The sequence below is a fragment of the Thalassophryne amazonica genome, chromosome 9 (genome assembly GCF_902500255.1).
Source record: "Thalassophryne amazonica chromosome 9, fThaAma1.1, whole genome shotgun sequence".
NCBI lineage: Eukaryota > Metazoa > Chordata > Actinopteri > Batrachoidiformes > Batrachoididae > Thalassophryne > Thalassophryne amazonica.
Genome location: NC_047111.1, coordinates 60,937,727 through 61,007,763, shown reverse-complemented (window position 1 = coordinate 61,007,763; position 70,037 = coordinate 60,937,727). Strand labels below are relative to the sequence as shown.

Here is a 70,037-nt window from a genome sequence, read left to right as displayed (position 1 = left end):
GCAAAGGAGAAGTGCTCACTATCACAGATTTAGACTGGTTTGTGAACAATATTTGAGGGAAATGGTGATATTGTGTATGTGGAAAAAGTTTTAGATCTTTGAGTTCATCTCATACAAAATGGGAGCAAAACCAAAAGTGTTGCGTTTATATTTTTGTTGAGTATGTGACAAAAAATACTGAACTTTTTTCAGTGTTCTAAGTTTTTGAAATACACTTGTGCAGTGTTTGATTAAGTTGTACCATTTTAATTAAAAGGTTTTTTGGTGTTATTAGGCCACAAAATTGATTAAGTTATTGTAACTACTTTATTTTGCTTCCATTCTACTCAGAAACGTCCATGTAAATTGCTACCTTAATATTTATTTTGTTTGAGGTCCTGTAAAAGTGTATGGCCACAAAGCTTTTTAAGATTTAAAGCATAAAGAATTTTCACTGGCACCACTATAATTTTATTTATCAGCCTTTAAGTAGAGGATTCATAATGTGACACTGCCAATATAATCAAAATTCACATTGTCTAGAAAAAAGAATAATTCCAGTTTTGTGATTAAACCTTCTCAAATCATTGATTGTTTTTCTTTTAATAGTGACCAATTTTGTACCAACATCTTGTAATAAGTTATCAACTGACTAAAATGTGAAGATGTAAGAAAAAAGAAACTGCTGAAAAAGCTCTTCAGTGTCAGCTCTACACACTAACCTCATGAAACATTTTTTTAGACTGTGTGCTGATTTGGCACAAGGTTTACAACAGATGACCTTGAGTCAAGGATTCCTTATTGCCATACCACAGTATGCTTCCACATGATATGATAACACACATGACATGAAATTAGGTTTCAAAAGGTGCCAAGGGTTAAATGAACTAACCTAGACTAAATAAACAAGAGCAAAAATAAAAAAAACAGAATAAAAACCAACACAGTTGTAATGAGCAGTATGACAGAATTATTTTGCAAAATAAGGTGCAAAAGTTAAATTATTGTACAAATATACAGTCGTGCAGAAGTCCAGTTATTGTGCAAAATATAGGTGTGCAAAAGGCCAAGGTGTTGTGCAACCAAAGTAAAAACATACTGTCCGTCCGAGGTAGTATGGTTAATGTGAAGGAAGCACCGGAGCTATAGTGCTCCACCACAACTCAAGAGCCTCACAGCCTCTGGGAAGAAGCTGTTTTTCTATCTCGTGGTTTGATACCTGATGCTCCGCAGCCTCCCACCTGAAGGGAGAGGAACAAACATTGTGCTTGCCAGCTGGGATGGGTCTTTTTTGAAGCTGGAGGACCTTTTCCTGCATCTATTTGTGTAAATGTCTGTGACGCTGGGAACGCTGCCTCCCACAACACTCTGCAGAGCCTTCTTCAAGGATATTAACCAGTAAACACAAAGAGCTGATTTTCATACCAGAGTGAAGTTGGTTACCAGTTACTAGTTATTTACGAGGTCTGTTAGAAAACTATCCGACCTTTTGATTTTTTAAAACTATATGGATTTGAATCATGTGCGCTTGCATCAGCCAAGCTTGAACCTTCGTGCGCATGCGTGAGTTTTTTCACGCCTGTCGGTTGCGTCATTCATTCATTGGAAGTCTCACAGGACAAGTTGTGGCATGCCCAGCTGTTACACAATTTCTCAGATACTCACTCAACTGAAAAGCCACCGAAAGCCGTCTGAATCTTCCGAATGGTTTCCAACTCGGACGTGCTTTTTGTTGTGCACCATTGCGGCTCCGTCCCGACGCGCGAATTCCTCTGCATGTCTTTCATTACAAAATCTCCTGTAACAGTGGAATGTGCCGCAAAAGTGCTGATGTACACCTCTTCCACAATTTCTCTGGTAGTCAGACGACGTCCCGGATCAACACAGCGTTCACTTTGGAAATGATCTGGTCGTTTCAGCCTGTCGATGGCCGCTCGGAGTGCAGCGCACCCTCCGCCGCTGTAGGCCGCCTTTTAATCCGGTTGTAATACTCCTTAATTTGTGTGACACCCAGAGTATCTTGCCGAAATCCATCTGAATCTTCCGAATGGTTTCCACCTGGGTTTCTCTCACAGTTTCTGGAAAAATTTGATTCAGCGCTGCTCCAATCGCTCAGCCATTTCCCTGACAATGAAAATCTGACGAAGGGAGTGGACCATTGCTCTCTCAAAGCCTGCCCACAGACGAATGACGCAACCGACAGGCGTGAAAAAACTCACGCATGCGCACAAAGGTTCAAGCTTGGCTGATGCAAGCGCACATGATTCAAATCCATATAGTTTTTAAAAAAATAAAAAGGTCAGTTTTCTAACAGACCTTGTATTCAGACACTTACTCTGCAATTTTTTTAATCTTTTTATTTTTGTTATGAAGACATCCAGTAAACCCAGAGAGATGTATAATATAGGAAATCGGCTTGAAATTGCAAATATCTGTCTGAATAACTGTCAAGCTCAAAAATGGCATTCATTTGGTCCAAGGAGATAATTAATATAGGTTTTGATTGAAAAAATTGGGTTACAACTGCAAATCGGGCTGAAATTGCAAATATCTGTCTGAATATCTGCCCAGGCACTTGTTCAGCTGAAAACAAGTGGTTATTTTTTGGTCAAACTGCTGTTCATTTGGTCCAAGGAGATAATATATGTTTTGACTGAAAAATTGGGTTACAACTGCAAATCGCGCTGAAGTCGTAAATATCTGTCTGAATATCTGTCCGGTCCAGACACTTATTCAGCTGAAAAAAAAAATGTGTTTTTTTTTTGGTCAAAATGGCATTCATTTGGTCCAAGGAGATGATTGATATAGGTTTTGACTGGACAAACATTGGTTTACAACTGCAAATTGGCCTGAAATTGCAAATATCTGTTTGAATATCTGTCCAGTCCCATCCAGACACTTATTCACCTGAAAAAATGTATTTTTTGGTCAAAATGGCATTCATTTGGTCCAAGGAGATGAATAATATATGTTTTGACTGAAATTAGGCCGAATAAGTGTCTGAACTGGACTGGACAGATATTCGCAATTTCAGTCCAATTTCCTCTATTATGCATCTGTGTAGATCCACTGGATGTCATTCATACCAAAATAATAATAATATTAATAAAATGTTGAATAAGTGTCAGACAGTCAAAACCTATATTAATTATCTCCTTGGACCAAATGAATGCCATTTTGACCAAAAAATAACCACCTTTTCTTCAGCCGAATAGTGTCTGGACTGGACAGATATTCAGACAGATATTCACAATTTTAGTCCGATTTCCTCTATTATGCATCTCTATGGACTCGTTGGATGTCATTCATACCCCCCCCCCCCCCCCCCCCCCCAAAAAAAAAACCTAAAACAAAATTGTTGAATAAGTACCTGGTAACTGAATAAGTGTCTGGACAGATATTCAGACAGATATTTGCAATTTCGGGCCGATTTCTTATATTATGGATCTCTGTGGATCTACTGGATATCATTCACACCAAAATAAATAAATAACTAAAAATTGTTGAATAAGTACCTGGTAACTGAATAAGTGTCTGGACAGATATTCAGACAGATATTTGCAATTTCGGGCCGATTTCTTATATTATGGATCTCTGTGGATCTACTGGATATCATTCACACCAAAATAAATAAATAACTAAAAATGGTTGAATAAGTAGCTGGCAACTGAATAAGTGTCTAGACAGATATTCAAAATTTCAGGCCGATTTGCAGTTGTAAACCATTTTTTTTTTCAGTCAAAACCTATATTAATCATCTCCTTGGACCAAATTAATGGCATTTTTACCAAAAAAAAAAAAAAAAAAAAAATCACTTTTTTTTTCAGCTGAATAAGTGTCTGGACTGGACTATTCAGACAGATATTTGCGATTTCAGCCCGATTTGCAGTTTTAACCCAATTTTTCAGTCAAAACCTATATTAATTATCTTCTAGGGACCCAATGAATGCCATTTTGATGAAAAATAACCACTTTTTTTCAGCTTAATAAGTGTCTGGACAGATATTCACACAGATATTTGAGATTTCAGGCCGATTTCCTATATTATGCATCTCTGTGGATCTACTGGATGTCATTCATTCATCTTCTACCGCTTAGTCCAATTAAGGGTCGCGGGGGGCTGGAGCCTATCCCAGCAGTCATAGAGCGTGAGACGGGGTACACCCAGGACAGGACGCCAGTCTGTCGCAGGGCCACAAATAGACAAACAAACACAGACACACCCACACACACACACCTACGGACAATTTTAAAGAATCCAATCCACCTAACCTGCATGTCTTTGGATGTGGGAGGAAACCGGAGCACCCGGAGGAAACCCACGCAAACACGGGGAGAACATGGAAACATAAAAGCCACGGGAATTGAACCCACGACCTTCTCGCTGTGAGGCAACAGTGCTAACCACTAAGCCACCGTGCTGCCTGTTGTGTGGGCCACTGAAGAGGAGGTACTGCTGGCCCACCACCACCAGAGGGCGCCCTGCTTGGAGTGCGGGCTCCAAGCACGAGAGGGCGCCAGACCTAGAAGAAGTGACAGCTGTCATTCATCCCCTGCACCAGCTGTCACTCGTTCATCATCATCACCATCATAAAAGCCGGACTGCAACTCCACCTCCTCGCCGAGAAATCGACTACCAGTAACAAGGTAATTTCTCTGCTGACTGACGCTGTGTGTGTTTAACCTGAACTTCTATTGCAGCCGTTTTCCTGGAGTGTTTCCTTATCTGGAGGATTGGCGTTTGGTGTGACAGTGACGGCTTCGCCTCACACCCCAACTCAGATAAGTGGTTGACCAGGAGCTGCACGAGTGTGTGTGATTGGAGGTGGAGGTGCTCCCTCCTAACTGTGTTTGGACTGTGAATTACTGAGTGTGCGGACTCACACTCACACATCATATCTCTGCTTTCTGCCAGCAGTACCAGGGTCGACAGCCAAAGACAGAGGCCACCTGGGGACTCGGGACTTGGCGGCTCCGGTGTTCTTCAGACCGTTGGTGGTGGAAGCCGTGTGGGACGCGGCTTCTCTCTCGTCGGGGGTCTTCTATCTTCGAGCCTGCCCACACGTCACCTGGTGTTTATTGACTGTGCAAATTACTGTACATTTCGTTGTGTATTATCACAACATTAAATTGTTACCTTTTGGCTTACTCATTGTCCGTTCATTTGCGCCCCCTGTTGTGGGTCCGTGCTACGACACCTTCCCAACACTGCTGATGTCATTCATACCAAAAAGAAAGAAAAAAAAAAAGAAATAGTTGAATAAGTGTCTGAATAAGTAACTGGTAACTAAATAAGTGTCTGGGCATATATTCAGAAAGATATTTGTGATTTCAGCATGATTTGCAGTTGTAACCCTTTTTTTTTTTCCAGTCAAAACCTATATTAATCATCTCCTTGGACCAAAAAGAATGCTATTTTGACCAAAAAAAAAAAAAATAAATAAATTTATTTTTTCAGCCGAATAAGTGTCTGAACTGGACTGGACAAATATTTGCAATTTCAGGTCAATTTCCTATATTATACATCTCTGTGGATCCACTGGATATCATTCATACCAAAAATAAATAAATAAAAATAAAAAATTGTTGAATAAGTGTCTGAATAAGTAACTGGTAACCAACTTCACTCTGGTGATTCACCTTCCTTCCTGTGCCAGCCAGCTGACAGACTCCCTTTTCATCAAGTTCATCATCCCACCTTCATGCATTTATATTTAACAGCAGTAAATCGGATACAGAGCACTGTACAAAAATTTAGGCAGCCTCGCTTTCTGATTTTAAAATGTGTGACATATAAAAAAAAAAAAAATCTGTTGTAACCAGCGGCGCTGAAAAGGGGAGAATAAGGAGAAGAATTGTAGGGGCCCATGATTGACAGGGGCCCAGAGAGGCCCCTAATAGTTATAATACTGACAAAATATATGACACTTATTTAGAAACTTATAATCACATCATCCTGGAAATTTTCAAGATGGAGAAGCTGACTTCTACTAAAAAACCAGAAGGCCCTATTCTACCATATTTGGAAGAACTGGCTTGAATTCATAACCCCTATGATCGCACATTTTTGTCTGAACACACTGGTACTGTAATCCACCAAAAATTGTATTATTACATTTTTTTTTCTTTTCATGGTGGCAGTGCTTGGCAGAGCACCCCATTTGTTGTCCTTGTAGTTGTTGAATTGTGTAAAGGCAGGTTGGGTTGTGTGCTTGAGAACAACACTGTATATAATTCACAGTGTGAAACATGTTTCCTCTTCTTGGGTTTCTCCTTTTTTGATCTCTGGTATCTGTTCTCGAATGTGTGATGACCTACTGGTCTGCAATATTGTCTTAGATTGGGTGAAGGGACATTCCCAAGGAGACCTGGACTCAGCTGGAGGGATACTGTGCACACTGTCTGGTCTCTTCTTTCAAAAAGAGAAAGGGAATGCATCTTTGTATATGCTTTGTAATTTTATACCTGCCCTCTCTTGTCCCCCAAAAACTATGCAACATTTTATCAGCAAAGAAAATGGTCAAAGCATATGTCTAGGAAATAAATTTATGGCTGGATAGAAAGTTGAAAGGTTGAAGTTTTTCATACCAATGTCAATATTGGCCCTGCATTTTGTCAGTCTAGCATAAAGTCGCTGCACCTGTTTGACACTCTTGGTCTGGTGCCAAATCTCAATTTTCGTTTGCTATAGTATGGTTAATCTTGGCATTTTCCTGAGTATTGGCATCAACATAAACTTCAGGGTCTCTACAAGTAAAAAAGACACATAAGTGATTAAGTTTGTAGCATTTAAGGGTCAAATCGAGTGTTTTAAATGTTGTATATTTTTTATACACACACAGACACACACACACACACACACACACGAGATTTAATAGTTATATAGTTGGGTCATCTGGGGCACTTCCGTGACCGTGGAGAGTGAAGGTTCGTTTCTCGGTGTTTTTGTCTTCTTTGATGAAAATAAATGAAAATAAAATTGGGTGACCCTCTCAAAAGTGTGGGCGGAAGTCGTGGGGGGCCAAAATCCTAAATGGCCGCCATTGTTGGGAAAGTGTAGGGACACGGACCCACAACAGGGGGCGTAAATGAACCGGACAATGGATGAGCCAAAGAATAACAATTTACTGTTGTAAATGTGCACAACGGAATACAGACAGAAACAGAATTTAGATTACAGTCAATTACACGAAGGTGGCGTGTGGGCAGGCTCGAGGATAGGAGAGCACCGTCCAGAGAAGAGCCGGGCCCCACACGATTTCCACTGCCACCGGATCTGGAAACACACAGGAGACGCCAAGTCCTGATCTCCCCAGGTGGCCACCGTCTCCAGCTGTCGGATCTGGTACTGCTGGCAGGAAACAAAACAGAAAAAGAGGTGAGTGGAAACACTCAGTAACTCCTCGGAATAGTCCAGTTCATGCAGGTGGGAAACAACACCTCCACCTCCACAATAATGAACACAGTCTGTCCACTAAACCCGACCAGTTACTTGTCTTACGAGTCGTGAAGGGTGAAATCCGTCACCCTGCCGTCAACGACTGGTTCAGCCTCCAGCTGACACAAGTAATTAGGTCCTTCTGTAATGGATAAACAAACTGTTAAGTGCAATACGGCACAGTATATAGCTGAGGAATATTACCTCAATTTACAGGCGATATCTCGGCAGTGAGGTGGAGATGCTGCCCGGCTTTTGTGGTGATGGCTGATGAGTGACAGCTGTCACTCCCGGTTGGTTCTGCAATGCGGCAGCGCCCTCTCGTGCCCGAAGCCCGCACTTTGGGCAGGACGCCCTCTGGTGGTGGTGGGCCGGCAGTACCTCCTCTTCAGCGGCCCACACAACAGCCATGAAAATATCCAATGTACAGGAAACTTTTTACTGGTATATTTTAGACCCTATAAATGTATTACCAATAGATATAAATGTGATACCAAAATGTCAGATAAGCCATTCAAAAAAGCTCTGTGACGTCATAATGACGTTATTTTCAAAATGTCCGCCGTATAGATATGCAATGTACAGGAAATGTTTTCCTGCTGCATTTTAGAGCCCACAAATGTATTACCAACATATATAATGCAATACCATAATGTCAGATAAGCAGCTCAATATTGCTCTGTGATGTCATAATGACGTTTAATGACATCAAATGACGTTTATTTCAATTATCAATGTCCAAAACTGTTATGTGCAGACGCGAGTTGAGGAGCGGACCAGCGTCTGACTGAACCCAGCACTAAATAACCAGAAAGCGGTTCCAAAAACAAAACAAATTTATTTCCCTTCTGTGCAATAATTTGTGTACAACATAAATGTGCGGTTGTCTGGCGAGGTGAAGGACGGCGTGCTCTCCAGCGCCCAAATGGATCGAAGCCCGACGCTTCTGGACCCAGACTCACCACCGAACACCCCCCAGGTGGATACGACAAACTGACTCTGTGAAGGATGGAAAAGGTGAGGTAAGTCAACAGCTACAACAAATATCCTTCAAAGGCACACACTATCAGCAACACATTCAGGTCTGAATTTAAGCTTTATGTAAATGAGCAGCTTCTCACAACAGGTGGAGGATCATCATTCCGTATGCCACGGCAGTGAGAAGCGAGCTGCACAATTCTCATCAATGTTCAAATATACTGCGTAACAAAATACCAAATTACTGTTAACACTTATTCAGACAATCAATCACCTCTGATGTGTGCTGACAGCATGTGTCCCTCACCCGTCCTCCTTCACAGGCACGATGTGTCAAACCCAGGTGCGGTCCTCAGCGTCTCACAAACGAACGTCACAAGGTCGAGTTCCCGGCAGTTCTGCTCGAATCACTCATGGCTTAAATGCAGAACGCCATCTCATTATCTGCTTCAGCTGAAAGTCTTTAAGTTTGCACGTGAGCATCATCCACAGGTGCTGCAAGTCATTAGGCCTGCACGTGCACATCCTCCACAAGTGCAGCCAATAATGCTGATGAGGGCGAAGGACTCTTCTGCCAGCACCTTCTCCACAGACAAAAAACCAGTTTGCATACCACCTGGAGAGCAAAGAAAAGAAAACAACACCAAAATATCCAGCCAAACCCCCCAACACAAAACACAAAACTACACAATTAAATTTGTATTTTCAGGTCTTTTGGTCGTCTGCGCAGCTGTTAATGTTAATGAATTACATTTTTATTTCCAGGTGTTTGGTAGGCTGTCCAAGTACTTAACGGAGTGAGGAGCGGGGATCATGTTTAATGAATGGTGGGCAGAAATTTAGAATCCCCCATCGGAAGTTCCTTTACATTCAGTTTTACATCTTATGCGGTTAGGATTAGGGTTGTGATTTCCATTGGGGATTCTAAATTCCTTCCTTGTGTAATATGCATGTTTATCTAGCGTTTTCATTAACTCTTTTTACATTTTCAGGTATATGTCTATGCCACTTCAAGTAAAGCTGAGAGAGAAAATGAAAATACGCTTACGTTGCCACATCAGAGATATTTGTGATAGACATTTTTGATTGCTGTTTTCCAACCATGGATTATGAATGCTTACTCAAATGTGGCAAAGCCTGCCAATCCACAGATACTATATCCAAAAATAAGTGGGAAAGTTTACAAGTAAAGTCAAAAGCCTGGACAGGACTTGACAAATTTGGTGATATTCATGACACAACTTCATGGGAAAGTGGACCAGCAGGTTATTATGTGCATAAGTCTTGTTATATAACAATCTCATCTTCAAGTTATTTGCAAAAGGCCCAGCAACGCAAGCAATAAGAACAGGACATTGCTCAGTGTTCTAGTCAACCATCAACTTCTAATATGTGTCATGACGTGCCTGAGGAACCTACTCCACCAAAGCGTTTGCGTTCATCATTTACCGAGAAACACACCTTCGCTCTCCACGGTCACGGAAGTGCCCCAGATGACACAACTAATATGTTCATGTTTTACAAAACAAAAACACCCCCCTCCCCCCCAAAAAACAAAAACAAAACAAACAAAACAAACAAACAAAAATTAACTCTGGCAAGGTGTATCTTTTGGATCACATTGTCAGTCCCAAGCCTGCATAAAAGAGGAGGGTGTATTCATTGTGTTAATATTTTATTGATAGTCTTGGCATTGCTACTCTGTTTGTAATATTTACACTTCATATGGTAAATGTACGAAATTTACAAAACTATACCTGTTTATTGTGGCGCTCAGTTGCTGTTACATATAGTCACCATACGAGTGTGCTACTCACTAACTACTGAGTCTTGTTGACGTGCGCAGTAAAAATAATTTAATGTTAATGGCGGCTAAATTGTTTTAATTAGAAGAAGTTCTTTGGCAAAGATTACAAGTCTAGTCATCCTTCTACAAACATGAACAATATAAGAAGTCTATATTATTTACACTATGCGCTATACACGTTCTGTTTGATATTGAATTTCATAAAAATATGAGGTTAAATTCATAAATGTAAACAATAAGAAAACATTCAGTTCACTGTACAATAAGGAAACATGTTTACATGTAAACCTACAATAAAATTCTTTCTGTCCACACTGAAAGTCGGATAACGTGGATATAAAGTCAGATAGCCATGACACGTTCTCAGGGCTGCATTAAAGACTAGCAACAGCTGAACAAGCCACATGACAATTAACCCGTTTATGCCCAGATTTTTTTTTTTTTATAAGCGGAAAAAGTTGCATTAGTACCTTTGAGAGTTTTTATTGTGAGTAGAAAATGACAGTGATACACTTCAGCAACAACTGTTGTCAGTGGCTAATTAAGCCACAGACTAGCAGAACCTATCGCCCAGGTGCACCTCAGACCGAATCTGAATTGTGAAGTCTACCTGTGCGCTGCTCTGTATGTGCACACCCAGTAAAAATAGGCAACATTTTACATTTTTACATTTAGGGGAAGTGCAAATAACAGACGAACAAACGCGTGATGGGAAAGCGTCGTGTGATAAATTAAATCCAGATAGTTTCCAGGCTTTGAGAAGCCCTGGCCTTGAGAAGTTATTATTTTATTTCAAGAAGTGATGGCAAATTTTAATGACAAAATAAATAAAGTAAGAATCAAGTTTATTTGAAGTTTTAAATATTAAGATATTTTACTCCCTTTTTGTCTCTCCCATGACATTTATTTTTCCTGCAGCATCTGTTATGGCATTATATTATCCAAATAATATGCAAATTAGATGGTGATGTCATCATTGGTGGGCACAGCTAACCAAAAAGTTAGATTTGATAACCGATAATCCGCTAATTGAAAAGTTATGTTTTATAACACTAAACCGATAAACCCCTAAAAAATTTAGCTGAAGTTATAGATAAAAGCTGATTATTTTCAATATTGATTTCAGTACACTAGCAGCTACTGACACAGCAACGACCCAGCGCTTCTGTGTCAGGTTAGCTTTCTCTCAGCAAAAGAGACCTAGTGACCGAGGAGACGGTGAAAAAGACAATTTCTCTTTATACAATACACACTCACTGGCATATCACGCAAGTCATCAACAGGCATACAGTTTTAACTTATGGTTAAAATTTTGACCAAACTAATTCCATATTATTTCAATTAATGTCACGGCTGGTGTTTTATGAAGTGAAAATATCAGCTATATGTTTTAGTTTTAAAGTAATGCACTAATTTTGAAGGTTTTAATGTTTGGGACACACATGCTACAGTGCATTATGGCTAAAGTTTCATGACAGGAGAAATGCATTGAGATGCTCTGGGTTTATAGACGTGTGAGAATGCAAAATAACTTTGCAATCTCACATAGCATTGTAATTACCTGTAAAAGTGATGATTTAATCATCACACACACACACACACAAAAAACAGCCTGGTCTCATTTAAAAAAAAATATTAATTTATTTTTTGAATGTGTTACAGGCCTTAAATATAGTAATGTGATATTACAAAATGAAATTCCGTTAATCACACAAAACATGAAATATCTTTGGTTATTAGTCAAATTAAATGAAAAGATCACCACATTTTTGTTTGTTTGTTGTTGGCATTTTTCATATCATCCCAATTTTTTCTCATTTGGGGTTCTATATATCATTAAGAATCACCTCATGATTTACCTCAAAATTTAATTAAATTTCCTTGATTCAACGACCATGACTTTTTATTGGCATCAATCTTTTAGTTTTTAGTTTCGTGTTCGAAGCTCCTGAGCAGAGCTTATGGTATTTAGTGTTAATGTTGTCACCGTTTTTTTTATTTAGTCTTACTCTTGTGTCAGATGTGCTTTTTATTTTTAATCATATTTAGTCATTCACATACCATTTTTATTTAGTCACGTTGTAGTCAACTAAAAGCCGGGCCCGTATCATGCCCGTATATAGAGGGGGTTCAGGGCTTACGCGTAGCCAAGGGTGGGCCTGGGCCCGCCCACTTGTCAGCCAGGCCCGCCCCATCCAATGAGAAGGCTGAGTTGACACTCGACAGTCTCCTGTTGTTGCCTCATTGTATTCCTATGCTATGGTATTGCATTAGCACTGAGTGACAATTAATAAATGTTGTCAAAAAAATCTGGTTCATCTTCTGTGATTTTTATTAATTCATTTTCAGAGCAGGGACGTAGCCAGAAATTTTGAATAGGGCGGGCCTGAAGAAAAGTGGGCGGGCCAACTTTTGCCAGAGGAAAAATCAATATAATATCCAATAATGCCTAGCAGAAACAACCTTAAGGTAATTTATTCTATGACCTATTTAAATGAAACAGCGCACCCTGCTGTCCTCAAGTGCACACTGACAAAGTGGACTGTCATTATATTTCTATAGTTTAAAATTAAGCATTGTTGTTTTGCAAAACATTTCCTCCATTGAAAAAAGACAACTGGTGTTCAATATTCCCCTGGTGCAGCTAATGTCAAAATAACTGCAAAGGCAGAGGTAAAGATATAACACATTTATTGTCAAATATAAAATTTGAATTTGATGAAAATGAGAACATCTCAAAATGTAGGCCTAATGACAACATAGTCTACTTATATAAAATGTATATTAAACAGGTGTCCTATATTCCCCATGGTAGAGAATTGCAAGGGCAGGGGTAATGATACAAAACATGAACTGTCAAACATAATATTAAAACTGAGAACATAAATATAAAACATATAGAAAAGTATTAAAACTTGTGCTGCTCTCTTGTTCTCTTGTTCGAAACAGCTCTTTTTATTCTGCTCTCTTCCTATTCTGTTCTTCTGGTTTTTTTTCTTCTCAATAGTTCTGTTCTTTAGTTGTTGTGCTCTGCTGTTATATTCTACATTGTTCTGTTCTATTCTGCTCTACGTCCTCATGTTCTCTTCTACTGCTGTTCTACTCTATTCTAATGCTATTCTGCTCTGCTATATTGGCCTAATATTCTTCTCTATTCTATTCTGTTCTCTTATGCACTGCTCATGTCCTGCTCTTCCATTCTACCCTACTCTTCTGCCCTATTCACGTTCTGCTGTTCTATTCTACTTGGTTCTCTTCTGCTCTGTTCTCCTAAAGAGTTAAACAAGGCGCAAACGCCTGGGTTTGCGGTTGAAAATTGTGATGATCTCATCATAATCCAAAGAGTCACTAATTTCCCTTTCAAATGACAAGAGGGACAAGTGGTTGAGACGGTCAGTGTTCATCTTTGATCTAAGGTAATTCTTGATGTGGCCCACAGTTGAGAAAAGTCTTTCTACACTGCACGAGGTTATAGGAAGGGTTAGGATGACTTGAAGGACTCTGTTCAGGTTTGGGAATATGTCTGCTGGACGGATGTCCAGTACCTCCATCAGTGAAGGAAAGTTTTCGTTTAAGGCTTTCCTTTTCAGTTGCTCATAGAATACTGCCAACTCTGCATCCCTGACTGAAATGTTGTAGTGATTACATACAGAGTGCAGAGATTCCTTCTCGCCAAAGGTTTGTGACTGTGGTAGGAAAGCTGCTGCAGCTTTCATGATGCCATACTGGTCCTCTTGGAACCGGGTATCAAGCTCGGTCAGCTGCCTGTCAGAAAAAGAAAGAATAGTCTATCAAATGCAGGCTACAGTAGGCTATGCATGCCATAGGCCACAGCAAAAGAAAAAGTAATGATGATGAATACAGGACGCCTAAGGAGTAAAAGGAAATTAGGGACAAGGAAACTCAGATTATTATATATTATTTCATTATGAATTGCCTTGGCCTAATGAAAGAAGTGGTATGCTGTTATTGGTTATTACATTAGGTATTACATTAGGCTAACTTAGTACCAGAATGTTCTATAAATGTGTTAATCTGGCCTAGATAAACAACATGGACAAGACTGCCCTCAATTGCATATAGTGAAAACAACTATAGGCCCAGTCTATGGCATTCTACACTCTACTTCAGTTGACACAATAGGTTATATAAATCAATTACATTGTTCTGCAGGACCTGAAGAATAGAACACAAACAAAATAATGCATAGCCTTCAATAAATGCAAGAGGTCAATATACACAGCCTATCAGCCTATGTTACCTGTCAAGTATGTCATTCCAGATGTGTCTCAGGTCGTCATCATTCCTCACAGCTGTTGCTTTTCCCAGAGTCGTCGAGACCACAGAATCAGTGAGCCTGGAAGGGAGGCTCCTCTTTCTGGTCCCCACTGTGATATCCCAGCTTGTGATTTCACATTTCTGCATAAGGTCTTCAGTTAGCTTCATCACTTGTTGGAAAACACATTCTGGCTTGTCTCTAAACTCTGCAAAACTGTCTTTCAGTCCCTCGATTAAGTCAATGCATCCAGTGACTGACAGGGTTGGACTTTGTAATCCCTGTGTGGCAAAAGAACTTGTTTCAAATAATTTACCAAATGTTACAAGCAGAAATAGGAACTTCTTTGTTTGTATCTGTTGGAGCAGGGACTGGGCATCGACTTTTGTTTGACCACTGCTTTCTGCACACTCAGCCAGTACTTCAAGTATTACATCAAATAATGTCAGTATTTTGTCTACTGATCCAGCTTTGGAGCTCCAGCGCGTATCCACAGAACGCTCAAGTTCAAGGCAGGGCCGTCCTGGGTGCATCTCTTTCTGCATTTCTATAAAGTGTGTGTGTCTGCTTGACCCTGTCATGAACGCGTGCAAAATGTTTACTGTTTCAAAGAATGTGCTAACATGTCCAGACGCTTTTGTTACTGCACTGAGAACCAAATTTAATCGGTGTGAATTGCAGTGCACATAGACAGCATGGGGAAATGTCTCTTTTAAAATAACCTGCACACCTCCTTTATGGCCTGACATTACTGAAGCCCCGTCAAAGCTGAATCCAACACACAGAGATGGGTCAAGACCCAGTGGTTCAATGATCTCTAATATCTTGGCTGAAATCCCCTGCGCACTCATGTCCTTGCTGGTGTCCACAAAGCCGACTGCGCGCTCTTTTATTTTTCCTCCATGGATGTATCTCACACACACAGCGACAAGTTCACGCTTGGAAACGTCTTTATACTCGTCTGCCATGATGGCAAAATATATACCGGGGACTTCCTTGATTTCATCCTTTATTTTACGCAGCAGTAAGGAGGCAGCTGACTCGAGCAGCTCATTTTGTATGTCAGGGCTCATTAGGGTTGCATTTTTGGGCAGCTGCTCTAAACGTGCTTTGATCTCCGGGTCATATTTGCAGACCCAATTAAAGATTTCTAGAAAGTTACCTCTGTTGAGATCTTCCTCTGTTTCCCTGCGCCCTCGCAAACTTAAATCCTGTTTGGCACAAAGCATAACAATATCCAGGATGACTTTGATATGCTCCCTATTCCTTTCAACAAACACTTTATCCCGCGCATCCAGGTCCATCTGATCAATGATGTTTCCCCTTCCAGATGTTTTGGTTTCCCTGTAGGCCTCAAACTTGGATAAGGAAATTGAGTGCTGCTCACTTCTTTCATGTCTCTCTAAAGAATAGCGCAGGTGTTTCCAGTCAGTGTACCCGTCCTGTAAAAACGCACGTTCAGCTCTCGCACTGGGGAAATGTCTACACATTTTACAAAAAAGTGCGTCCCTGCACACACTGTATTCCACCCAGGGAAATTCATCATACCACTTCAGTGAGAAGCACCGTGCTTTCCCATGACTCACAGTGTAGGGAAACTTCTTCGGTTTTGGCTGGGCAGGTGGTTCATCTAGCTGTGACAAATCACTGGGTGGGCCTTCATGCTGGCGACCGGGGGGAGGAACAGGACCCTCCGATGTCGGCAGCCCGGCTGGAGAGGCGCTGGCGGGGGGTGGCGTGCTGCTAGTCTCTGGAGTCGACATTGATGGAGTAGCACTAGTAGGAGCGACGGTGATGCTGCTAGAAGGTTGTGGCTCATTTTCTAGTCTAACCCTTTTAAAGCCAAATTTACTCAGTTTACTCTGAGCCATGATGGCTAACTTAGCTAATTGTGTACGCTGTCTGACAACAAAATTAAGCAGCGGCGCACAGCGCGCACAATCCGCACATCTCAGTGTTCGCTGCAAAATCGTTAGATTGTCCTATTTTTCATTCTACCAAAACATTTTGTAATTTTAAAATTTAAATATTATCATGACTTCAAAATAACTTAATTACAGTGTAATTTACACGGTCCCACTCATTTTTATTTTTTCAATACATTTTTATACGTTTTGGTTTGAATGTTAAGCATATTTTTAATGAGTGAATAAAAAATATCAATAATAAAATAATAGTGAGAAAAATCATGTAAGCTTTCTCAGGGCGGGCCAGGCCCTGGGCCAATCAAAAAGTGGGCGGGCCTAGGACCGCCCTGGCCCTAATATGCCTAGTCCCTGTTCCCAGATACTTAATTCCGACTGGAACCCACCTAAACTGGAATGGAGAAAGAAGAGGTTGGAGACATCCCTTTGACACCGGCATAGCTTCTGACTTTTGCCAATTTATTTTATAGCCTGATAGCTCTTAAAATTTGTCAATTATGCATAAAAGCTTTGGAACTGAAGAGGAAGGGTCTCTTATGAAGAGCAAAACATCATCAGCATACAAAAACATGTTTATGCTCTTCTGAGCCGTGGATTTCACTCCTGATGCTTTTATCATTTCTAACTGCGACCGTTAATGGTTCTAAAAATAATATGAATAATAGGGGACTCAGAGGATCCCCTTGCTTTGTCCCTCTCCTTAATCTAAAGAATGGTGATAGCAATCCATTTGTTAAAACTGCCGCCCTTGGGTCAGAGTAAATAACACTCACCCATCTAATTAATCCCTCGCCAAACCAAAATGCTCTAAGAGTATATTTAAGAAAGCTCCATTCTACTCTATCAAAGGCTTTATGAGCATCCAATGATGAAGCCACTATTGGAGTGCTGTTATTTCTACTCGCCCACATAAGATGTAGGAGCCTTCTGACATTGTCAGATGAAGTTATTCCCTTCACAAAGCCTACTTGATCCGAGTGAATCAGGCTTGGCAGTATTTTTTCCATTCTAAGAGCAATAACCTTAGTCAGTATTTTGCAGTCCACATTAATCAAACTCACTGGCCTGAAACTACCTGGATCTGTAGGAGCTTGATCCTTTTTGTAAATAAGTGAAATCAAAGCCTTATTAAATGTGTCAGACATCTTTCCCCGATGAAAAAGACTCTTGGTAAACCTCAGAACAGGAGCCAGTCTATCCATTAGCTTTTTATAGTATTCAGATGGAAACCCATCTAATCCAGGTAATTTTCCTACTTTCATTAGGGATATGGCCTTTTTCACCTCTTCCACTGGTATTGTATAACTAGCCTCTTTCTTTTTAACCCTCTGGGGTCTGAGGGCATTTTTTGGACAGTTCACTCGCCTGGCATAAATGTTTTATTATTGCTGTTAACAGCTCTCCCTGCATCCCATAATCAAGTTTTATGTCTCTTTTTTTTTTAGGACAATCTGTGCTTTCAGAATATATATGTTTTTGTTGTGTTTATAAGTGTTATAAAGGTTTACAATCAAAAATAGGCAAGAAAAAAATAAAGCAAAAAATAATTTTCCACACATTTATTTAAAACACACAGCAAACTATAATAAACAACTGTTTTGACACTTTATAAAGGTAATTTGAGATCTTGTGTGAAAGGCTGTACAACAAAAAGGTTCAAACAATAAACACAAATGCACATTTTGAACAATATATACAAAATGGTCTGTGTGTTTTGTTGTCCATTGATATGGTAAACAGTGCTTTACGCAGAGAAAGAAACAGAGGTATCCAGTAACATTCACATGCAAACTAGTGGAGCAATCCTGATAGTTACACACTCTTTGAGCATGTGAGATTGTCATCAGAGGCTCTCGTGTGCTGCTACTTTCACTGATTACTGTGCGTAATGGCGCAGGGTGCACTGAGTGTGTACTAATGGTATGTACTCATTGGAGCACCCAGGGAGCTATTCAAATGGGCCAACTTCTAACATATCACTCCTGAAAACGATCTTTGGCTTTTCTTGTGAGATAAATCTGCCCAACGATTGGATTTTGGAAAACCATGTGATGGTGAACCAATTCCGATTGGACACTCACATTGCACACGTCATCACACAGCTGTCAGCTGACAGCAGCAGCGTTGAGGAGGATGACACAGAATGGTTTGTTCACTCACCACCTTTTCTTATAAATGATCATTTATTCCTGGCACTGTGTGTTTGTGTTTGAAAAAATATTTGAGCAGCACAGCGTGCTTAAATTCAGGCATTTGTTCTAAAATCACTGAAAATAAAGTTTCTGTACATTCTGTATATATTTAATCATAAGTCAGTTTCTTGTGATTGCTAATTCTTCACTTTTTATTCAAAGGAAATTATTGCAAATCTTTATCTGAAAAGCTGTAGACCCAAATGGGATGGGGGGGACAAAAGATTTCTAAATAAAAGAAAATTTTACTTCTATGTCTGTTGTCAAATTTTATCAGGCATAATATTGTAGAAAAATGTTTATGCTAAATGGAGACTTACCTGTCTAAAATACACATACAGAACATCTGTAATCATAAATTGTATCACATCTAATCTACTCTGAATGAACAGACGTCTGAACAAAAAACAGGCTGTTCAGTTTACATGCATATGTATATTTGGAAAACACAAAAATGTCAATGTTCTGTTTTTTTTTCAGGTGCTCATGTGAACACAGTCAGCCGATGCCACTCGTGATCGAGTCTCGCTGTTGCAGGGAAATTTCTGCAGTCCTGACGGAGATGCAACGTGGTGGCGAAAATCCTCAATGTGTCACACAGCTGGCGAGTTTCTCGATTGTGTGTTTGGATGCAGATGTCCTCAGAGTGGCACACTATGCCTACATGATGCTCCACAGTACAAGTCAGCACATGAAATAGAAAGTTTCATTTACATGGTTTATCAAAAAAAGTAAAAAATATTCAAATACAAAAAGAATGAAGATCAATTCATGCTGTTTTTTTGTTGAAGAAAGTATCATCATATTGCATATCGGCAATTTGTGCGGTTGTGCTGGGGACACTTGGGCAGGCACAGAATGTTGCCACTACCAGCTTGTGTTGTATTCAAAATGAGTACTTTTCCATCACCATCAGCCGACTACACTGGCTTCCAGTTTCCTCCTCTGGAGTGAGGGGTTGGGCTCATCTGTGGTACCTGGTCCACTTGGCAGCATCAGCTTCAGCTTTGTCCGTTCACATTGGCTGCTCAGTGGAGGAGGATCATTGGCGGGGATTTCTGGTCGGTTTGGTGTTTTGCAGATCTGAAGAACCTCTTTTGCTACACTCATATAGACTGAATAAAATGTTTTTTAACAAATTGTAAAACATTTCTCATTTGAATAAAACAATGTGAAACTTATGTGAAATTGTATTTTTATTCATTTTATCATGCTATATCAAATCAAATCAACTTTATTTATATAGCGCCAAATCACAACAAACAGCTGCCCCAAGGCGCTTTATACTGTAAGGCAAGGCCACACAATAATTACGGAAAAACCCCAACGGTCAAAACGACCCCCTGTGAGCAAGCACTTGGCGACAGTGGGAAGGAAAAACTCCCTTTTAACAGGAAGAAACCTCCAGCAGAACCAGGCTTAGGGAGGGGCAGTCTTCTGCTGGGACTGGTTGGGGCTGAGGGAGAGAACCAGGAAAAATACATGCTGTGGAGGGGAGCAGAGATCGATCACTAATGATTAAATGCAGAGTGGTGCATACAGAGCAAAAAGAGAAAGAAACACTCAGTGCATCATGGGAACCCCCCCAGTAGTCTAAGTCTATAGCAGCATAACTAAGGGATGGTACAGGGTCACCTGATCCAGCCCTAACTAAGCTTTAACAAAAAGGAAAGTTTTAAGCCTAATCTTAAAAGTAGAGAGGGTGTCTGTCTCCCTGATCTGAATTGGGAGCTGGTTCCAGAGGAGAGGAGCCTGAAAGCTGAAGGCTCTGCCTCCCATTCTACTCTTACAAACCCTAGGAACTACAAGTAAGCCTGCAGTCTGAGAGCGAAGCGCTCTATTGGGGTGATATGGTACTATGAGGTCCCTAAGATAAGATGGGACCTGATTATTCAAAACCTTATAAGTAAGAAGAATTTTAAATTCTATTCTAGAATTAACAGGAAGCCAATGAAGAGAGGCCAATATGGGTGAGATATGCTCTCTCCTTCTAGTCCCTATCAGTACTCTAGCTGCAGCATTTTGAATTAACTGAAGGCTTTTCAGGGAACTTTTAGGACAACCTGATAATGATATAAAAATATACAAATAATCTGTTTTGTTTTGGGGTTTTTTCATTTTCCACATATCACATGTTGGATATGTGGCTAACTTTCTCACTGTGAATCCTCCTCTTTTCCACTAAGGAAAGTATATTCTGAACCATGGTCTCTGTTGCTTTGTCTGCTTTTGTTGTCTCCCTGCATATTCATTCAAATGAAGGGTTGCCACCAAAGTCCTAAAACAGAAGTTAAAACAACATTAATAAAAACATTGCTTATATACATTAAAAAAATGCTGTTTGAAAGTTAGGGTGTTATCCAGATCCGGCGCCATGAGGGGGCGTTTGGGGGCGACGTCCCCTCACGTCATCAACCCCGCCCCCTCGGATGTGACAGTTCTCAAAAAAGAAAAAGAAAAAAAAGAAAAATACTGGAAAATATAGCAAAATATTAGTTATTCAATATTATTATCACTTTCCCGGTACCTGGCTATAGAGGGTTTTCAATCACGTGACCGATTTGCTGCAGGACAGGTGCCATCTCAATTCTGGATTACAAGGAGGCTGGCGCGTGATAGAAAAATGGAGAGAATGTACGGTTATTACGATGCTTTAAATCCTCGAGATAAAGCTATTTATTGTGATAGATGTGTAGCAGTTGGTTCAGTGGATCTGTATCTTATACCAGATAGTGAATTTAGTGGTGATGTAACGAACTGGCCGACAGTGTCACACTGCGATATTGTGAACTAGGAAGCTGCCGACCAGGTCAGCCTCACCCGCCTCCTGCAGAGCATCACAGCGGAGCTCTGAAAGCGGAGGTCGTCTTGAAGTCCTGAGTGATTTCTCTCACCAGGAGCTGGAAGGGCAGCTTGTGGATCAGCAGCTCGGTGCTGGAGGACCACAATGTAAATAAGCATCCGTATTGGAAGCGTTCTTTTGTTATCCTCGGCAGTATTTTTATGTATTCTTATATCATTTTATTGACGAATAAAATAAAATGTTATTGAGACAACTTACCTGCAAAGCTGACCCTGATATGAGAAGGAGACTCGATCACGAGTGACATCGGCTGACGGTGTTCACATGAGCACCTGGAAAAAAAAAACAGAACATTGACATTTTTGTGTTTTCCAAATATACATATGCATGTAAACTGAACAGCCTGTTTTTTGTTCAGACTTATGTTCATTCAAAGTAGATTAGATGTGATACAATTTATGATTACAGATGTTCTGTATGTGTATCTTAGACAGGTAAGTCTCCATTTCGCATAAACATTTTTCTACAATACTATGCCTGATAAAATTTGACAAGGATTCAAGGATTCAAAAGGATTCAAAAGAATTTTATTGTCATATGCACAAAAGAACATGTTCCCTGCACAATGAAATGTGTCTACTGCATTTAACCCATCCTAATTGCCAGTTAGGAGCAGAAGTTGCCATTAGGCACCCAGGGACCAGCTCCAGATGTACATCCCTGCCTTGGTCAACAGCAGGGCTGAGCAAACCAAGACGGACCCATAACAAACGACACACACATAACACACAACACACATAGGCCGGCCCGGTACATAAACACACATAAAAAGCACACACGAGGGAAGAAAGAGAAACAAACCCTCATAGCCGCTGCGTTACACAGCAGCAATGAGGAAAAAAAACCCCATCAGCACAGAAAAACAATAATCACACAGACAAACAAAGACGCAGGACGACAACCGAGATTTGAAGGTCCAGTTTATCAGAACACTCCGGAGGCAGCCTATTAGGCACCGTCAACGGCCTTGTCCGACAATCCTGGAAGGGGGAGGGGCTCAGCCCTGAGCAGTCCACTGTCCACAGTCAACGTCAGACCTGGAGAAGCTGAGGGGAGGGGGATGACCAGGGAGTGAGGCTTAAGTGTTGATCTTCTTGAGGAGGTTTTTTATCACAGCGGCCTTGAAGTGCAGCTGTGTTTGGGGAAGCCAAATGAATATCCAGATTAGCAGACGCCTGAAAGATTCCACAGTTCTGAGAACAGAGTGGCTCTCAATACATCTGAATGTAGGATCTGGTCTTTACTGACGGTCAAAGCGGGTTTCCAGAGCTGCAATCCTGGTTAACACCCGCCGACTGCGCAGCCACTGCCTTCCCAATCGAATCAATCATGTAGGGCAGCCTGGACGGCCCAATTAATGCTGCTTCCACTTTCTTGATTTTCCGGTAAACCAGCACCATGCCCGCTCCACACAGCAGAAAGCCTGTCACCACCAAGCCAAATATATACACATCTTTGACGTCCTCCACAGAAAGCGTGTATAGACACATGACCTGCCATCTCCTCCACGAGTCCATCACGTAACCCATCACATGCGTCCCGGCAGGACAGGTCGGGTCCTCCGCCCCCGAATGTCTTGTGGAAAAAATAGTGTCAATTGCGTTCAGAGACCACTTTAATAGATCCATTTTTGTCGTTTTCCAGAAGAGCAAAGCTGCAGCCTCACAGACAACATGCCACAGAAGCAGGAAAGATAAGGAGGGAGGGAGAAGAGAAAAATGCGTCCGTCTTGGCCGAGTGCAAGCTGGCAAAAAAAAGATATAGAAGTAAAATTTTCTTTTATTTAGAAATCTTTTTTCCCCTCATCCCATTTGGGTCTACAGCTTTTCAGATAAAGATTTGCAATCATTTGCTTTGAATAAAGAGTGAAGAAATAGCAATCACAAGAAACTGACTTATAAATGATTAAATATATACAGAATGTACAGAAACTTTATTTTTAGTGATTTTAGAACAAACTCCTGAATTTAAGCACGTTGTGCTGCTCAAATATTTTTTTCATACACAAACACACCGTGCCAGGAATAAATGATCATTTATAAGAAAGTGATGAGTGAACAAACCATTCAGCAGCTTATATCGTCCTCCTCGGTGCTGCTGCTGTCAGCTGCGCTTCATGATCTTTTTGTCATGTTCGGCTGGAACATACACGGTTTGGAGCAGCTCATTATTTACACCGTTAATCTCTTCATCAGAAACTTCCTCATCTTCTTCAAAAACAATCAATATGTCACTTAAATCTTTGCTATAATCGCGCACTATGCCTTCGCAGTCCGTGTCTGCCGTGTTGGTAAACAGAGCGGCGCTGCAAGACATTTACTCGAATGACGTCACATCCGTCGCAGCGAAAAAGTATGTCAACTCGGAGGCGGAAAATTCAAATTCTCAGATGGGTAACAAAACGTCAAAAACCTTGTTCAGTGTAATTTTATGGTAAAAAAAAAACCAAAGACAACATGTGGAAAAAGCTTTTTTTATTCTTCAAGAATATGTAAAAACGTCATAGCGTGGCAGGGACACTTTAAGAACGAACAATTGAAGTAACCCTACAAACTCACCCCGCCCCATATCCCTCCCCCCCTTTATCTGTTCAGAGAGAAACCTCCCATAAACGTGGCCCATGTGACACACGAGTGGTCACCCTCAGAGATCCCCCTCTACTTCTCCCTCCTGTATGCATTATAATTTCTCAAGTAACCATTATTAAACAAAAGTAACCAAACGACCTTAAAAATGATCAATATACTACGGCCAAGAACCACCTTATATTCAGCTTACAGAGTAAATGTCCATATGTGGCAATTGCTTCCACAGTGCACCCTTATTTATTCCCCCCCAACACACACACACACACACACAAAGAAGGGAAAGGAAAAAATGGATTGCCATTCGTTACTGAGAAGCGGATTTTGATAGCAAAATAAAGTAAACTCGAGGGCCTCGATCGGGAGAGCTCTCTCAAGCGTCCATCTTGCTCGGTGAACCCACGTGACCCCCCCATGTTTGTCACTAGATTTAAATAGCGTTATCACTTTAGCTAATTTCAATCTGAAAGGAAATTTCCCAGTCATTAGTAACAAGTTCCAAATATACGTGAAAGGTTTACCAATACAATCAATAACATTTTTAATCAAAAACATCAAAATGATCGCTATCAGGTGATTTTTTTTTCACTTGAGTTTATGAAAATGTCACTTATTTTGTATTTATCAGTTTCTTTAATGAACATTAAATCCTGAATTTTATGAATTGTTTTACTGTCATCCAAAGAGCACATTTTAGAAGATACAATTGAATTTGTTAAATTTTTACCCACCTTAAATTAATAATTAAAGTGATCTGCTATAGCTTTATTTTCCTTAACAACTGTATCAGTATTTGTGTAAAAACAGACAGGATATTCTTGAACACCTTTTTTCTTATTTATGATTTCATTTAAAAGCTTCCAAGTACCCTTAATGTTTGTTTTTATTTTTCCAATAAATCACTATAATACTGCCTTTTACAAGATTGCATAATGTTAGTTAATTTGTTTTTATGTCTTATATCTTTACTCAGCATCAAATGTTCTTATAGCTTTAAAAACTGCTTCTACAGAAATTTTTTCATTTTACATGCATTTTGCAATCCCTTGGTGATTCAAAGTTTATCAACATTTTGCTTAATTCCAACTTTTACCACCAAAGGGCAATGTTTATCATAGAAATTGGAAATAATAGAAATTAATGATTCATAAGATTGATCAATGTTATTTTCATTTTGAAATTTGTAACTTCAGTATGGTCAATTTTATCAACTAAGGAATAGAAAACTATAAAAAACGTCAAATCATCACTGATGTCACTAATAAGTAATCCCCCGTCTAAATTACCCACGATAACATTTGTCAGTCTAAGTGTCGATGTGTTCACAGTTATCCTAGTTGGATGGGTAATCACAGGATACATTCCCATACAAAACACAGAATTTAAAAATTTGGTTGTATGTATATGACCATGAGGATTTAAGAAGTCTATGTTGAAGTCTCCACAAACAAATAAATTATTTTTAATGATGTACATATTAGTAGCTTTTCCACAAAATGTTTTATATTTGATCCTGGTGGTCTGTAAACACAACTTCTAATTCTATTTTTTGATTTTTTGCATTTAATTTCCACAGTAACACATTCCATGACATTTTCCAGAGAAAAACATATTTTGAACAATTTCACAGTGGTAAGTGGAACTAACGTGAAGTGCGACACCACCATCCAATTTATAGCAAAAAAAAAAAATAAATCATAACCCTCAAACTAGGCCGGGTCAATGTGCTCATCTTTCAACCACGTCTCAGAAACTGCAATAACTGAAGAATGTTTATTTGCATTATTTAAACAATCCTGAATTTTTGACAAGTTCACAGAAAGACTTCTATTAAAATGTATAATGGAGAATGTTCCATTTAACACAGAAAAATTCTTAAATTGTTCTTTCAGAAAAATAATTGCAATGGTGAATTATATATATATATATATATATATATATATATATATATATATATATATATATATATATTTTTTTTTTTTTTAAGAAAAAACAATCTGGATCTATGTTATATTCAATATTATGAAATCTATGTTCAGTGTAATCAATTTTTTTTTAAGTTGAGCTCCTGTGCAGGAGTAAATTGGAAAGTTGACATAAAAAAAATTTAGAATCCACAAACCAAAAATGCAGCTAAACACAGTCTAGCCCTGATATATATATTGTGGCGAGCAGTGTGGAAGAATGAGACGCTTGGAGCTTTTGCTGCACTCTGCCACCAGGAGGTGCTGCTTTATTTTTCCACTCACAACATGGAAATAGAGGAAAAACATCAAACGTAATACACTTTTTGCTCATGGTGAGAACAGAACACTTAACTAAACTTGACTAACCTAACTGGGCAATTGAACACACTAAATCAATAACTCCAACCACACTATTAAACTAACTATGAAAGACAAAAACAGTGCTTTAAAACCCCCAAACCCCGTACGCCCATGATGCTCTGCGGCTTTACAGTGCTCAGATTCAGCGACCGGCCTGGTGATCGCTACACTGCCCCCACCTGAGGGTTCAGTCGTCCTCAGCGAACCCATCACCCAATACAAAGTCCCGCAAGTGTCCAGGCCGCCTCCGACGGCGAGCGGGCCGGCCAGGTCCATGCATGATCGCGACTGGTGAGGGGTCGCATTGGTCAGGGCATGGAGTGCTGCCATCATCCTCCTTATTCACGGTGGCTGGCACAAGGGGGCAGTACGGGGAGAGCCTGTCCTGGTGCAGCACCACTAGGTGTCCCTTGCCAGGCATCCATACCCAGTACACCACTTCAGACAAGCGGTCCACCACCTCACCCGGCCCCTGCCAGTTGCTGCGAAGCTTGGGGGAAATCCCCTTTTTGCGGACAGGACAGTACACCCACACCTTGTCTCCTGGTGCGAAGGCCCGTCCTCTGCAACGGGTGTTGTAGGCTCTCTTCTGCCGGATTCCAGAGTTTGCTTGGACCTGGCGGGTGTAGCCATGCACTGCGTGCAGACGCTCCCTCAGTCTGCGAAAGTAGTCCATCTCCTTCCCCCCTGTGACCTCAGGTTCCGGTGGGGCGCCAAACACCAAATCCACCGGTGTTCGGAGCTCTCTCCCAAACATGAGAGCAGCAGGCATACACTGGCTCGATTCCTGGACAACGGACCGGTAAGACCATAAGACCAGGGGCAAGTGGCAATCCCAGTCCTTCTGATGTTGGCTGTTGAGAATCGCGAGCTGGGTGGCTAAGGTGCAGTTGAACTGCTCCACCAACCCATCACTTTGCGGGTGGAGTGGAGTTGTCCTTGTTTTGCTCACTCCTAACTTTCGGCAGACCTCACCGAAAACCTGGGACTCAAAGTTCCATCCCTGGTCGCTGTGGAGCTCATCAGGAACCCCAAAACAGGCGAACATCTCCTCCACCAGTTTTGCTGCCGTGGTAGTGGCACTCTGATTTGGGACCGCATATGCCTCTGGCCACTTTGTGAAGTAGTCCATGGCCACTAGAATATAGCGGTTGCCAGAGTCAGTGACCGGAAAGGGGCCAAGAATGTGCACTCCTACCCTCTCCATCGGGGCCCCCATCAAGTACTTTTGTAATGGGGCATGAGAGTGCTGGATCGGTCCCTTCTGGGCAGTGCAGGCATCACAGCATTGTACGTGCAACTCCACGTCTCGTCGACAGCCAGGCCAATAAAACCTACCCCGAAGGTGGTGGAGCGTTTTGGCATTCCCATAGTGTCCCGTCCCCACTGAGCCATGGACAAGTTCAAGTTGTAGGGCCTGGGGGCAGCTGCAGGAGGTCATTCCCTCTCCCAGGTGCCTGCCACCTGCGATACATCACTCCACTATGGACTTCAAGGGTGCCCCACTGGGAGTGATAAGCTTTCGCTTCAGGAGCCAGGGCTGCGGCTCCCACTTCTGGTGCTGCCCTGCCTCCAACCAGCCCTTCACCAGTGCTAGGGTCACATCAGCCTCCTGCTGTTCCTTCAGCAGCTCAGGGGTCCGTGTGAGCTATTCCTCCCGGTCATTGATGGGAGAGGCGGTCGCCACCCTCTGCGCCAGCTGGCTCCATTCCTCCTGTCGGGAGCAGTACCGACACTCCATGGCTGCGCATGGACGGCATGAGAGAGCATCAGCATTACCATGAAGCCACCCGACCCGATGCTGGATCTCAAAGTCATAACCCTGGAGGGCTTCCAGCCAGCGAGCCACCTGGCCTTTGGGGTTCTTGAAGGTCAGGAGCCAGGTGAGTGAGGCATGGCTGGTGCGGAGGAGGAAATGGCTCCTATGCAGATATGGCCAAAACTGCCGCAGTGCCAGGACTACTGCCAGTACCTCATGGCGGGGGACACAGTAGTTCTTTTCGGCCTGGCTTAGTGCTCGACTGAAGTAGGCCACCACACGTTCTCCACCTTCCCCCTGCTGAGAGAGGACAGCTCCAATGCCCACGTTGCTGGCATCCATGTCCACAATGAACGGCTGCTGAGCATTGGGATATGCCAAGACCGGAGCTTCAGTGAGGGCTGTTTTGAGTTGGGTATAGGCTGCTGCACAGTTGTCATCCCAGTGGAAGGGCTGGCCCTTGTCAGTGAGGCTGTGTAGTGGACTGGCGATGGTGACAAAGTCTCGAATGAACCGCCGGTAGTACGAAGCTAGTCCCAGGAAGCTCCGCAACTCGCTGACATTTGTAGTTGTCTGCCAATCTCGGACCGTAGCCACCTTTGCTGGGTTTGTAGCAACACCTTGAGCGCTGACAACATGGCCCAGGAACTCCATCTCCCTGGATAGTAGGCGACACTTTGCTGGGTTCAGCCGCAACCCGACCTGGCGGATGGCAGCAAAGACCTCACCCAGGTTCAACAGAGCTCTGTCAAAGTCAGTGGCATGCAGTAGGAGGTTATCAAGGTACACCTTGTAGCCAGTGCATTGCAGAGCCTAAACGGCATGACGCGGAACTGCCACAGCCCTTGTCCGAGGGTGAAGGCAGTCTTGGTCCTCGCCTCTGGGGCCAGTTCCACCTGCCAGTAGCCGCTGCGGAGATCCAGGGAGCTGAACCAGCTGGACCCAGCGATGTAGTCAAGGGCATCATCAATCCGAGGGAGTGGATAGGAGTCCTTCTTGGTGACTGCATTGAGGCAACGGTAGTCCACACAAAACCACCAGGTGCCATTTTTCTTCCTCACGAGTACAACTGGGGCTGCTCATGGGCTGTCTGAAGGCTCAGTCACCCCAGCAGCGAGCATCTCGCTGATCTTTTCCTCCGCCACCTGTCATTTGGAAAGGGCCAGATGATGGGGGCGCAGACAGATGGGTTGGGCATTACCAGTGTCAATGGTGTGCTGAACCATTCCAGTCTGCTTGCAGTCCTCGTCTCTAGCAGCGAAAATATCCCCGTAGTCATCAAGGAGACATTTCAGCTGGTGGCGCTGCCCGGGGTCAAGGTCATCGATGCTGCGTTGCCATAGCTGGTGTATAGCCTCGGTTGTCTCAGCAGATGCAGTGACTGTTGGCTGTGTCATGCTGCCAGTGCTGAGTGTTGGGTCATGTGATCTTGGCACCTGCTTGGCTGTGGCTGACTGACAGTGTCTGTTTGGCTAGTTTTCCACCCTCTGCTCAGATTGAAGCTCCACAGTCTCGCCGCCCAGGGTGACAGTCCTCTCCAGCACATCAACTCGGGCTCCCCACGGTTTAGCAGGTCCAGGCCGATGATACACGGGTCCTGGATATTGGCTAGCCAGAACTCGTGCACCATCTCCTGACCTCCAGCTTTGACTGTCAGCAGCCTCCTTCCCCCCATGCTAACTTTATCTCCAGTTACCGTCATCAGCTGGGTGTTGGTAGGGGCCCAAGATGTGGAAGACAGGTCGGAAGTGTCAGGGAGGGTGTCTGGTCTCACCAAGGAGATGGTGGACCCTGTGTCTATCAGGGCCTGGCAGGTTTGACCCTCCAGTTGGCAGTTCAGGTACAGTCCCTTTTTGTGGCCACAACGGCCCACCAGCGTACATCTGCCTTGGAGGGGGGATGGCGGCTGGAGTGGCTGTCCCCTCACTGGGCCACTCCGTGGTAGTTTCCCACTGCCTTGGCTTTTGGGGCAGGGGCTGGGCAGTTTCGTGCAATGTGACCAGGCTCGTCACACCGTTAGCAGTGATCCGATAAGTGGGCCTGCCGCGGGGAGCGTGGAGGTCTCCTCCGGGACTGTAGTGGTGGTGGCATGACTTGGTGGGCCCCTCCAGTCTCCTCTTCCTCATCACAGTCTACCATTCTGACGAGTGGTCATGGAGCAGGTGCCCTTGCAGTCTGTGTAGGTCGGGTGGTCAGCACCACCTCAGCCCGTTCAGCTTCATGCAGCGCCTTGGTGAGGGACTGGCATACCCAGGCGGACATGCTGCTGCAACTTCTCAGGTGCAAGCCCCCGTAGGAATGCATGGAGAGCCAGCTCCTCTTGGGCAGCTGCATTGAAGTGGGGGTAACCTCGTTAGGCATAGAGCTGCACGTCAGCGGCGAAGGTGCCCAGATTTTCCCCTTCCTGCCTGTGTCGACTGGCCAGCTGCTCTCGGCTGTGATCTGTGGAGCGTCGCTGCCCAAACTGCCTCTGCAGAGCTATTTTCAGGTTGTGGAGATCTCGCTGCTCTGCCGGGGAGAGGTCAAGGAGCACCTGGACTGCCTTCCCCTCCAATGCTAGGGCCAGATGAGTGGCAGTCTCCTCATCGCTCCAGCTATTGTGCAGTGCTGCTAGCTGGACTTGAGAAAGGTATGGCGCCAGCGGCGTTGTTCCATTGTATTTGGGCAGCTTGACTGATGATTTTGGCACCACCACTGGCTGTGACAGGCTTGCCACCATTGTTGGCGGGAGAGGTTCATCTGCAGCTTCAATAGCACCCTCTGGTGAACTATGATCCATGGCCATCACGGCGTTGTCAGCAGTAGCCCTCCTTGTTGACAGAGGGTGACGCAGCATGCTGGAGCCATCAGCAGGCAGCATGATACTTGCTGCACTGCTTGCATCGACGGCAGCACCCCTCCCCATCGACAGGGGGTGATGAGAGCATGGAGTGCTGGAGCCCTCAGCAGGCAACATGACGTTTGCTGCACTACTTCCGTTGGTGGCAGTACCCCTCCCTGTTAACAGGGGGCAATGAGAGCGTGGCGTGCTGGAGCCCGCAGCAGGCAGCATGACGTTTGCTGCACTGCTTGCGTCGGCAGCAGTACCCCTCCCCGTCAACAGGGGGCGACGACAGCATGGTGCGCTGGAGCCATCAGGAACATCAGTAGGCAGTATAGCTGTTTTGGCCTCCAGGCTCTGCAGAAATGCCATGCTCTGGTTGACGGCTTGTTCAAGCTCCTCCATTTCTCTCTCCATTCTTCCAAAGGCTGTATCCCCACTTCTGACACCAATGTGGCGAGCAGTGTGGAAGAATGAGACACTTGTAGCTTTTGCTGCACTCTGCCAATAGGAGGTGCTGCTTTATTTTTCCACTCACAACATGGAAATAGAGGGAAAACATCAAACGTAATACACTTTTTGCTCATGGTGAGAACAGAACACTTAACTAAACTTGACTAACCTAACTGGGCAATTGAACACACTAAATCAATAACTCCAACCACACTATTAAACTAACTATGAAAGACAAAAACAGTGCTTTAAAACCCCCAAACCCCGTACTCCCATGATGCTCTGCGGCTTTACAGTGCTCAGATTCAGCGACCGGCCTGGTGATCGCTACTATATATATATATATACACACATATATATATATATATATACACATATATATATATACACACACACACACACACACACACACACACACACACACACACACACACACACACACACACACACACACACACACACACACACACACACACACAGCTTCCTTCTTAAGAAGCAGTCACTTAAAATTATCCAAATCTGAGAGCTCTCTTATGATTTTTGCTTCCTCCGGAGATCTATTTCATTTAATCCACACTTTATAGTTCCTGGTCCAAGTTGCTTGTTTTTTTTTTTCTGTTTTCTTAGAGCTCTGGCTTGTCTTGTAATATCTGCATTTTTCTTTGTCAAATGTTCATTCACATACACCTCGGTTACTCTTGACATTTTGTTTGCCTTTAATCTTTCTTAAATTTCTTGTTTGAAAATTGGATAATAATAACCGGTTTAAATTCAAAATTCAAATTTATTAATTTATATAGCGCCAATTCACGACAAAATCATCTCAAGGAGCTTCACAACATAAAAAACAATTAAAAATTTACAACACAATAAAAACAACCATAAAAGAAAGACAGCAGTAAAATAATACAAGATTAAAAACACATCATAACACTAATGATAAAACGGAAAATAAATGAGTCTTTAAATGTGATTTAAAGGTCTCCACAGTGTCCGACTGCCGAATGTGTGCCGGCAGATCGTTCCACAGTGCTGGGGCACGATAGGAAAAAGCTCTGTGACCGGCAGACTTTTTATTCACCCTGGGAACACACAGAAGTCCTGCACCCTGGGAACGCAGGGGCCGAGCTGGTACATAGGGGCTTATCAAGTCAGCCAGATAGGGAGGTGCAAGTCCATGAACAATTTTATAAACTAAAATCAGTACTTTAAAATCCGATCTTGCAGAAACAGGAAGCCAGTGCAGGGACGCCAAGATTGGCGTAATGTGGTCAAACTTTCTGCTCCGTGTCAAAAGTCTGGCAGCAGCATTCTGAACCAATTGAAGACCCCTGATCCTGGACTGCGGTAAGCCAGAGAATAGAGCATTACAATAGTCCAATCTAGAAGAGACAAAGGCTCAGCATCAGCCATAGACAGAATAGGACGAATCCTCGCTATATTTCGCAAATAGAAGAAGGCAGTCCTTGTAATGTCTCTAATGTGGAGATCAAAGGACAACGCAGGATCAAAAATTACTCCAAGGTTCCTCACTTTATCCGTATGATGTATAACACACGGACCTAAGCTAAATGCTAGCTGATCAAATTGATGCAGATATCTCGCTGGACCAAAAACCATAACTTCAGTCTTATCAGAATTTAAAAGTAGGAAGTTACTAGACATCCAACTTCTTACTGATGCAAGACAATCTTCCAAGAATTTTATGTGAGTAAGATTACCAGCAGTTATTGGCATATACAATTGAGTGTCATCAGCATAGCAATGAAAGGGAATCCCAAAATGCCGCAGTATATTCCCGAGGGGTGCTACATAAAGAGAAAAAAGCAAGGGGCCCAAAACGGATCCCTGAGGAACCCCAAACGTCATGTCTCTACGATCGGAGGAGGTTCCATTGCACAATACACAGTAGGAACGACTGGACAGGTACGACGTCAACCCTGCAAGAGCAGTTCCAGTAATCTCAAAGTGATTCTCCAGCCTATTGAGTAGAATATGGTAATCCACAGTGTCAAATGCAGCACTAAGATCCAGCAGCACCAGGACCGTAGTGATATCCGAGTCCATTGCTCGCAAAAGGTCATTCACTACTTTAGTAAGTGCTGTCTCTGTGGAGTGAAATTTTCTAAAAGCAGACTGCAGTGGCTCAAAAAGATTATTCTCAGTGAGGTAGTCCACGAGCTGTCGCGAGACCACTTTTTCCAGGATTTTAGAACAAAATGACAGATTTGATATTGGTCTATAATTCTTCAATATACTAGGGTCAAGATTAGATTTTTTTAAGTAATGGTTTGATCACTGCAGACTTAAAACACTTAGGAACAGATCCAGAAGTTAATGAGATTTATAATTTCCAGCACAGTTGGTCCAAGAATGGGCCACAGGTCCTTAAACAGTTTTGTTGGTATAGGATCAATTAAACAGGTTGTGCTTTTAGTAGATGTCACGAGCTTCGTCAGTGCGCCTAGCGAGATACCATCAAAATCTGTAAATCTGGATACCACCTCAGTGGGCGCATCCACCTCCACAGCAGTATGCAGTGGTTGGGCCAAAGCCTGCTGAGATATACTCAACCTAATATCCTCAATTTTCTTCTCGAAGTAATCCAAGAAGTCCTGTGCTGAGAAAGGAGAGTGAATAACAGGTGGCAGTCCATGAATAAGAAGTGCTACAGTTTCAAACAAAAACTTGGAATTATGCTTATTTTTATTAATCAAATCAGAATAATAGGCACGCTTTGTAGCCAGTAGTGCCTGCTTATAATCCAAGACAGCATCTCGCCATGCAAGATGGAACACCTCTAACTTAGAACTACGCCATTTCCGTTCAAAACCTCGAGCCTTCTGCCTAAGGTCACGCAGGTAACCATTAAACCAAGGTGAGTATGCCTTGGGAAGGCGTGTCCTCAAGAGGCACAACCTTGTCCAGTGTGGCCTTGAGCGCTGAGTTCAAGCCATCCGCAAGACTAGCTACTGACTGAATATTCTCTAACCCCAAGGCCAAAATTTCAGGCAGTCTGGCTTCGAGTTCTATCATAATCGAAGGAGTAATGCGTCGCCGCAAAGAAAGACAAGGCTTTCGATCCACTAGGCGCGGCAACATAAATGCACACCTAACAAATGAGTGGTCAGAGATCACAGAGGCAAGAGGCAAAATGTCAATGTTTGTGACAGCAAGGCCACATGTGAGTACCAGATCAAGGGTATTTCCACTAGTATGTGTTGAATCCTGAATACACTGCTGGAATCCCAGCGCATCCACAAGTTCCATAAATGACTTGCAAAGGGGATCAGAGGGCTTTTTATGTGAATATTAAAATCACCAATAATCAAAATGTTGTCCACACTAGCTGACAGGCTAGAGATGAATGCACCAAATTCATCTAAAAATTCAGAATATGGGCCAGGAGGCCTATAAACAGTGACAACATGGCATGACTGATTTTCATACTTCTGACCCTGACAATATGTAGCATCATGGGCAGAGCGGAGAGTCAGATGCTCAAACGAATTATATTTATGCCCCCCGACAGTCAAGAAGGTAAACTTGGATTTATAGATAAAAGCAACACCCCCGCCTTGCTTTGCACAACGAGACATGTGACTGAATGTGTACCCTGGTAGGCAGGCCTCATTCAGAGGAAGAACAGCTGTGGGTTTGAGCCAGGTTTCACATAACCCAATCATGTCCAAATGATGATCCATAATTAGATCGTTAATCAACAGGGATTTTGAGGACAATGATCTGATGTTAATAAGACCCAAACCGAAGACTTCTGTCGGTTTGACAGACTGACATCTTTGAATAGGCCTGAGTATCTTAAAATCCACTCCACGTTTTCCATCCAGCGCCCGGAGAGTGTCAGGAACTGCTGTCGTCACATCAGGACTACAATTCCCAGAAGCTGCAGCACTCTGATGACGTGGGCGCCGAGCACCGATGCGCTCAGCTGACCAGATGACCGGCACAGACGAAGCAGTTCGATGGAACACAAACTTTCTCCGGGAGCCTCTGTGGACACAGCGACGTCGGCAGAACAAGCCAAGCTCTCTGATAGCGAGAATGTCCCGAGGGACATTATTGTTGTTCAAGGTTCGTAGCTCAGCTGCAGAGTAGCTTAGCATCACGCCAGCCGAGGGAGTGAAATGCGGTGTCGTACAGCGCAAAGCAGGCAATAAACAATCAAAGATAACTAAAAATGCACACTGAAGGACCAAAAACCACGTTAAGTACATATGCAAGATAAAAATTACAATCAAGCCACTAAAAACCGAATTATACACGAGAAAACTGGAGAAAATCAGATGAGCGGCAAACATACAACGCCAGCAACTCTTCTTCTTCTTTGAGTCTTTAGACTTTTAATCTTTTTTTGGAATTGAATGGCAGCAGGGTTCTCCCCAGAAATTTTTAGTATAGTGGTGCTGTTGGGAACTATCACCGCGTGCAACGCTTCCACTTGGTTCCCTACTTGTTCAGACAGCTGTCGGTGGTTTTTCAATCGAGTGATTATCCGAGAAATTGTGGATGTGCCTGGACATGCCAGAACATGTCCTGTGAGGCTTCATCACGGCGTTGCTTTGTGCCATGCGGCACCACCAGTCACTCTGGGCCGTCCTTAAAGCAACAGTAACACTCCGTAATCTCTTTGAAGCCCATAAAATTTTCACCAAAAACCATCTGAATTTCTCGAATGGTGTCCACTTTGATGTCCCTCACAGTTTCTGAAAAAATTTTGATCAAGCAAAGCGGCAGTCTCTGAGCTATTCCTAAACAATGAAAAAAACGACGAGAGGGGTGGACCACTCCTCACTCAAAGCCTGCTCATAGGCGAATGACGCAACCGACAGGCGTGAAAAAACTCACGCATGCGCATGAACGTTCAAGCTTGGCTGATGCAATCACACGTGATTCAAATCCATATGGTTTTTGAAAAAAATAATAAGGTCTGATACTTTTCTAATAGACCTCGTACAGAAAGACAATTTAAAATGTGGGAGATTCCAGACTTTTTTTTTACACTTTTCCCCTGCATAGTTTTCACTTTGAAAAGCTTGAATTCCCAAGTCACAATATAACCAGGCTTGTGATTCAGATTTTGACACCCCTCTACACTGTCAAAAAATGGAAAAATAAAAGGTCCAGCTTTCCTCCCCGAGTCACCAGGTGCATTTCTGGAAAACATCTTTTTACTCTGCATCTGTCGGCATTTTTCAGAGTGTGATGTACATTTTAGGAAAAGCAGAAACATCAGGCTGACGCAGTCAAGATAAGAACACTGCTTCATCCGATAACGAAGCTTGTGAGCTTTCATTCGAAAGTAAAGGTTCGGATTTACAGAGGCTGTACAGAGAGACAGGAGGCGACACACTTCACCCCAAAAACTCTTAATTTTTTTCAGACTGTCGTATTTTGGATGCTAACGTGCGGTGAGGCTGCCGTTTGTGTCGCTGGACACTATTTTAGTCCCGCGTGAGCGTGCACGTGGAATGTCTTCATGACGCGTTTTTTTTTTATAGGCTGGACACGCAGATGGATTTTTTTTTTTTAACACTGGGATAAAGTCGGAATACGTTATTTTCAGGATATAATGGACTTTCTATCTAACTGTGAGAGAACTTTGTGAGGAGCTCCGCAAACCCGGCTGGCGATCACACGCGATCTGTGCGTGGGGACTGTTCAGAGATGTTTTTTTTTCCTCAGTGAGGTTTTTTTATTTTATTTTACTTTGAGTGTCTGTCTTGACGTGAGACTGTTCTGTAACGGAGCAGCTTACACCACACTTGCACAATGTGCACGTGCAGTAAGTTTTTTGCACAGTGTAAAGCAGCTCTTACTGTGACTGCATCAAAATTAACATTTATCACAAAAAACAAGTCATCGTAACACCACAGCAAACTTATATAAACCTTGTAATTAATCTGTGGCTCTGTTTTTAATGTTGGCGGCATTCAAGTGCATGGTTTCCTCTAAGAAAGGCCTCAAGTCATAGCCTAACAACGGAAAGCGTCCCTGGTAACCAATGAAACCGGGTGGGGTGACCGGCAGAGTCTCTTTGTCAAGGTCCCTGAAGCAGCTGTGTGATGGATGGATCATCGACTGAAAGCGAGACGATTCCCAGCACATGGACCTATGGAGACCGATCTGCACAGCACCACCAAAGTAAGACCGGGCTACTGTATCAGATAAAAACAGAGTGGCTTTGTTTTAATTCTATTCACCTTCATTAACAATATCTCCTGTTAATAAATACTGAAGTAAATTCCCTGATGATTAAGGTGGAATTCATTCTTAAATTCCCGCAACTAAACCAAGTTATCTGTACGTCATACAATAATTGCTCAGTGAAATTCATCATCCTCACAGTGCTTACTATGATATGTCCTGTTATTTAACTCCTGCCTGAGTTAAATAAATATCTTAAACGTGTGAAGTTGTCTGTGATTTTGTATGTTTTACAGAGGGGGTCGGACTTGACATGTAGAACTTGCGACTGTAAGATTAGAGACTGATCTTAATATTTCCTATTGACTGGCCCTAAAATCATAGATATTATAACCTTGTTCTAATATCATTCAGTCATAGGTGGTGCCCCCAGTATTCGAAGTAAAATTATCCACAAGTAATAATTTCAAATATCCTAAAACACATATTGTATTCTTCCTGATGCTAATATCTATATATATTAATATTAATATTTTCTACATTAGTAATGTAATGTTATAATACTATTACAATTAACTGCTACTTTTCCATGCTGGTAAAATTGTTTAAACCAATACAACTAAACAAAAAACTTAAAAAAAAAATTTATTAATGTAAAATGACAGATTATAGATATAAGATAAATTTGTACCCAGTTAGTCTGTCTCATGTTCCTCTTCCCCACAGTAGCAGCAAAGGTTTGTAAGGTCATCTGTATAAAATATAAATAAAGAACAAGAGGAATCAGATATAATAAGTGGCTGATTTAAAAAATAATAATAATAAAATCAATTCTTGCATCGACTTTGAGAACTGTATCAATGTTTGATATGAGAAATATATTTTCATATCTCAAAAACATGATGTGATTGACAAAAACTAACACCAGATTCAGTGCCCCCATATTACCCCAAATCCATTGGAAAAACACCATACAAGAAAAATCTAGTTGACCAATGTTATTTGCCATCATTTGTAATTTTTCAATGTATGAAAGTTGGGATATTTAGAAAAGATGTTCTTACCTTTGATGGTGTAAACAGCAGCTTTTCGTCAAAGTAAACGTTTTTCTCTCTTACTTAAAAGAGCTGGATAAACTCCTTTAAGTTTGTTTTCCACAATACTTTGGTATTCTGTTTGATTCATTTTCAAATGTGTTGACGTCTCTCAGTAACTTGCTACAATTAAATGACAACTGTTCGCTGGCAAAAACTGTTTGCTGCGCAGGATGGCAAAATATCGCAGGAATGCGCAGGACACGCACACACACACAAAAAACCAACAAAAAAAACGCTGGTGCGCTGTGTTGGCTGCTGTATCGCTTTATTATGTTACAAAGCCATATATATTGATTTCTAACACAAAACTGTCAAAAATATAAGTGTAAAGATGAATGAATATATAATCAGAGCAGTAAATTGATCAGTCCCTGTGAGCACCACTCACTGACTCCGCATGTGCAGTTATTTCCACCACCAGAATTAACCTTACCTAATTTCCATATTTAAAATGACATCACACGAGGTCCTAATGAGCAAGCAGAGGATAGGCATATATTGGGATGGGCTATTAAATGGCAATTTATAATTTTCCTACAAACATAACATATTGCTTTAAGAGAGGGTGCGTTTCTTATTGACCAAAATCACAGACCATAAAAGTATTTTCAGAGTAAAGGATAGCCTTCACTATGGCTCTCCAGCAGGTGTTTCAGCACACATCCCCGGCACGTGAGGCGGCACGCTCACTCCTGAGGCTGAAGCAGGGCACTCGTCATGTGGCTGACTACACTATAGACTAATGCATCTTGGCCGCCAAGACTGAATGGAATCTGGCTGCCCTCCTTGATGTGTTCTTTCAAGGGCTTGCGAGCGAAATCTAGGACCAGCTCATCGCTGTCGGTCTTCCAGATGACCTTGACAAGCTCATAGCGCTGGTCAACCGGACCGACCGTCGTCTGTCATATTGACCCCGCCGAGAAGCTCACCTCCTTCCTCTGCATTTCTCCACTCCATCTCTACGGCCGTCAGCAACTCACCACCCGAAGTCGTCTCCTCTCACAGCAGCTCAGAAGAAACCCTTGCAGCTGGGCCGGACTCGTCTCCTCCAGGAAGAGCGATACTGCCATCGGGAGGATGGACTATGTTTTTATTGTGGCCAATCAGGTCACATGATCTCCTGTTGTCCAGTTAGGGGTGCCTCTGCTAGATTTCAAACTACCTTGCAGGTGAGTCTAAATTCCATTTCTTCCTCCGCATCACAAAATGTAATTTCCACTAAACTAGAGTCAGATCATTGCTCAGTTTGGTTCCTGCATTTATTGATTCTGGATCAGATGCCAATTTACTGTTGTCTTCTCTCGCCAGGTCCCTTCGCCTTAGATTATTTCACCTCTCGCGCACTCTGGTGGTGAATGCAGTAGATAGCCATGAATTGGGACAAATAACTCACCGTACTCAGGCAGTTCACCTAACCATAGATGAGAACCATATGGAATCGATCAGCTTTTTTGTTTATGACAGAATACCTCATCTGGTCATTCTGGGGCACCCCTGGCTGCAACAACTCCGTCCGAACTTTGACTGGGCTAGAGGGGAGATCAGTTCTCGGGGACCTACCTGTTCTGATAATTGTTTAGTTAAAACTGATTCACTATTGCCTGGCGCCATTCTGGATCTTGAGGGTGTTCCATGTTGCTACAACAACCTAGTTCAGGTGTTTAGCAACTCATAGGCTAAATCTTTGCCACCACACCATGAATAGCAAGCCCGCCCCGGGGAAGGCTATATTCTCTGATGGCACCTGAACACACCGCCATCCAGGACTATTCACCTGATTCACCCCGCCCACTTTTACAACAGAGGCATTTCCGTTTTGTCTTAGGACTTCTGCTAAGCGGTGTTTTCAATATAGAGGGTTTTCAGTCACATGACCGATTAGTTACCCTCTCCATCGTGGATTACTACGCGGCTGGTGTGTGAAAGAAAATAGAGAGAATGAAAGCTTTTTACGAGGCTTTAAATTCTCGAGATGAAGCTGTTTATCGTACTCGATGTGTAGCAGTTGGTTCAGTGGATCCGTATGTTGTACCGGATAGTGAATTTAATGACGATGTAACAAAGTGACCGGCAGTTTTACAACATAAGCTTAATATGACCAGAACCAACCAGACTCCCTGTAAATCCACCGGAGGAAAAGCTCAGAGGAAGCAGCTGGCTACCAAAGCCACCTGGAAGAGCGCTCTGGCTACCGGCGGTGTAAAGAAGCCTTACTGTTACAGGCGCGGCACCATGGTGCTGAGAGAGATCCGCCACTATCAGAAATCCACCGAGCTGTTGATCCGCAAGCCGCCAACCAGGTCAGCCTCGCTGGCCTCCTGCAGAGCATCACAGCGGAGCTCTGAAAGTGGTGGTTGGTCTTGAAGTCCTGAACAATTTCTGTCACCAGGCGCTGCAAGGGCAGCTTGCGGATCATCAACTCGGTGGATTTCTGATAACGGCAGATCTCTCTCAGCACCATGGTGCCGGGCCTGTAACAGTAAGGCTTCTTCACACCACCGGTAGCCGGAGCACTCTTCCAGGTGGCTTTAGTAGCCAGCTGCTTCCTCTGAGCTTTTCCTCTGGTGGATTTACGGGCTGTTGGTAGCCAGCTGCTTCCTCTGAGCTTTTCCTCTGGTGGATTTACAGGCTGTCTGCTTGGTTCTGGCCATATTAAACCTTCCTTCAGATCTGCTCTGCCTATTCTGCTGAGCCAGGTCTCTCTGCGTCACTTAGAAAGCTCATAACACTCCATTGCTTGATGGACAGTAACTGCTGTTAAACTGTAAAATGAACGACCTGCCTCATTTTTATCACCTCTGTTTGAACAACCAACAACAGCACAAAAGTTGACCACTGTTGAAGCTTCTGCAGTTGTTCCTCAAATGCACGTAGCGTGTCACCACGTCGTAATCCAAAGTGGCCGTGGGGTGCAAAAATCACATGATTGATAGTCACATGAAAACTCTCTATAGAAAAATGGAAGTCATTCCATGAGTAGAAACAAAAACCTTTTTGAAAAGCTCTAAGTGAACAACTCTGGCTCACCCACAGGTCATAACAGAGTGGGAAGATGACATGAAAAAGTGACCCTCGATTATTTTTAACTACTTTATGATGTCACTCGGCGTGGACGGTTTGGCTATGAGGAACTACGAGCTTCGCACTGCACAGCTCGTATAAAAGCACAGACAAGGTAAAATACTACCTGACAAGTAATACCACCATAATGCCAACATTACGTAACTTTAATATATTCATTCATTCATTCATTCATTCATATTCTACCACTTTGTCCATGCGATTCCTTGGCTCAGTACAAGACTACTGCTGACTGCAAAAGATCTTCGGCTCCGGCTTATACGGCTGGGCAGAAGGTTTGGCTATCCAACCACAACCTGCCTCTATGTGGTGTTTCCAGGAAACTTGCTCCCTTTCCCATTTCCAAGATTATTAACCCAGTGTCTGTTCATCTCTGTCTCCCAAGGTCCATGCATATTCATCCCACGCTCCACATCAAGCAATTCCGGTCCAGTCCTTTGTGCTCTCCGGCTGTTCCCCCGTTATCCACCCGGTGCATGGATAGGGGACCTGTGTTTTCTGTGCAGCAGCTCCTGGATTCTCGTTGGACGGGTAGTGGGTTCTAGTAACTGGTCAGCTGATGGGTCTGGCCCTGAGGAGCAGTCACGGATTCTCTCCTGCTTCATCTTAGACCCCTCTCTCATCCGGGAATTCCACGCTATGCATCCTGCTGCTCCTGGGCCATCTGGAGTCAGCCATTTGGAGGGGAGGGGGGTACTGTCAGGATGTGAGATTTTGGTCATGTTGTTTGTCTTGTTTTTGGTCTTTTTTGTTACTTTTTCTGTTCATTTGTTTTTCCTGTGTGTTTATTCTCTTGCTGGGTTTTCTCCTGCTTGGGTCTGTCTGTCCCTATCTCTCTTGTCTGTTTCCTGGTTCTTGATGGTGGGAGTTTCACACTCTCTGGCCATACCCTTGTTCTGGTGCTTTCCATGCACACCTGTTCCTAAATTGCAGCTCATCACCTGGTGTATTTAAATTTCACTGTTTGCTGTGTTCCCTTGCCAGACTGATCCGCCTTGTACCTTCTCTCAGAGTTGCAGTCTTACACACCTCTCTGCAGCTTCTCTCCCCTTGCCATCCCCCCAATACCCCATCCCCGTAGAGACGGTGCCTGCTCCCAGACCACCAACAACCAGTAAAAATCTATTTAAGCATAAAAATTCAAAAAGAAAAAGAAAAAATAATATAGCACCTTCAACTGCACCACAGACTAAAACAGTTAAATGTTGTTTATTAAACATTAGGTCTCTCTCTTCTAAGTCCCTGTTAGTAAATGATATAATAATTGATCAACATATTGATTTATTCTGCCTTACAGAAACCTGGTTACAGCAGGATGAATATGTTAGTTTAAATGAGTCAACACCCCCGAGTCACACTAACTGTCAGAATGCTCGTAGCACGGGCCGAGGGGGAGGATTAGCAGCAATCTTCCACTCCAGCTTATTAATTAATCAAAAACCCAGGCAGAGCTTTAATTCATTTGAAAGCCTGACTCTTAGTCTTGTCCATCCAAATTGGAAGTCCCAAAAACCAGTTTTATTTGTTGTTATCTATCATCCACCTGGTCGTTACTGTGAGTTTCTCTGTGAATTTTCAGACCTTTTGTCTGACTTAGTGCTTAGCTCAGATAAGATAATTATAGTGGGTGATTTTAACATCCACATAGATGCTGAGAATGACAGCCTCAACACTGCATTTAATCTATTATTAGACTCAATTGGCTTCGCTCAAAATGTAAATGAGTCCACCCACCACTTTAATCATATCTTAGATCTTGTTCTGACTTATGGTATGGAAATTGAAGACTTAACAGTATTCCCTGAAAACTCCCTTCTGTCTGATCATTTCTTAACATTTACATTTACTCTGATGGACTACCCAGCAGTGGGGAATAAGTTTCATTACACTAGACGTCTTTCAGAAGGTGCTGTAACTAGGTTTAAGGATATGATTCCTTCTTTATGTTCTCTAATGCCATATACCAACACAGTGCAGAGTAGCTACCTAAACTCTGTAAGTGAGATAGAGTATCTCGTCAGTAGTTTTACATCCTCATTGAGGACAACTTTGGATGCTGTAGCTCCTCTGAAAAAGAGAGCTTTAAATCAGAAGTGTCTGACTCCGTGGTATAACTCACAAACTTGCAGCTTAAAGCAGATAACCCGTAAGTTGGAGAGGAAATGGCGTCTCACTAATTTAGAAGATCTTCACTTAGCCTGGAAAAAGAGTCTGTTGCTCTATAAAAAAGCCCTCCGTAAAGCTAGGACATCTTACTACTCATCACTAATTGAAGAAAATAAGAACAACCCCAGGTTTCTTTTCAGCACTGTAGCCAGGCTGACAGAGTCAGAGCTCTATTGAGCCGAGTATTCCTTTAACTTTAACTAGTAATGACTTCATGACTTTCTTTGCTAATAAAATTTTAACTATTAGAGAAAAAATTACTCATAACCATCCCAAAGACATATCGTTATCTTTGGCTGCTTTCAGTGATGCCGGTATTTGGTTAGACTCTCTCTCAGATTGTTCTGTCTGAGTTATTTTCATTAGTTACTTCCTCCAAACCATCAACATGTCTATTAGACCCCATTCCTACCAGGCTGCTCAAGGAAGCCCCACCATTAATTAATGCTTCGATCTTAAATATGATCAATCTATCTTTATTAGTTGGCTATGTACCACAGGCTTTTAAGGTGGCAGTAATTAAACCATTACTTAAAAAGCCATCAATTGACCCAGCTATCTTAGCTAATTATAGGCCAATCTCCAACCTTCCTTTTCTCTCAAATTCTTGAAAGGGTAGTTGTAAAACAGCTAACTGATCATCTGCAGAGGAATGGTCTATTTGAAGAGTTTCAGTCAGGTTTTAGAATTCATCATAGTACAGAAACAGCATTAGTGAAGGTTACAAATGATCTTCTTATGGCCTCAGACAGTGGACTCATCTCTGTGCTTGTCCTGTTAGACCTCAGTGCTGCTTTTGACACTATTGACCATAAAATTTTATTACAGAGATTAGAGCATGCCATAGGTATTAAAGGCACTGCGCTGCGGTGGTTTGAATCATATTTATCTAATAGATTACAATTTGTTCATGTAAATGGGGAATCTTCTTCACAGACTAAGGTTAATTATGGAGTTCCACGAGGTTCTGTGCTAGAACCAATTTTATTCACTTTATACATGCTTCCCTTAGGCAGTATTATTAGAAAGCATTGCTTAAATTTTCATTGTTACACAGATGATACCCAGCTTTATCTATCCATGAAGCCAGAGGACACACACCAATTAGTTAAAATGCAGGAATGTCTTACAGACATAAAGACATGGATGACCTCTAATTTCCTGCTTTTAAATTCAGATAAAACTGAAGTTATTGTAGTTGGCCCCACAAATCTTAGAAACAAGGTGTCTAACCAGATCCTTACTCTGGATGGCATTACCCTGACCTCTAGTAATACTGTGAGAAATCTTGGAGTTATTTTTGATCAGGATATGTCCTTCAATGCGCATATTAAGCAAATATGTAGGACAGCTTTTTTGCATTTGCGCAATATCTCTAAAATTAGAAAGGTCTTGTCTCAGAGTGATGCTGAAAAACTAATTCATGCATTTATTTCCTCTAGGCTGGACTATTGTAATTCATTATTATCAGGTTGTCCTAAAAGTTCCCTGAAAAGCCTTCAGTTAATTCAAAATGCTGCAGCTAGAGTACTGACGGGGACTAGAAGGAGAGAGCATATTTCACCCATACTGGCCTCTCTTCATTGGCTTCCTGTTAATTCTAGAATAGAATTTAAAATTCTTCTTCTTACTTATAAGGTTTTGAATAATCAGGTCCCATCTTATCTTAGGGACCTCACAATACCATATCACCCCAATAGAGCGCTTCGCTCTCAGACTGCAGGCTTACTTGTAGTAGTTCCTATGGTTTTTAAGAGTAGAACGGGAGGCAGAGCCTTCAGCTTTCAGGCTCCTCTCCTGTGGAACCAGCTCCCAATTCAGATCAGGGAGACAGACACCCTCTCTACTTTTAAGATTAGGCTTAAAACTTTCCTTTTTGCTAAAGCTTATAGTTAGGGCTGGATCAGATGACCCTGAACCATCCCCTAGTTATGCTGCTATAGACTTAGACTGCTGGGGGGGTTCCCATGATGCATTGAGTGTTTCTTTCTCTTTTTGCTCTGTATGCACCACTCTGCATTTAATCATTAGTGATTGATCTCTGCTCTCTTCCACAGCATGTCTTTTTCCTGATTCTCTCCCCTCAGCCCCAACCAGTCCTAGCAGAAGACTGCCCCTCCCTGAGCCTGGTTCTGCTGGAGTTTTCTTCCTGTTAAAAGGGAGTTTTTCCTTCCCACTGTAGCCAAGTGCTTGCTCACAGGGGGTCGTTTTGACCGTTGGGGTTTTTCTGTAATTATTGTATGGCTTTTGCCTTACAATATAAAGCACCTTGGGGCAACTGTTTGTTGTGATTTGCCGCTATATAAATAAAATTGATTTGATTTGATTCTCTCCAGCGCTGTTCTTAGTGTTTCCTCATCCTGCTTGCCTCTACGTGTGTATGACCACCTGCCTGTTTATCCAACCACGCCTGATGTTACTTGTACTTTTGCTCTTGTTGGACTGCCTTCTTGTGTACCGGACCCCGTTTGCTGCCTCAGTAAACCGATTTTACATGCAGAGTTACCTGTCTGAGTCCTGCATTTGTGTCCAGCTGTTTCTGACTACCAAACCTGATAGCTACCAGAAAAAAATTTGTTTAATTCAAACAGTAAATTACTGATGGCTCCTAGGTGAAACTGAAGCAGTTAGCTCACACCCCTTTGCTCCTATCTGTCTGACTAGTGTGTGCGACCAGTACTCAGTGAAAGTGACGAAGATCCTAATATCCAACCTCCAACTAACTTCACCATGGTTAGAAACCATAGATAATTAGGTTTACAGCCTTTGAAGAAAAGTTTTCATACAAAGGTTTCCTACTTTTGAAGCAGTGTTAACTTAAATTTTTCTCCACAACTTTCTGTGCCAAGCCTTAATTTTCATTTTATTTTTACAAACACTAAAGTGATTTTCCACAGGTTTTGGAAGCTACTGGACCATGTTTTACAGCAAACACCAAAATCTTCATCCTGGGTCGGTGAACCAAATTTCTATGGAACTATCAAACTATCATGTTCGGTTCCACTGGGAAACCATCAAAGCAGTCAGCTTGCCTGCAATCATCTAGTAGACCAAATGGGTTTATCTCGACGCAGGTCGATTAACGGAGGCCAGAAAAAGGCCGACCAGGAAACTGGAACTGGACCTCTTCACTCCACCCGATCCAATAGACCCAGATAAGTGAACCTTCAGCTGCTCTGATGGTCTTTGCTGTCAGTGATGCAAAAGTGGCTTTCTTTGTTTAATTTTCTTAATAATAGTAATGCGGCGGCTTTGGAGGCCCAACTCAGCCTGCAGTAACATTGGCGTTCTCCAAGCAGTCCGAACAACATCTCCAACAGCAACAACAATAGCTGCAAGATCCACAACAACCTCTGGATTTATAATAGTGTGATTCGTTTAAAGGAGTCCAAGAATATTTTGTCCACAGAAATGGCTTTGTTAACAAAGCAAAATCACATCATTACAGAACTACTGGCAGAAAATAAACAGTTAAAATGTCAGAACTCTGAACGAGAAGAAAAAATTCCATATCTGGAAAATCGAGTGTCTGACTTGGAACAATATTCACGCATGAACCATGTCATCATCTCTGGACTAAAAATTAAACCAAGGAACTATTAATAAGCTGTAGCAGGAGTTAGCTCTGATGATGGTGGACATGAAGAAACCACAGAGGAACAGGTGACTGCTTTCCTTCATAGTAAACATATTGATTTTAAAAAGGAAGCATGTCACACTCTGTCGGCCCGTGATAAAACATCCACTCCAGTAATCATCATCTGCTTTGCAAACAGAACGCATAAAACTGAATTACTCAAACAGGGAAAGAAGTTGAAAGGCACAAACATCTACATAAATGAGCATCTCACCAAGAGTAAGTCGGACATTGCCAGGAAAGCAAGGCTACTTAGAAAACAGGACAAAAATTCATTCAGTCTGGGTCACAAATTGTAAGGTTTTTATCAAACCAAGGGATGCACTTGAAAATGCTAGAGGTCTGTGTATCAGAAACTTGGAGTCAGCTAGAACGCGTTGACTAAGGATGTTCACCCTTCAAGTGACAAATCTGGAGAATTTTTGTACCATGGTTAGGCTCAGATCATGAAGTCAGTTTTTAATTAACTGCGTTTTTTGGCTTGTGGATTACATTTCTTTTGGGATGGCAACTGAATTTTCAGCATTCACTACTGCACAGGAGCTCAATCTAAAAATTTTTGATGACACAGAACACAGATTTCACAACATTGAAAATAATAATAATGATCCAGACCTTTTCTTCCTCAAACATAGAAATCATCATTGCAATTATTTTACTGAGGAACAATTTAAACATTTCTTCACAAACGGTGCATTCTCTATGATGCATTTTAACAGTAGAAGCCGTCTTATGAATTTTTCTAAAATTCAGGACTGTCTTAAAATTGCTAATAAACATTTTTCAGTTATTGCAGTTACTGAGACGTGGTTAAAAGAAGAGTATGTTTATTCTGTCCAGCTTGAGGGTTAGTTATTTTTATTTATTTTTTTTGCCAGAAATAGGGCAAACAAATGAGGTGGTGGAGTGGCTCTTTATGTCAGATCTAATCATTACTGTGAAATTGTTCCAAATATGTCATTTTCTTTGGATGGTGTTATGGAGTGTGTTACAGAGATTATTTGTGAAAAATCAAAATACATAATCATAAGTGGTATTTATAGAGTTCCCGGGTCGAATATAAACATTTTTGTGGAGAAACTGACTGAGATGTACAGCTCAGTTAAAAACAGTAAGGTTTTGTTTGTTTGTGGAGACTTTAACATAGATTTCCTAAATCCTCACGGCCATATACGTACAGCGGAATTCCTAGACTGTGTTCTGTACAGGATTATATCCAGGAGTTACACACCCAACCAGGATCACTACGAACACATCGACACTTAATGATAATATATTAACAAACGTCATTGTTGGGAATTTAACAGGTGAATTACACATTCGTGACATCAGTGATCACCTGCCGGTTTTTGTTGTTTACAAGGAATCTATAGCCAATCTTAGAACTGATTTATAGCACCAAGATTGCCGTGGCATCTATACTGAAGACACTGACCATTTATATTAATTATTTATCTCCATTATCTCCAAGTCGTATGATAAACATTGCCTACTGATATCAAATACTGCACACAAGCGAAATACTGACAAGCCTTGGATCACTAAAGGACCGCTGAATGCATGTAAAAAGAAAAATCTTTTGTATAAGCAATTTTTAAAGCATAGAACAATTGAGGATTACAGTAAATATAAGATATACAAAAACAAATTAACTAACGAGATCATGTAAGAAGCAGTACTATAGCGATTTATTGGAAAAAATAAAAAACCTACATTAAAGGCACCTGGAAGCTTTTAAATGAAATCATTAAAAAGAAGAAAGTTGATAAAGATTATCCGTCTTATTTTCATACAAATTCTGACACAATCGTAAAAGAAAATAAAGTTATTGCAGATCATTTCAACAACTATTTTGTTAATGTGGGTAAAAACTTATCAAATTCAATTGTATCCTCAAACACGTTCTTTGGACAACAGTAAAATAATTAACACAATTCTGGATTCAATGTATATTAAAGAAACAGATGAAAATGAAATTATTGACATAGTTCATAAACTAAAAGGAAAATAAATCAACTTACAGTTACAACTTTGATATGTTCTTGATAAAGAATATTATTGATTGTATTATTAAACCTTTAACTTATACAATTTGTCATTAATGACTGGGAAATTTCCTTCCAATATGAAAATAGCTAAAGTGATACCACTGTACAAATCTGGCAACAAACATATCTTTTCAAACTACAGGCCAATCTCATTGTTACCACAATTTTCAAAAATTCTGGAAAAGATATTTTTAAAGCGGTTGAATGATTTCATAACTAAACATCATATACTCAGTGAACAGCACTATGGATTTAGAAAAAATCTTACTACTTCACTGGCTTTAATTGATTTTGTTGAACAAATTACAAATGCAACTGAGAATAAGCAATACACTGTAGGGGTTTTCTTTGATTTGCATTTGATACTATAGATCACACTTTACTATTGGATAAATTACAGAAGTATGGTATTAGAGGATTGGCTCTTGATTGGATAGCTAATTATTTATGCAACAGGTATCAGTGTGTCCATAATATAGGTTTGGTCTCCAAGTCGGGGTGTCGTATTTTGTTTGCTGATGATACGACTGTTTTGTAGTGGGGATCATTTGGGACAGCTTTTGGACATGATGGAGAGGGAACTACTAAATTTCAAACAATGGTTTGAGTCAATCAAATTATCACTTCATCTTGGTAAAACAAAGTGTATTATATTCGGAAATAAGCCCAGGAACTTAAATAGAAATTCATTATTGAATGATGTTGAAATGGAAATTGTAACCAAAACCAAATTTCTTGGAGTTTTTATTGATGATAAATTAAGCTGGAAAACTTACATAAATTATGTTAAATCTAAAATCTCAAAAGTCATCATGATTCTGTACAAAGCACAAGACTTGCTCTCCCAGCATTCGTTAGTTACGCTATATCATTCATTACTTGTCCCATATATGACCTATTGCATTGAGGTTTGGGAAAATACATACAGTGAGGAAAATAAGTATTTGGACACCCTGTGATTTTGCAAGTTCTCCCACTTAGAAATCATGGAGGGGTGTGAAATTTTCATCTTAGGTGCATATCCGAAAATCACAATGTATGATTTTTTTTTAATAATTTATTTGTAAGTTACTGCTGCAAATAAGTATTTGATCCCCTACCAACCAGTAAGAATTCTGGCTCACACAGACCTGTTAATTTTTCTTTAAGAAGCCCTCTTATTCTGCACTCTTTACCTGTATTAATTGCACCTGTTTGAACTTGTTACCTGTATAAACAGACACCTGTCCACACTCCAATCAATCTCCCTCGGTCTGGGATTCCATGCAAGATCTCACTTTGTGAGGTAAGGATGATTCTGAGAAAGCTCAGAACTACACAGGAGGACCTGGTCAATGACCTGAAGAGAGCTGGGACCACAGTCACAAAGATTACATTAGTAACACATGATGCTGTCATGGTTTAAAATCCTTCAGGGCAGCAAGGTCCCCCTGATCAAGCCAGCACTTGTCCAGGCCCGTGTGAAGTTCACCAGTGACCATCTGGATGATCTAGAGGAGGCATGGGAGAAGGTCATGTGGTCAGATGAGACCAGAATAGAGCTTTTTGGAATCAACTCCACTTACCATGTTTAGAGGATGAGAACAACCCCAAGAAAACCATCCCAACCGTGAAGCATGGGGGTGGAAACATCATACTTTGGGGGTGCTCTTCTGCAAAGGGGACAGCACGACTGCACCGTATTGAAGGGAGGATAGATGGAGACATGTATTGCGAGATTTTGGCAAACAACCTCCTTCCCTCAGTAAGAGCATTGAAGATGGGTCATGGCTGGGTCTTCCAGCATGACAATGACCCCAAACACACAGCCAGGGCAACTAAGGAGGGGCTCTGTAAGAAGTATTTCAAGGTCCTGGAGTGGCCTGGCCAGTCTCCAGACCTGAACTCAATAGAAAATCTTTGGAGGGAGCTGAAACTCCAAACTTGAAAGATTTGGAGAAGATCTGTATGGAGGAGTGGACCAAAGTCCCTGCTGCAGTGTGTACAAACCTGGTGAAAAACTACAGGAAACATTTGACCTCTGTAATTGCAAACAAAGGCTACTGTACCAAATATGAACACTGATTTTCACAGGTGTTGAAATACTTATTTGCAGCAGTAACATACAAATAAATTATTAAAAAAATTATACATTGTGATTTCTGGATTTTTTTTTTTTTAGATTATGTCTCTCACAGTGGACATGCACCTTATCAGGCGTGGCATAAACTGTAGGACACAACTGCAAACTCACGAGTGATAGAGTTCAAAAAGGGATTTAATTGGCTCAACAGGCAGGTAGTCGGTACTTTTTCTTATCGTTTGCTTAGTTTTTGTAACATTAGCCTTTCATTTGACTTCGTTCAACCAGCTGAATGTTTTCACACAGTACAAAAGCTGGTTTTTAAGCACTTTTGGGGAGGAGCTGCAGCTCCGTCCCAGCACCGAGTCCTGGAACGCAGAGATGCAGACACACACTGCTCCAGCGTCGAGATCAACATTAGCTTCGGTTTCATTTCATTCCTCTTTCATCCCTTTTGCGCTCAGTGATAAAGCTTGTTTGTCCACCTTTTCTCAAAGAATTGTGATTATTATTATTTTTTTTTTTTCTTTTTCCCTTCATTCAGGAATCGTCATATGCCATGTGACTGGGCCATGTATATGTGCATGTGCGCCAAATAAAATTAATTCATTCATGATTTGTAAACCCAAAATTCACCGCCAAATTCTAACCAGGTTTATTCTTATTAATTTCTACATTTAGTGCCTCATTCTTTTCTTTTTCCTTGCTTTTCATGTGTCATCATCAATATATTGTCTCAGTCATAAAACATTGAACCATTACCCATATTGCCAAAATCTCAGTCACATGTGTTTGTACTTGTTGTTGGGATTTAAGGGGGGTCTCCCGTGACCTCGCCTTGCCCCTGTCACCTTATCCGGCGCATCCATTTGATTAAAAGAAGGATTTGACCAGTTATTTAAAATTACACACAATTGCCCCAGTAGATAGACCTCTACACTGAGATTTATTAAACAGAATTTAAATGTAACAGAATGAGTAGGGTGAGTTTACCATACACAAAGCTTTGCGGGTCCGTTCAGCAGTCTTTCCCTGAAGTAGCATTAGCAGGTCATCAGCGAGAGAATATCAGCGAAAGAGACTGAAACTATCTTTCCTAGAACTCCATTTTTATACACATCTGATTCCTATGCTAATACAATGATTCATGCTAAACTTGGGTGTCGTCCTTTATCCACTATTCCCTCTGCTTCGGGGTAAGTCTGACCCACAGGCTCAGTGACACCTGTGCAAATGACACCTGTGCCTAGACTGATGAGGAATTGTTTGGGCAAAAAACTGCTAACTGAAGGACTGTCAGTAAGTCTTATCACTACAGTTACACCGCAGAGATATTTTGACATTTCAAGGTTGCACATCATTCTGACAAACAAGTCTAATCATACCCGCGTAACAAGTTTAATCTCCTTATCTTGCTCACAGAGGTTCTGTACTGTCTGACATCCTGTTCCATAAGTTGTTTGCACCATATGCATGTTTCTCAACATGCCTTACATGGGCCTCAGCAAAAGGTCACATCAAGTTTACTTGAAAATGATTATATGAGTAAAACATCTTAAAACAGCATATCAAGAAAATAAACCAATAGTTTTAGCAAAAGCGAATATAATCATAAACATAGTGTGCTTTCAATTTGGCATTCACAATACACAGTTCAAAAATATACAGACATACAATTCAAAAGTACTGGAACATACAGATATCGTGTAATTAACCTTATCTATTGATTACATGATTAATAAGCATTGATAAATGTCAATTACTATGTGCATATAGTAAGTAATATATCCTTCACATAATTAAGCACATTTAGGATATATATATTCCTTCACTGTACATATATAAATGCAATTTGTAAATATTATGCCTGTTTTTCTTGTGTCCATTTGAAGACAAATATTTAATCAATCATATCCAGACCTTATGACTTTCACATCAAAGCAGGTGGTGCCCCTTTCGAAATATCTAATGAAATTTCAGATTTAATTCAATATTGTTTAACTTATACGCTACACTGTATAAATGGTGATGCAAAATTGTGTTATCATTTGTACTGAATAGAACCCAAAATCAATCAATCAATCAATCAATTTTTTTTTTATATAGCGCCAAATCACAACAAACAGTTGCCCCAAGGCGCCTTATATTGTAAGGCAAGGCCATACAATAATTATGTAAAACCCCAACGGTCAAAACGACCCCCTGTGAGCAAGCACTTGGCTACAGTGGGAAGGAAAAACTCCCTTTTAACAGGAAGAAACCTCCAGCAGAACCAGGCTCAGGGAGGGGCAGTCTTCTGCTGGGACTGGTTGGGGCTGAGGGAGAGAACCAGGAAAAAGACATGCTGTGGAGGGGAGCAGAGATCAATCACTAATGATTAAATGCAGAGTGGTGCATACAGAGCAAAAAGAGAAAGAAACTGCATCGTGGGAACCCCCCAGCAGTCTACGTCTATAGCAGCATAACTAAGGGATTGTTCAGGGTCACCTGATCCAGCCCTAACTATAAGCTTTAGCAAAAAGGAAAGTTTTAAGCCTAATCTTAAAAGCAGAGAGGGTGTCTGTCTCCCTGATCTGAATTGGGAGCTGGTTCCACAGGAGAGGAGCCTGAAAGCTGAAGGCTCTGCCTCCCATTCTACTCTTACAAACCCTAGGAACTACAAGTAAGCCTGCAGTCTGAGAGCGAAGCGCTCTATTGGGGTGATATGGTACTATGAGGTCCCTAAGATAAGATGGGACCTGATTATTCAAAACCTTATAAGTAAGAAGAAGAATTTTAAATTCTATTCTAGAATTAACAGGAAGCCAATGAAGAGAGGCCAATATGGGTGAGATATGGTCTCTCCTTCTAGTCCCCGTTAGTACTCTAGCTGCAGCATTTTGAATTAACTGAAGGCTTTTTAGGGAACTTTTAGGACAACCTAATAATAATGAATTACAATAGTCCAGCCTAGAGGAAATAAATGCATGAATTAGTTTTTCAGCATCACTCTGAGACAAGACCTTTCTAATTTTAGAGATATTGCGTAAATGCAAAAAAGCAGTCCTACATATTTGTTTAATATGCGCTTTGAATGACATATCCTGATCAAAAATGACTCCAAGATTTCTCACAGTATTACTAGAGGTCAGGGTAATGCCATCCAGAGTAAGGATCTGATTAGACACCATGTTTCTAAGATTTGTGGGGCCAAGTACAATAACTTCAGTTTTATCTGAGTTTAAAAGCAGGAAATTAGAGGTCATCCATGTCTTTAAATGCAGACAGTAACCACACAAGTCCAAAAATGGCAGAACACGTAAGGAAAAAGAAAAACAGGTGCAAAGAGCATGAAAAACACAGTAGCAGGAACAATGCAAATAAGAATAATATCAAACTTTGAAAAAAATAGAGGCACATAGCAAGAGGACAGGCTACAAGTGCAGTGATTGTGAATACCATGGACAGGACACCAGTCTATTGCAGGGCCACACTGTGACGGAGCACCGCGTCCTTCTCTGCCTTGCGTGCCCCTCCTCTCTCCCTCTGTGCTCAGGGATGTGATTACAGCGCGCTGGTTCTCTGCTTGAATTCATGTACACTTCCTCCCAGTTCTAGTGCGGTTGAGGGTGCACACTTTGGGCTTACGTATATGTCCATATTTCAGGTAATGGATGTTGATAAACTCTCTTACCTGTTGCTGTGCAGTTCTCAGCTATCTTTTGGGGCTAAACCGAAGCACTTCCTGGTTGCGCCTTAAATAGCACATTGTGGCGTGCTTCAAGTGGTCAGCTGACCTCGGGCTGAACCATTTTTGGGTGTGTAGATTTGTTGTCTGATTTGTCACATTTTGTTGTTTATTTTTGGGTACCAAAGATGGGTAGGGAATTTTTATTATTGTGACTGAGTTTTGGTTTGGCATTATAGAATGTTTGGACAGTGTTAAAAACATTCCCCTCTGATTTTCTCTTGGTACGCCCAGGGGCGGGGCTTTGGGTATTTAGAGGGGGATGTTTCTGCCAGTAGGGGAGATGGTGTTGGAGCTTTGGTCCTGATGCAGCTGCGGTACTGCTGTAAGTTTCCTGCTCATACTGTGTTTTGTACATACTGTATTTTTTTTAATTGCTGGCCCTGAATAAAGTATATTGCTGGTAGAAATCTTGGACTCAGCCATTATTGTTACATTTTTGAGCAGTTTGAGCAGAACCCCGCGACATATGGTGTCAGAAGTGGGGTGGCGAATCAAAGAAAACGTCGGTCCCAGCGGCATAAAATGGAGGAAGAGGAGGAGCTGGCAAATCATGGAGAAACTGAGTCAATAGGTGAGCTCCTGGGCCTAATAAAAGCCTTTATGATAAGCCAGCAGACACGAGAAGATGGTTTCCTGGCTGAGTTTAAAGAACTCCGGGCATGTATGGCAGTAGCACAGCAGGACCAGCAAGCTCCCTTGGCTGAGCAGAGAGGAGCAATATCTGTCCCGCCAACTGAGGAGGTGCCTGTAAGGAGCTTGTCTGTTACTACTGTTAACAGCCGGGGCACAAAGCGTCTTTATGTCCACTTAGAAAAGCAAAGTTGATTGGTGCCTGTTATACTCCCAGGGCTGAGGTGGAAAGGGCTGTACGAAGAAGGCAGTGTTTTAAAGACATTACCATTAATGGCCAACCTGTGACTGCTCTTGTGGATTCTGGTAGCTTTCTGACCCTAGTGCGGAGAGACATTGTATCGACAGATGAGTTTGCACTTGGCACACACCTTGCTTTGGGCTGGTAATTTGGGCCGTAATAAAACCTTTTTGCGCATAGCCTCCCAATTCTATTGGCCCTCCATGTACATTGATGTGCAAATGTACTGTAAGACCTGTCCTATCTGCCAGAAAACTTCCCACGTATGCCAATCCGATCGAGCCTACCTCCAACCATGGACATTGTCGGTCCGTTAGTGAAGAGCAGCCAGGACCACCAGTACATCTTAGTGGTCTCAGACTATGCCACACGTTTCCCTGGGGCATCCCTCTTCACCCGAATTCTGACCCCCAATAACCTTGTCAAACAGTGGTAGGAGAGACCCATCCCCCTTTTGCAAGGCCCCAATGTCTCCCGGCATCTCCCACAAGTTCCTTGTCAGCCCTTTCTCACAGTCTGGCTCCCTGGATTTCAGCCCCTTCTCAAAACGCTGCTGGCGGCAAGACTTCCATGGCCCCTTGACCCCTCCCTCAAATAGACTACTATCCAACATTGAAAACACATGTTTCCTGAACTGTCTCTGTTATGGGTGTCACTCCAGCCCTGGCCTGGGCCCGGGTGATCACAGGACCTGATAGGCTCTTCCCACTGTCACTATCTTTTTCGTCCAGCAGAACATCCAGCAGCACTGGTAAGTTCCACCCCAAAATGGCAGAAACAGGTAGCTTATCTACTACCCCCACCGTCAGAAAATGGGGCTGTTCATCCACCACCACTGTCAGGTCTGCTGTTGGATAGGAATGTCTGTCCCCATGCAGACATAAAACATCCTCCTGCCTGCTAAAGTCCACAACTTCTAAGTGGGAGGTGTCTCTCGTATGCCGCCGGTGAAATACCACTACTCATCATTTTTTTCACTTACCTGGTGAGGTGGGGAGGTGAGCCCCGAGCGGGCTCTTGCTTCTGGCGTCAAGCGCCCGGCCCACACCGGGCATGACCCGCTCTGGGGACAGTGGCAGGTGGGGAGTTTGACTGAGGTGGTACACCTGTCAAACGGTAATGCAGGTGTCCTAAGGTGAGCTCAGGGAGGAAAGAAACCTCCCATGGAGCAGAAGGGCAAAAGCTCGCTTGAGCTTGATTTTCAGTATGAATACAGACCGTGAAAGCGGGGCCTCATGATCCTTCTGACTTTTTGGGTTTTAAGCAGGAGGTGTCAGAAAAGTTACCACAGGGACAATTGGCTTGTTGCAGCCAAGCGTTCACAGCGACGTCACTTTTTGATCCTTTGATGTTGTGAAGCAGAATTCACAAAGCGTTGGATTGTTCACCCACTAATAGGGAACGTGAGCTGGGTTTAGACTGTCGTGAGACAGGTTAGTTTTACCCTAATGATGATGTGTTGTTTCAATAGTAATCCTGCTCAGTACGAGAGGAACCGCAGATTCAGATATTTGGTGTATGTGCTTGGCTGAGAAGCCAGTGGTGCGAAGCTACCATCTGTGGGATTATGACTGTGTACGCACCTGTCCTGCGGAGTCTCGATTTCAGCCACAGGTTTCTGGTCCAGACCGATGCATCTGCCCTTGGGATCGGAGCTGTCCTGCCTCAAGGTACTCCAGGAGAAGAGCAACCCATCTTGTATCTAAGCCGTAAGCTGCTGCCTCGGGAGACCAGGTACTCGACGGTGGAGAAGGAGGGCCTGGCTATCAAGTGGTCCTTGGAGAGCTTGCAGTACTATCTGCTGGGAAGGGAGTTCGACCTGGAGACTGACCACCGTGCATTGACCTGGATGAACTCCATGAAAGATCACAACAGCTGTCTCACTCTATGGTATCTGTCCCTGCAGCCATTCCAGTTTCGAATCTGTGATCAGGCCGGCAGGAACAATGTGGTGGCTGATTATCTCTCCAGGTTGCCGCACAGTGTCAACCTTGGGGAGGAGGAGGATACTGTGACGTGGTGCTTGCAGCACCGCATCCCCGCATCCCTCTCTGCCTTGCATGCTCCTCCTTCTCTCTCCCTCTTTGCTCAGGGACCATGTGATTACAGCATGCTGGTTCTCTGCTTGAATTCATGTTCACTTCCTCCCAGTTGTAGCACGGTTGAGGATGCACACTTTGGGCTTATATGTCCATATTTCTGGTAATGGATGTTGATAAACTCTCTTACCTGTTGCTGCGCAGCTCTCAGCTATCCTTTGGGGCTAAACTGAAGCGCGTCCTGGTTGCGCTTTAAATAGCACATTGTGGCGTGCTTCAAGCGGTCAGCTGACCTCGGGCTGAACCATTTTTGGGTGTGTAGATTTGTCTGATTTGTCACATTTTGTTGTTTATTTTTGGGTACCAAAGATGGGTAAGGAATTTTTATTATTGTGATTGAGTTTTGGTTTGGCATTATAGATTGTTTGGACAGTGTTAAAAACACTCCCCTCTGATTTTCTCTTGGTACGCCCAGGGGCAGGGCTTTGGGTATTTAGAGGGGGATGTTTCTGCCAGTAGGGGAGATGGTGTTGGAGCTTTGGTCCTGATGCATCTGTGATACTGCTGTAAGTTTCCTGCTCATACTGTGTTTGAGTATTTTTTTTATTTATTTTTTTGAAATTGCTGGCCCTGAATAAAGTATATTGCTGGTAGAAATCTTGGACTCAGCCATTATTGTTACATTTTGAGCAGTTTGAGTGGAACCCCGCGACACACATATAGACAAACACATTCAGTCAATTGAAAGCTTCTAGTTCAGCTAACCTTTATGTCTTTGGAAGAGGGAGCATGCCAGCATACTCAGAGGGAACCCACACAAACATAGGAACAACATGCAAACTGCACACAGAAAAGACCACAAGGGACATGATCCCGGGACCTTCTTGCAAAGGCAACAGTGCTAACCACTAAACCACCGTGCTGCTTAACCTGAAACACACAAATAATGCTGAACACAAAACCAGTGCAGAGAAACTGAAGCAGAGCTCAACACAAGCTAAATTATAAAATAAATGAACAGTAACCCCCCAAACCCCCTGAAACTGTTGGGAAAGTGTAGGAACACGGACCCACAACAGGGGGCGCAAATGAACGGACAATGGAGTAAGTCAAAATAACAACGCTTTACTGTTGTGAATGTGCACAACGAATACAACCAATCACGGAAATGAACAACAGTCAATTCACAAAAGTGTCGTGTGGGCAGGCTCGAAGATAGGAGACGCCTCTCCAAGGTAAGACCGGAACCACACGGCTTCCTCCGCCACAGGACCCCGGGAATACTGGAGCCGCCAAGTCCCGAACTCCCAGGTGGCCACTGCCTCCGCGTGTCGGACCTGGTACTGCTGGCGAGGAACAAAGAACAGTTAGATGAGGGCGCGTTTGCACCCAGGACTCCGAACAGCAGGGAAGTTACCTCCACCTCTCGTTGGAATAGTAATCCACAAACTAGCACAATCCAAAAGGATACACTCCGTTAGCTTCGATACGTTACCTCTCCGGTAGAAACGATATCTCGGCAATGAGGTGGAGATGCCGTCCTGCTGATATACCCCACTGATGATTGCCGTCAGCTGTCTCAGGTGATGGGTGACAGCTGTCACCGTGGCTGCTCCCGTGAGGCGGCGGCGCCCTCTGGTGCCTGGAGCCCGCACTCCAGGCAGGGCGCCCTCTGGTGGTGGTGGGCCAGCAGTACCTCCTCTTCAGCGGCCCACACAACAGAAACTGCAACAATTAACAGAACAGACGACAAGGACAACACAAGGACAAAAGGTGGATCCTGACGGTTAAAAGCAGGGCTTCCTTTGTAAAAGGTCAAGTGTTTGCACACTTTCAAGCACCACTGTATTTGATCAATCAATTGGACAGAGGCTATCGACTTGTTCAACAGTGGTATAATGCCCACAGTGTATGAAGGGGCTTTGTTGGAAAAATCTTAACTGGTACTTGAGCCAAAATTTCATATGGTAAATGGAAATTTCACACTTTTATAGTTATCTTTACAATGAAAGTGTTTTAAGAAATTTGTTCTAGTAGTCTATGATGACTTTTTTGCCTTTTTTTCAGCATCATTATATGCAAATATTGCCGTTTTGTGCTTGTCCCACACCCAGACTTTTGATCTTCAATGATAAAAATGAATGGTAAAAAAACGTTTTTTCTAACGTTTTAAAATATCTCTGAATAAAATATCAGTGAAATAATCAAAACATAATTGGGGTATTCAGTGTCATAGAACTGTTGTGATTTTTTTTTAAACAAAATGTAGTTGTCCCACACTATTGCCGTAATTTCCACCACAACACTGTAATGTCCCTTTAAACAGTTTGTATGAAAGATTGTTTGGGTAGTTTCTATGGAGATTAACAGTGACATCAGAGCACATGTATATAGTGCCAAATCACAACAAACAGTTGCCCCAAGGCGCTTTATATTGTAAGGCAATGGTGTGGTGGAAAATACATTTACAAGGCCAATAGTGCCCGTAGTTAAAGAATCACCCACAAATGGAGTGTGATTGCATACCCTCACTTCCATATGGCCAGCTTGGGGATAATCACTCTGAATTTAATCAAGGTCTTGCTCTGAGCATCTTATTTCTGTTGCATTATTGTATGTGTGGACTGTAATAATGGCCACTTTAAACCAGTAAACCACCTACTGCATATTCAGGACTTACAAAAAACAGTGTTGTATATTCACTTCTCAGCACTCATTCACATTTTTGACAAGATGCCAGATCATAATGTCCTGAAGATGTTTGTCTTTGAAAATTCTGCACAGCAATGCTACACCCCTGTCCGTGTGTCAGTCATCACTAATGAAAAACAGGTTCTTGATGACTACAAAAGCATGCCAGGGCAGGCCTTGCCTTCTGCTCATGGGCTTTATCTATACAATGAACTTGAATTACCCTCCTACTTTGAAATGTACTTTTGAAGTGTTTCACAAGCTCTTTCTTGAGCTTGATGTCCTGAAGATGTCTCCCAAAGTCCAGCCTTTGTATAGCCAACAGCTAACATGTTTTTCCATGCAACTCACTGAGTCAACATCATTCTATTTAACTTGCAGATCAGGGGAAACATTTAGTGGCTCCCATGGAAAGCTAGAAGCATCCTATTTCAAATGTTGAGCTCGGGCCCACTTTGTAAGGCTCTGTATTTGTTTGTTCTTATTCTTCAGTAGTGGATGTGGTTTTCAGTGCTTACCAAACTAGTGCATTGAAGAATTGTAGTTTGCTGAACAAATCATTATGAATTCTTCATACAACTGATGATGTTCCCTTCAAACCAAAAAAAAGTGATATCTTGATGGCTGCACTTGTCATTTCAATGGACACTTGATCACTATAAATGTCTATTTTGACATGTTGGCAAACAATGTTGCTGTGTTTTAGTTTTTAATTCGGTACTTCAGCGTTTCCCATAATCCACCTGGTGGCTCCCTGCACTTCCCCGAATGCATCGTGGTGCCAGCAGAGTTCCACCGTCTCACAGCGCTTGTAAACAAAGGCAAAGCGATGATGTGAATGGTGTTGATTTGATACGTTCTCCCAAGTTGAGAGGGTTATCTAGAGGAGGTGTAGCACCTGTGATGGACTTCTGCTGTGCCCGGATGTTGTCTTATTGTCCGTACTTCACGACGTGTGTTTACACTGAGTGCTGAGCTCCTGATACCAGAACTGTGCTGAAACCACCCTCTTGCGTGAGTTATGGACTGCAAGACGGCACGAGATTCATAACTGCCAAACACCGAATAAATGTTATTTCATGTTCTGTAGATGCCTTTTGGTAATACAGCTTTATTCTACTAAAAACTCATGCAACAAATCCACATTTGAATTGTAGCAGTATTGTAGGTGAACTAATATGTAAACATTACTTAAATAGTACTTGAAATAAGATTTTTTAAACATTATGTTAAATAATACTCCATATTTCTCAAGGGGTTTGTAAGTACAGTGAGGAAAATAAGTATTTTAACACCCTGCGATTTTGCAAGCTCTCCCACTTAGAAATCATGGAGGGGTCTGAAATTTTCATCTTAGGTGCATGTCCACTGTGAGAAACATAATCAAAAAAAAAAAAAAAAAAAAAAAATCCGGAAATCACAATGTATGATTTTTTAATAATTTATTTGTATGTTACTGCTGCAAATAAGTATTTCAACACCTGTGAAAATCAATGTCAATATTTGGTACAGTAGCCTTTGTTTGCAATTACAGAGGTCAAACATTTCCTGTAGTTTTTCACCAGGTTTGCACACACTGCAGCAGGGATTTTGGTCCACTCCTCCATACAGATCTTCTCTAGATCTTTCAGGTTTGGAGTTTCAGCTCCCTCCAAAGATTTTGTAGTGAGTTCAGGTCTGGAGACTGTCCAGGCCACTCCAGGACCTTGAAATGCTTCTTAAGGAGCCCCTCCTTAGTTGCCGTGGCTGTGTGTTTGGGGTCATTGTCATGCTGGAAGACCCAGCCATGACCCATCTTCAATGCTCTTACTGAGGGAAGGAGGTTGTTTGCCAAAATCTCGCAATACATGACCCCATCCATCCTCCCTTCAATACGGTGCAGTCATCCTGTCCCCTTTGCAGAAGAGCACCCCCAGAGTATGATGGTTCCACCTCCTTGCTTCATGGTGGGATGGTTTTCTTGGGGTTGTTCTCATCCTCTAAACATGGTAAGTGGAGTTGATTCCAAAAAGCTCTATTCTGGTCTCATCTGACCACATGACCTTCTCCCATGCCTCCTCTGGATCATTCAGATGGTCACTGGTGAACTTCAAATGGGCCTGGACATGTGCTGGCTTGAGCAGGGGGACCTTGCTGCCCTGAAGGATTTTAAACCATGACATCATGTGTTACTAATGTAATCTTTGTGACTGTGGTCCCAGCTCTCTTCAGGTCAATTACCAGGTCCTCCTGTGTAGTTCTGAGCTTTCTCAGAATCATCCTTACCCCACAAACTGAGATCTTGCATGGAATCTCAGACCGAGGGAGATTGACAGTCGTCTTGTGTTTCTTCCACTTTCTAATAAATAATCATAACAGTTGTTGTCTTCTACCAAGCTGCTTGCCTGTTGTCCTGTAGTCAGTCATCACAGCCTTGTGCAGGTCTACAGTTTTGTCCCTGGTGTCTTTAGACAGCTCTTTGGTCTTGGCTATGGTGGACAGGTTGGAGTGTGATTGATTGAGTGTGTGTGAACAGGTGTCTTTTATACAGGTAACAAGTTCAAACAGGTGCAATTAATAAGGCTAAAGAGTGCAGAATAAGAGGGCTTCTTAAAGAAAAATTAACAGATCTGTGAGAGCCAGAATTCTTGCTGGTTGGTAGGTGTTCAAATACTTATTTGCAACAGTAACATAAATCAAATCTATTTATATAGCGCCAAATGACAACAAACAGTCGCCCCAAGGCACTTTATATTGTAAGGCAAAAGCCATACAATAATTACAGAAAAACCCCAACGGTCAAAACGACCACCTATGAGCAGGCACTTGGCGACAGTGGGAAGGAAAACTCCCTTTTAACAGGAAGAAACATCCAGCAGAACCAGGCTCAGGGAGGGGCAGTCTTCTGCTGGGAACATACAAATAAATTATTTAAAAATCATACATTGTGATTTCTGGATTTTTTTTTTTTTTTTTTTTTTTAGATTATGTCTCTCACAGTGGACATGCACCTAAGGGCCCTGTCCCACTGGCGTTTAGGAGGATTTGAAATGAGGAGACAAAAGCTAAGCGTCCGCAACAAAGGTGGGCGGAAATGGCAAATTTTTTCAGGGGTGGATCAGCGAATACATGAGGAAGAAAAGCGGATATAACAGGGAACAGAAGCGAAGGCGACCGCGGAGGCGCGCCGTGATGCACTCGCTTCATCCGTGCCCACTCTGTCTGCATGCGCGACATACCATTTGCGACCGTGATGTGGCCGTGCTGGGCACGCGTCATATCTGTTTTGCACGCTGTCCCGGTCCGCCGCCAAGCCGCGCCATCCCGTTGGTTGTGGATATCAGCGGATGACAGGGGATATGCGCCGCGTTGGTTGTGTATGTCCTGCGTATGTCTTCAGTATGTGTTCAGGCAGTGATGCGGATCTCATCCATCTCATCTCAGCCAGGATTTTTGAGCGGCTCAAAAATCCTGGCTGCGGACCTGCGTGCCTCTGCGGATGATCACGGACGTGTTCAGGTGGAGGCCGACATATACAGGAATGTTACACGGTTATTGCGGTTGTTTGGCGGATGTGGGCCACTTTTGTGCGCATTCCATCCGCAAATCCTCCTAAACGGCAGTGGGACAGGGCCCTAAGATGAAAATTTCAGACCCCTCCATGATTTCTAAGTGTGAGAACTTGCAAAACTGCAGGGTGTTCAAATACTTATTTTCCTCACTGTAGATGTGCAAAAGTTGTCTTGAGTAAAATTTACTGTCAACAAGTTAGTATATTTTGCATCCATTGAAGAAAATTGGTAGTACAATTTACTTAAGAATTTTTTTTTTTGGGGGGGGGGGGGGGGGGGGGATTCTTTCTGCCAACTAAACTCTACTTGAGAACTGCCTGAGTAAAAAGTACAAAAAATTATGTGAGAAAATTGCAACCAAGGGTTTTTGTTTGTTTTTACGTAAATGCGACCATTTTTGCAGCGCATGCTGTTGTCAATGCATTTGTGCATACGGTGTGTTTAAGTCAACAAAAATCATCCTTCTGATCTCTTCAGTGGTGCACAGTCACATAACACCGCCTTTTTCCTATGTTCACATAATGACAGCACAAAATCTGCCATAGTGGCGCTTATAGCAGAATTCCTGTCATGTGCAGTAGCAGACGGCAGGTGACGACATGAGGTGTCATCATTTTTAGTCCTAACAAGGACAACAATTTACTTAATCGAAATATACAGAGTTTAGCATTTTGCACAGTGCTGTAATTAAAACAGGAAGGCTTTGCACTGATGCCAGATTAAAAAGTTAAGTTTTCTGAGGTCACTGATTAATTCCGCTCTGTAATATCCAGCCCAATCTCACGAAAATTTGAATCATTTCGTGACAGAGTCTTTTTAATTCACTATTACTAAGCCTACTCCTTCCCCCCCAACCCTAACCATAACCACCTCGAACCCCCCCGCTTCACTTTTAATTTCAAGCAGCCATCATGGAATGAATTTGTGCTGCCATGACGAAAATGCGGCGTGACAATATCACAAACTAATAGATTAATGTACACTCAACAAAAATATAAACGCAACACTTTTGGTTTTGCTCCCATTTTGTATGAGATGAACTCAAAGATCTAAAACCTTTTCCACATATACAATATCACCATTTCTCTCAAATATTGTTCACAAACCAGTCTAAATCTGTGATAGTGAGCACTTCTCCTTTGCTGAGATAATCCATCCCACCTCACAGGTGTGCCATATCAAGATGCTGATTAGACACCATGATTAGTGCACAGGTGTGCCTTAGGCTGCCCACAATAAAAGGCCACTCTGAAAGATGCAGTTTTATCACACAGCACAATGCCACAGATGTCGCAAGATTTGAGGGAGCGTGCAATTGGCATGCTGACAGCAGGAATGTCAACCAGAGCTGTTGCTCGTGTATTGAATGTTCATTTCTCTACCATAAGCCGTCTCCAAAGGCGTTTCAGAGAATTTGGCACTACATCCAACCAGCCTCACAACCGCAGACCACGTGTAACCACACCAGCCAGGACCTCCACATCCAGCATGTTCACCTCCAAGATCGTCTGAGACCAGCCACTCGGACAGCTGCTGAAACAATCAGTTTGCATAACCAAAGAATTTCTGCACAAACTGTCAGAAACCGTCTCAGGGAAGCTCATCTGCATGCTCGTCGTCCTCATCGGGGTCTCGACCTGACTCCAGTTCGTCGTCGTAACCGATTTGAGTGGGCAAATGCTCACATTCGCTGCCATTTGGCACGTTGGTGAGGTGTTCTCTTCACGGATGATGCGAAGGAGATGTGTTGCACTGCATGAGGCAAATGGTGGTCACACCAGATACTGACTGGTATCCCCCCCCAATAAAACAAAACTGCACCTTTCAGAGTGGCCTTTTATTGTGGGCAGCCTAAGGCACACCTGTGCACTAATCATGGTGTCTAATCAGCATCTTGGTATGGCACACCTGTGAGGTGGGATGGATTATCTCAGCAAAGGAGAAGTGCTCACTATCACAGATTTCGACTGGTTTGTGAACAATATTTGAGGGAAATGGTGATATTGTGTATGTGGAAAAAGGTTTAGATCTTTGAGTTCATCTCATACAAAATGGGAGCAAAACCAAAAGTGTTGCGTTTATATTTTTGTTGAGTATATATTCATGCTGCTGAATCACGACATGCCGTGAGACTGGGTTGGTAATATCACAAAAATTATTTATATTCACCTGACTAAAACCAGGTGACTCTCTGCACTTAAATAATCCATTTCTTGTTGTCTGTTTTTCCTCCTCGGTAAAACTAAAACAACATTTGCTTTGTTCTTTTTGCTGCGATAAGCGGCAAAGTTGAAAATTTTGACAAGCATCATTGCAGTGTGTGCTTGCCGCATTTACAGCCAAACCCAGTCTCATGGCAGTCTCACATGCCAGAGAGTCGCTGCAGTCAAACAACATAGAGAATCCACATGATGACAATTGTAAATGAATAATATACTACAAAAATGTTGTAAAATTTTATGCTTTTCGTCATGTTAATAAGAGACTGCTGCATGATACCCTTCGGAAGATTCAGACGGCTTTCGGTGGCTTTTCACTCGTGTGACTATCTGAGAAATTGTGGAAGAGGTGAGCATGTCACAACATGTCCTGTAAGGCTTCAACACGGTGGCGCTTTTTCTTCACCATCAGCTTCATGCCGAAGCCATCGGCATTCTCACAGGACATGCTGGACTCTGAAAAATGATGCCCACCTCTTCCACCATTCGGAAGATTCAGACGGCTTTTGGTGGCTTTCAGTCGTGTGACTATCCGAGAAATTGTGGAAGAGGTGAGCATGTCACAACATGTCCTGTGAGGCTTCAACACAGTGGCGCTTTTGCTCTCGAATAGTTTTTTCGGAGTCCAGCATGTCCTGTGAGAATTCAAAATGGTGGCGCTTTTGCTCCGCCATCAGCTTTGTGCCGAAGCCATCGGCATGAATTTCGCCGCCACTCTTTTCATGGCCAAATCTTCTGTCACAGTGGAATGTGCCAAAAAAGTGCTGATGTCCACTTCTTCCACAATTTCTCGGATAGTCACACGACGGTCCCACATCACCACAGCGTTCACTTTGGAGATGATCTGGTCATTTCAGCATGTTGATGGCTGACTGGAGCGCGGCTCGCTCTCCACCGTTTGCGGACGTCTTTAAACCGGTTGTACCGCTCCTTAATCTGTGTGATGCCCATAGGATCACCACCGAAAGCCATCTGAATAACCCGAAGGTTTCCACCTGGTTCTCGCCCAGTTTCTGGCAAAATTTGATGCAGTCGTGCTGCTCCAGTTTTCTGCCATTTTCCTTGCAAAGAAAAAAACGACGAGAGACTACACCCATCCTCACACAAAGGCTGCTTACAAGCAAATGACGCAATCGACAGGCGTGAAAAACTCACGCATGCGCACGAAGGTTCAGTTGGCTCATGCAAGCACACGTGATTCAAATCCATCAGGTTTTTGAAAAAGGTCGGATACTTTTCTAACAGACCACATACATATATATATATATATATATATATATATATATAAAGAAGTATTCTAAAATAGTGTTCAGCTATTGAAAACCAAATAATGTGTTTCAGCCCAGTGTCACTTTTTGTTGTTGTTGTTGTTGTTGTTTTTTGGTTTTATTTGTGTGTGCTCCTGTGACGAAATGAGTCAAATTTTCATAACGGGGGTTTTTGTTTTTAAACTCACTATTCCTAACTCTACTCCTACCTTTTGACCCTAACTTTAACCATAACCTAATCTTCCCCCACCCTAACCATACCCCCCCCCCACTTCACTTCGTGCAGCCATCCTGGAATGAATTAGAATGAATTTGTGCTGCCGTGATGAAAATGAGGCGCTTTTCGTGACAGTATCACAAACCAATAGATTAATGTATATTTCGTGCTGCTGAATCACGACTTGCCGTGAGGCCAGGTTGTGCATTTCAGTTTTATGACAGTGCACTTTGAGTTTATCTGATTGGTTTTGATGTGTGGAAGAGAATGATTTGAGTGTTTTATTTAAGATGAAATATGAACAAGGATGCATTGTGAACTTCAGATTTGAAGCATTTTATTTAAATAAATGTTCAAAAAAAATAAATGAAACACCATGTTTACCTCATGATTAGGGCTGAAACAATTAGTAGAGTAATTCGAATAATTCGATTACAAAAAATGTTGGAGACAATTTCTGTGCCTCGAAGCTTCGTTAACATTGTAGTACATATGCCAGGCCTGTGCGTGGCGCTGTAATGTTCCAGAAAAACAAACAGAAGAATAAGTAGAGCAAGCGCTAATCAAATTAGCCAAAAGCTACAGCTTTCCAATGCGACAAACAGAGGGAAATAAAGCCTTTAGGAAAAAGACGGTCCACGCTGATCATCTGAAATAGCTTACTGTGCATTTAAAGCAAAGCAGTGTGTTTGTTTGTTTTTTTTGTTGTTTTTTTAATAGTTTCGTCCGTCTACGCGCGGCGGCCGGCTGCTCTCTGGCCGGTGTGAGCGGCTCAGCGCTGCCCTCACACAGCTCCGTCCCGGCCACAGACAGTCTCTGGAAGAAGTCCATTTTTCTTCTGTGTGACTTGCAATGAGTGTTTCGCTTTTTAATTTCGCTTTTTTGGACAACACACAATGCTTCACAAACACGGGAACTCAAAATAAAATAATAAATAAAACCAGTGACTGCGAGGCTGCATGTTGAACTTCCAACTGAAAAAAATTCATGCAGGGACCCAGTACACCACCTTGACAAATCAATAAATAAATGAATAAAATGGTTAAATTTTACAAGTTGGGGGAAAACGAAAAACAGAAAGCCACAACCCATCGCCCATTTCAGCAAATGTCAAGACTTTGGCCCAACTTTCGTTGAGCTCCTGACAACAGGAAAGAGCCAAACCTGTAAGATGTGAAAAATAAATAATTACCCAGGAAAACAGAAAGGGATACACTGAATTTGACAATCTCCGTGATGATGCAGTGACATTTTGCCATTACTTAGGAAGAGCCCTGGACTGTTAATGATTAAAACACAAAAGTTCTGTTTATCCGATTACTCGATTAATCGCCAGAATAATCGATAGAATACTCGATTACTAAAATAATCGATAGCTGCAGCCCTACTCATGATAAATACATTTTACATTCATCCAGGCTGCTTGTGTGACCAGTAATAAGTACAAACTGCTCCAAATCAAGTCATGATAATTTATAATAGTGAGCAAGTAGAAATTATGGATTTTGGGGTAAACTAAATAGAGTAGTGTCTTACATGTCACTGTTTCTAAAACAAGGTGTTTTCTGGACTACTTTAAAAAAAAGGTGAAAATTGAGCGTATACCCACTTCTCTAGGGACCACTACACCACTGCTTACAGCCAACATGTGAATGCAGCCTTTAGCTTTGCAGTGTACACCTCTGCAGTGGGACAGAAGCTCACTTCTTTATTTGAACAATAACAGAGTACAGTCTAACTCTGCCTCTCGACCAATGACTGGTGGGATAGACTCCAGCCTCCTGTGACCCTT

At 42.3% G+C, this 70,037-nt stretch overlaps 2 protein-coding genes across 2 annotated transcripts; both read right to left on the bottom strand.

The window, feature by feature from the left end:
- Positions 1-13,369: 13,369 nt before the first annotated feature.
- LOC117516551 (zinc finger MYM-type protein 1-like) lies at positions 13,370-15,439 on the bottom strand. The gene is made up of 2 exons (XM_034177424.1): positions 14,464-15,439; positions 13,370-13,967 (listed from the first exon to the last, which is right to left on the bottom strand). Exons 1-2 carry the CDS (start codon positions 15,327-15,329, stop codon positions 13,481-13,483), a joined length of 1,353 nt encoding a protein of 450 aa, XP_034033315.1. The 5' UTR covers positions 15,330-15,439; the 3' UTR covers positions 13,370-13,480.
- Positions 15,440-16,894: 1,455 nt separating this feature from the next.
- Positions 16,895-41,316, bottom strand: LOC117517929 (histone H3-like). Its single transcript, XM_034179061.1, has 4 exons — positions 41,292-41,316; positions 40,992-41,242; positions 21,402-21,431; positions 16,895-16,936 (listed from the first exon to the last, which is right to left on the bottom strand). Exons 1-4 carry the CDS (start codon positions 41,314-41,316, stop codon positions 16,895-16,897), a joined length of 348 nt encoding a protein of 115 aa, XP_034034952.1.
- Positions 41,317-70,037: the final 28,721 nt, after the last annotated feature.

Excerpts from the sequence above, each read along its gene's own strand:
- LOC117516551 (XM_034177424.1), bottom strand. The coding sequence starts at position 15,329 with ATGAGTGCGCAGGGGATTTCAGCCAAGATATTAGAGATCATTGAACCA. Across the intron at positions 13,968-14,463 it reads TGGAATGACATACTTGACAG|GCAGCTGACCGAGCTTGATA; the intron begins GTAACATAGGCT and ends TTTTTCTGACAG.
- LOC117517929 (XM_034179061.1), bottom strand. The coding sequence starts at position 41,316 with ATGGCCAGAACCAAGCAGACAGCCT. Across the intron at positions 41,243-41,291 it reads CAGAACCAAGCAGACAGCCT|CCCGTAAATCCACCAGAGGA; the intron begins GTAAATCCACCA and ends GGCTACCAACAG. Across the intron at positions 21,432-40,991 it reads TTCAGAGCTCCGCTGTGATG|GCTCTGCAGGAGGCGGGTGA; the intron begins CTCTGCAGGAGG and ends CTCCGCTGTGAT.